This window comes from Zeus faber (assembly GCF_960531495.2).
Source record: "Zeus faber genome assembly, chromosome: 3".
In the NCBI taxonomy this organism is placed as follows: domain Eukaryota; kingdom Metazoa; phylum Chordata; class Actinopteri; order Zeiformes; family Zeidae; genus Zeus; species Zeus faber.
The window spans coordinates 13,295,689-13,366,814 of NC_137190.1; the positions used below are offsets into that span (position 1 = coordinate 13,295,689).

A 71,126-nucleotide genomic window follows, 5' to 3' on the forward strand; every position below is an offset into this window, starting at 1 on the left:
CGTCAGAGCACACAGAGAGTCAACTACATTCTGTTTCATTTGCAGGTCCGACCAGAACAAACCCCCCCCCGAGCCTCCCAAACAGAGCTCATCACTGATCAAATCACTGTCACCAAGGACGCAGATATCCTATTGCCTCGGAAGGTAAATGTACGCATTCATAAAACTAACAAAATATGTTTGATGGAGCTACGGATTGGCTAGATTTGTGTGTTAATACAGCCTTAAGATGCAGATGTCCTGAGACTAAAAGCCCAAGTCATTATCATTTAGCACTTCTACTAACTACAACTTATAACAAAACATGCTGAATGTCTCTGCTGATACAACACTTTTAAACAGAAGGATCATTTTAATGTTTCATTGTGAAACATTACTGTGAAATACTGGTCAACTGAACTCATCTCTGTGTTGGGTAAAGTCCATAGTTACTTTCTGATGCAACTGACTGTCATCGTCGTCGTCCCCCCCAAGAACATTTTTTTTTTTTTTTTTCCCCCCTCCCCTTTTCCCGTCTCTTATCTCCTACAGCCTCTCATGTCCTGCATTAACGCTGGGCTGATGCACCACGGTCCAGAGGCCCCGGGCCCAGCCTTTGTCCCTTCACACCCTCTTTGTGCAGGATCTGAGCTGGGCCTTTCATCGGCCAAATGCTCCCCTCCCAAGGGGAGGGGAGTTTGGGGCTGGAGCGAACAGGTGAGTTGCTGTTAACCAGGGAGTTGAGTTTCCCTCCAAATGCCCTCTGAGGGCTGGACAGGAGACAGGAGGGTGAGGAAGGGATTGTGGAGGGGGTTGCTCACAAAGCGCCTTTCTGTCCCTGAGGATACGCTGCAACGGAGACGAGAGGACGGGCCAGAGAACCCGTAAGGAGGGAAGGGATGCCAAAGGAATCCTTTTTCTCTTAAAACTGGGATTTTACAGAGTGGGGGGAGGGAGGGGGGGGGGGTCAAGTTTGACTCAGATAAAGGTAACATTTTTCTCTTGTAGGAGGCTCATAGCCAATAACAGAACTCACGAAAGGAATTGATAGAAGAAGGGGGGGGGGGGGGGGGGGGGGGAGGACCATTTGAAATCTGACCTCCAGCGATCTTGAGGAATTCCTCTCCCGTCGCCTTGTAGACCTGACAGGATGAGAGGGAAGCTGCTTTTAGCCGGTCTGGGTGCAAGAGGAGATGCTGTATTTCTATTTAGCCTTAATCCATTCTAATGGAGAACCAATGAAGGTCTAATCCACAATATCAGAGCAACCGGCCCCAGAGAAGGCTTAAAGGGGACGTATTATTAAAAACTCACTTTTTCAGTGCTTGTGCACATACATGTGGGTCTCTGACGGGCCTTCTGTACTAATACACAAACTGAAATATGACAAGTCAGTTACTTTTGTTTTTTTCAGTTTTTCTGCCTCGGTCAGAAAACCCGTGATCCGCCAAGCCGTTCAGATTTGTCTCCCAGGCCTACGTCACGTTGGGCCTCCTTAGAATTAGAACCGCCCCCCCCATCTGAGTAACTCCACCCACGGCTTGAGTGCCACCGCTAACGGTAAGCGCTAAGCACCGCTAGTGGCCAAGAGATAAGCATGGGAAGTGCTCTGTTGTTGGCTGCACGGACCAGCACAAATCTTTTAAAGGAAAGATGAATTAATACCAACTGTCCGTGACAAAACGAGGAAGACGTGCAGACGAGGAAAATGTAGGTATTTATAAAATAATTTTGTATTGTCGGTAACTTTGACAAACTGTGCGGATCATTGCATGCCGATCGTGTAAAGCCGGAACTAACTTTTAAATTAGGCCTTGTTGATCTAATTGAGTTAAGATTCAGCAACTGGATTGCTTATTTCTCTCCTCGAGTATATTCATAAACAGATTTTGTTGGACCGATACGGTGAAATAAGTGAAAGTTTATGGACTTTATACAACAGAACCCGGAACTCAAGCTCTAACCCCATTGGCTCACAGAACCCAGAACGTGTGCTCAAACCCCATCGCCTCACAGAACGAGGGGCCTCAGGAAGGAGGTGCCACCGACTGAAACGGAGCGTCGAGAACCGGAGGGGAATAGAGGCATGTTAGAATGGCCATAATGCATAATCAGTATTAATGTTCTTTTCAGCCAAAAAAATTCAAAAACATGTTTTGAGGACCTCAGAGACCTACTGTTGAAAAGGAGCATAATAGATCCCTTTTAAACACACATCTATTAAATTGGACTAGTGACACTTCAAATACACTCAGTGAATTCCTCATTAAAAAAAATAATAATAATACGTTGTCCTTGTTTGTAAGACAGACAATTGATATTGACTTTATTGAACAGGATCTCACCTCGATGTAGCGGCTGCCCATGTGGTGCTTGTGGCGCTCCAGGGCCAGGTCTCTGTGCTCGGTGTTGATGAAGCGAACCAGGGCCTCGCCGTTTCTCCGGCCTTGTGCGTTCAAACACAGGGCTACACCGCCCCTAACACACACACACACACACACACACACACACACACACACACACACACACACACACACACACACAGAGTTTACCTTTCCATTTCACTAAAGTACACTCATGGAACTAGTTTAGGGAGATATACCAGCCTGGCGATAGCATTTTTTTCTTCCAGTGTTCAACCATTTCACTTAAGTTCTTCTTTCCTTTTTTTTTTTTTGTTCTTTTTCCTGAGCTAAATCAGGAATATATTGTTCTTGCTTATTAAACTCATCACCTGTGCTATTTTGCCAACCCCAATAAGTAATGGACTATAATAATCTGCAAGAGACGAGGGGCCAAACATTTCTGCCTCATTCAGGTTCCCCTTATGTGTACCTATGCATTCTTTTCCCACAACAATTTGAACTGGAGTCTAATCAAGTCTTTTTATTTAATTTTGTACAGACAAAACAGCACATTCTGACAAGCTGGTCCTTTTAAAAGACTCCCAAAACCTCTACTCAAGCATTCTATTGTAACCCCTTCAATCCCTCCCGCCAACATTTTTTGAATGAAAACAAAATAAAAGACGTAGTATAGTTTTTTTTTTTTTTCTATCATGACCTTTGAAACGCTAATAAATACAATTGTCGATGATGTGAGAGAGATAAAGATAGATGTCTTTTTTTTTTTTTTAATGCATACTTGGCTATGTTGAGGCCTTTGAAGAAGCGGGCGATGTCCTGGTCTGAGGACTGCCATGGAAGGCCCCGTGCCCTAATCACCGTCTCGCTGTCCACTGGTTCTGTCTTACTGCTGGGGGGGAAGAGAAGAGGGGGGAGAGAGAACGAGAGAGAGAGCGAGAATCTACAAGTTTAGAGGGCATTTAAGATTTTGATATATTTTTGTGCCAATAATGGACCAGCATTGTACAACAAACTAGACAAACTGGCCAGGTTGGGTGGAAACAGAGGACGCTCACAGTAAGTGCTTAACACAGTACAGTGATTAAAAAGCTAAGCTTATGAATGAAATGGGCTATTGGTTGCCTCAGACTGAGGATTTGGAGAGCGGCTATTGGATAGCCCACTAAGCACTTGATGGCAAAGTTGGACAGCTTTAATTACACACTTGCGGCTTCCTCGTTGCTGTAATCAATGCTAAAAGCTTGAGGCCCGGGCACTGAGACATTAACCGGTGGAGAAGGAGCAAGTAGAGCGCCGGATAAGAACATATGACAGCAGAGCAGACAGCACTAGAGCAAAATAAAATGTCTGTTCAAGTTAAAAAAAAATAAAAATAAAGACATCTCGTACCATGTGCCGGATTCAAACTTGTACTTCACCGCCTCGAAGCAGGAGAACCTGTGATCTGTGGACAAATACATAAAACAAACAAAGGAAAATATAAAACCGTCAAACGCAGGACACACCGTTTCATCCTTAAATCTATAAAGTTGATGTTTTCCCTCCTGTGCTGAACAGGTTAGGCGGCTCGCTTTTGGAGCGCTCTACACACCCCATTGTCACACCGCGAGAACAATGGGCTGGGGCGTTTATAAGGAGATAAACCCATGGAAAATATCAACAAATACTTACAGCCAAAAAGTCATCAAGTTAGTCAAGTCAAGTAGCAGATGCTTAATGTCTAATCCATATCTACACTCGTGACAGTTACTCATTTGCTGCTAGAACATAGGTACTCACTGTAAGGCTCAGCCAGTATGTGCAGGGTGAGCTCCACCATGCTCCTCACCTCTTGGACCCCAAACTCCTGCTCGGACGAAGGAGGAAGACCAACATCTGCATGCATACGTTTAAAGAAAGTTGCCGTTTCAAACAAAACATGCGTGACCGTACAATAAACTATCCAAACTAACTTCCACCGTTTAAACACTTTGGTACAATCTGTGGTGGCCTTGCATTTTAGATCAAGCACGAATCTCTTCTTTCGGACTTTGAAGTCTTTTAAACACACAGGGGGGAAAAAAAGAGGGAACTGCTCAAATGCAATTCTAAACACCCTTTAAAATTATAGAGAGAAAAAGGACTTGTATGGCGACATGGAAGGATACATTCCAACATGGAGGTCAGAGTCAGGTCCGTTACGGGGCCAGCGTTGGGGCAGCATTTGTGAAACTCCTTCTTCACGTCCACAAATGAGAAGAAACATTCGGGGAGGACAACGTTCTAAAAAAGAAAAACAAGAAATAAATAGTAATGCCGCAGCAGACACACCAATATCTCAACAGAATCTAAAGGTTGATGAGAACTAACTGAGGGAAAGCTACATGGAGACCCAAGGATGTGGATGTTGCATCAGGAACCAAGCTGAGCTGATATTCAAAGTCTCTGTGGTTTTCATTTATTTTCCTTCTTACACTATTTCACTTGCGCCAAGACGGTTTTATTCCATTTTGAGAAATAAGCGGAGGATGCCATGTCTGGTTAATGTGAGGAAGACAGACATTTCTGTGCAGATTATGACACCTTAATGCTCAGATTTTGTCTGGTAACGTTGCCACACTGGGAAGAAACACAGCCCACTTGACCCAGAAAGTCCCCCAGGTACAAAGTGGAATTAGAAATACCACAATTAAAACAACCGTTTGATGGTAAAAAAAATATATATATATTTCTGCAGAAAAATCTCTACCTTTTTGGAGGCTTCTGGGTGCAGGGCCTGTCGGACGACCAGAGGGCTGTCAACACATAGCGTGAAGGAGTTCCTGCCGAGGGCTTTCACCTCCGACAACACAGACTGCTGGAACTGCTCAAAGAACCAGAGATAGGGAGAAAGAGATACATGAAAGGAAGGATTAGAAAAAAACAAACAAAAAAAAAAAAAAAACTGATATATATTGGTTTGGTATTACAGGCAATGTATTCAATGTAAGTCGCTTTGGACAAAAAGCATCCACATGACATGATGTAATGTAATCTGTGAGTATTGGCCTGCAATGAATTATGAGTATTATCTGTGATTTAAACGGCATTGTCCCCAATGCCATTTAACCTATTTTGTGCCACTTTTTTATTGTTCATTATTTATTATGTGGGTTATTTTGCTGGTCTATCATTTAGTTCATTGTAAAAAAAAAATAATGTAATAATTGTGTACTGATAAATTTCCATCTAATATGCACATTGCCATTTCTGTTTTTCTAATTGTTTTTTTTGCTGGCTGCTGTGATACTTTATTCATCCCTGAAGGGAAATTGCAGTATCACTGTTTAAAACAGATGAGGTTCCTGTTGTGTTTGTCTCAGCGTCAGCTTTTCCCATAAGAAGAAAGAAGGAGCTTGTCCAACAGGTTTGGTGTTTGTCTCGAGAGGGAAGGCAGCAGAACAGGGTGGGGCACGGCTAATCACAGTGATAATCAGCTGGATCAATGCTTTCACTGAGCCAGAACCAGTGTCTCTTCTTCACGAGAATATTGCCGGCCAAAACAGCGCGCGCCCGTTAGTACTTGTGTTCACTCCAAACTGGGTTATTGACGCGGGTCCCATTAGCACTGCTGTGTAAACCAGTTTGTGGTGCGACTCTGTCAACACAAATCACCTTGACTTCCAGCGTCATCGCACGCACCTTTAAAAGGCATGAGGCACGTTTCAGGTTGATGGAAGTTAAGTGCTTTACAAAACCTGTTAGAGGGTTCTAAAGTTTTTACCGAAAAGGATGTTTTGTTGACATAATTGTGAGATATTTACACAGCACTACAAAGCGGTGCCTTAACAACCTCCGTTCTGCGCCAAATTGTTGTTCCCATGAGAGCGCTTCAGGTGTGCTGTGAAAAAGAAAAGACTACTTGCAGTGATGGAATGTTGACTGAGATTCGGTCATTTACGAGTCACTCAGTAAAGAGTAGTTCAATTTTAATTTACAAGATATGTTTGACGAAGAACATATTGTTTGAGAGTCTATCACTAACTATTAGTAGCCCAAAATAACAATCATAATAATAGCTGCAGGCAGCAATACACGGGGTCCAGTTTAGTCATGTCAGGTACGTATTACAGGTTTCCGAGGTTCCTGAATCGGCGCACTGTGATTATGTGCAGGGACGTTTGGGGCGGAGCGAGGGACTCTCTCCTACCGCGGATTCTTTCTTTAATCGCTCTCCTTTAGTGGGGGTGGGGGCCGCACCAGGCTCGGGTTGGGAGGAGTGCGAGTTCCAGCTCAAATTGCCATTTTTGCCAAATTTTCAATAACTTACGTTTCCATGAAAAACAAAAAACCTTGTGGTATTTCTGTGAGTAATTACCATATCGAGGCTTCTGTGTTTTTGACGCCTTGCTGGATCTTGAACACATCACTTACATGCACAGTCAAGTGGACTCCACGGGGGGGGGGTCACAATTTTTGTGGACTTGTGTTTTTCGCATTTTTTCATGAATCCGGCAAAGTAATGGGGTCCAAAGAGATAAAATATAATCAAACAGATCCACAGACATCTACCAGGTAAGAAGGTACATAAATACACATACGACTAGTTTGTAACGTAACCACTACAGAGCGACAGAGTCTACAACGCACACGGTGCCAATGTACATGCTGAATCAGAACCTGCTCATATAGTACATAGTATGATGACATCATAAAGCGTCTTACTGCAAATCTCATCTCATTCCATTTGTTTTCGAATGTTGGCCTGTCGGTGACGCACCACCGTCCAGCTACGGTGGGTAAAATTTGGTCGGTTTTTCACAAATTTCCGCTCCGTATGTGGATTCATTTGGATGAAACTTAGACCACGAGAGGTTTGTGACATACCGCTTCAAACGACACCTCAACTGTGTATGTAACCTCTGTCACTGTTGTGCTTCAGATAGTGTTATCCCTGTTGTAGATACTTTGGCGTTCTATGATTGCGCCCACGTCCGTGATCTGGGTCAAGTTTGGTCGGCTTCTCACTCATTTCTGCTCTGTATGTGGATCGATGTTGAACTACGAGATGTTTGTGACGTCCCGGTTCAAACGAGACGTATTCATAACTTCTGTTGCTGTTCTGTTCCAATTAGTTTTTGCCCGAAAAATTCTGAGAATTTACAATAAGGGATCCAATAATAAATAATAATGTCATTACTATGGGTGTGTCTCAGTTTTGGTGGTTAACAGGATAGCGTCGTAGTGTTGCGGGAATAGTCATTGTAAAAAATAATTAAAAATGAAGTGTGGTGTAGTTGAATATTTTATTTATTTATTTTTAAAGATTGGGAAACACCGCTCTAAAGGGTGGGTGTTTTCCCCATTTGATTGAAAAGATACTAAAGGTCTCAGTGATTGATTGGAGGAGGGTTATTTCAAATAGCCGCTGGCTGTAGGTGACAGATCCTTCAGACGGTGGGAGAGCATTAAGGCTGCGTGTTGGGACAAGCTCCCTGACAGACAGCGGAGAAAAGCTGGGCCATTCAGCAGTCCTAAAGCAGCTGCCGTCTAATCAGCTAATTGCTTGAGAGGACAGTTATTTGGGTGGGACTGGAGAGAAAAATCAACACAGAATTAAAAAAAGGGAGCCCCCGGCTTTTTGGGGGGTGAAACAAATGAACTTTGGCTAACTGCTGTGGGCTTTATTTTATTACAGACAAGACAATCAATAAACCTTTTGATTTTTTTTGTATTTCTTTGCCATTTGTATGTATTTGAAAATTACATTTTTATTTTAACTTCATTGTTTTTCAATTCCATGTTGTGTTTTTAATTCTCCATTTTTTCAGGCCATTAAGCATTTCCGCCGCTGCAGATCAGTTTGTTTGTTTTTTTTCTTTCAAATTGAATAAATAAATAAAAAATATTAGACATTGGCAGTGGACAAGGTGGTGAACAAGGGATAGCTGGCACTATTCAGCTAAATAACAGGTTCTGTAAAGCATCAGTACAAAACCTGTTATTAGGCTGTAGCTTCTTCTACTTTGCCCGTATGATGCGAGTCTGAGGGTCACCTGACCGCCATGTTCTCTTTTAATTACAGAGCCGTCTTCTCTCTGTGCAATTTAATACATTGGTTTCGTTTTTACTTCTATAAACGGCAATGTACCGACCCAAAGTCTTTTTTTTTTGCATATGTAAATTGTACTCAGCCAATGAAAATGATTCTGCAAACTGATTGTGGGAGAGGATCTTCCAAACTTCATTAGGAAGTAGGGAATAAACCGGCAAAATGCATACACCATATAGTAATACTGGAGTCACACAAAATCTAAATCTCATATTTGACATGTTGGAATAAAAAAAATTAAAAAAAGGTTCTAAAACAAAATTGTTTAACAGCCATAAACATAATCTGATGGGACTGATCATTTTTCACTCTTAATTAGTTTTACGTTTACTTTGTTTCATTTCACCTTTTCTGCGCCCGATTCAACTTAAAGATTCCAGATGTGAACAGCATGAAATCGTAATGCGATATCCAGAGCTCCTTCAAGATGCTACCATCCCAACAAGTGACCACCCTCCACAGCCAAATGGTTTGTTGATATTCGGCCCCTATGCAAAGCGTGTTGACAAAAGCTGGGCTGCATGCAAGCTCCTCCCAAGATCCTAGGTCTCCTCCTGATGGCTCAGAGATAATTTTAAACACATTTCAGCCCGCCCACACTCTAAATAGTTGAGTATTTGACAGACAGGAGGGATGTTTGGCTTATTAATAACTTTAAAAGACAAGCGGTAATATACTTTCGCCACCACTAGAGAGAGAATGCAGCTAAATACGTTTGAGGTTCCGTTGCATCTATGAAAACATGATTAAATCTACCCAAAGAACACCTGTAGAAAGTTATTGAAAAGTGTCTTCAATATTTCAATGAGAAGATTGGTGTTCTAAAAAATGCCCAGCAAAGACTACAGGCCACGACCCTGACCAGGACAAGAAGATTTGAAAATGCATGGATGGGTGGGTGGACATGGCAAAAAAGAAAAAATAAACAGGAGCTGAAGCAGGAGGAACGCTTGACTCCACCGAGTCTGAATTTCGTATACCCTTTGAAATGTGCTGGCAGAACCACACGCTCTACATGCATGATGTCTCGCTCACACAATCTTGGCACCATCATGACTTCTAAACTCCCACACTCCATGTCCCAAAGGGTTTCCCTTTCCAAAAGATCATACAAATTAACACGTAGAAGGATTCTATGTTTATAACACAAATATTTATTATAATTATAATCAGGAAAATGATTATATAACATGTACTTTTGGATATATTCCTATGCATGTGACAGATAACGCCATAATCCACGCAGGGTGACAAAGTGACGATAAAGAGAGCAGCAGTGTTTGAACAAGGTGGGGCTCTGTGTGTAGCTATGGGCAATTTACTATAACCGGCTTTGTGAGAGAAAGGCAAATGGTTTATAAAAAACATGTCGACACAGCTCGTCCCTTTCTCCTCTGCCATATGTCAAACCACATTATTTATATATATATATATATATATATATATATATATACACACACACACACATATCACGTCCGGATCAAAGCTGACTTGCCATTTTGTTTCAATGCCACACTGCTACAACATTGTCTTCAATCATTTATCTCATCACTTCTAAGTTACTGTCCACAAAGATCAACCTCAAGTTTCTGACAAATAAAATATGATTACGATACGGCTCTTTTAATGACAATAAATGAGGACCCCCAGGCAAAGTATCAAAGCAAATACAGTAACGCTAATCTGGACCTGAGTGACATGGGCGGGATATTCTAAAGCAAGGCATTGGTAACTCTGGAGTTCACTCAGAGTTTGGGAAATGGTGTAATTTTATTTTTTTATGACTAGAGCAACATGCTGCACAGAGTGACGCATAGAAGTTCTAGTTCTGCGCAAACAACTGCGTTATGAAAGTATCAAACATTTCAGGGAGCCTCTCCCTTTTTCCGTTGGCTGCCGCAGCAATGTCAGACCTTTGTTTTTAATAAAAATGACTATCATTGGCGAACAACAATACCAATGCAACCTCATACCAATCCCTGCGTACAACTAGGATCCTGCCCAGTGTGTGTGAGAAGGGTGAGGCTCTGGATCAGGTGCATCGCTCAGCAGGCTCCAACACGCTGTCGCTTTCGTTGCCTCGGGCCAAATTAGAGCAGCGGAATAACCATAACTGAAACAGAGTGAAACCATTCCAAATACTACACACCCACTCCACTGCAGCTGTGTATTCCATCCCATAATGCCATTATCAGTGTCAGCCGTGGCATTGGTAATGGCGCACACAACATATACACCCAACCCGGCCATCTACTCCAATCTACTCAATTTCTACAGCAACTTTGATGTGAATTAATACTTTTCTTTACATTTCGTGAAATACAATTACATGTACAGTAGTGTAAACATATAGCGTGCAAATCTTGCATTACTGTAAGTTCTCTAGTTTTACATTCATAAATACATCTTATACCAGAGAAAAAAAAAACTAAAATAAGTCCTTGGTGCTCTGGCTATGAGTCAACACCTGTGCATCACTAACTTTCTTTGTAGCTTTGCCATTTCCTTCTGACTCATTGTTCTCCCTCAAGTTAAATGAGGTGGGGTGAGGGGCCATATCTGAAAACGACATGTTTGTTTGTTGCTGTAGTTTCAGTGGCCATTGGCTGTGTCAAAAGTCCCAGATGATTAAATCTATAAAACCCAATCCAACGTTTCCCAGCTGCGGTGCTATACACCGAGTAAAGACTGTCATAGTCTTAACTTTTTAGTTATAAATCATCAAGGATAAAATAGCCAACTTAGCTTGACCAACAGCGAGGGAAAGTGGCCAGACAAAGGCATGAAACGTAAGAATTGATTACTTGGGTTAATATTTGAAGGGCCAGCACACAAACTCTCTACATTGGAATTGGGACGTCCTGCCTGCCCAGCGGGAGAGGAATGACTTCAATATTCAAAAAAGGTTCCCATGAAAACCGCAACCAAAACGCATTCAAGATCCAAATTGTCACTCCAGTTGCACAACATTCAACAGGTTATTTGTCACATACATACGGTCATACATATATGCAGTGAAATGTCACGACACCCGGTGATCACGCACAATAAGCTCTGAAAATACTAAAATGTGCGTAATCGACACAAGGCGCTCGTACACTCGTCCAACATTCTTGGGCTGGGAGGGTCTGATACATAATTATAAAAAAGGAACATCCGTGTCCATTATCAATGTGGAAATAGGCGTTAAAGACATTTTGGTGGCTGGTTCTCCAACAAGCCTGCTCGTGCATGTATGGCATTAAAACCTGTACAGCACACTTGTCAAGCCTGAAAAGGAATACTATTTACATGTGATAACAGGATATATATTATTTATTTTTAGAAACACTGGAAGGAACAGGGAAGGGTGTGCAGAGCACGCGCTGGCTCGGTGCGGAAAAACATGTTTGGTAACATAGCTCAAGTGCTCCTGTCACAACAACACATGCGAGCAAACGGAGGAACCACAGCGACATTTATACCTCCCGGCCCCCATCAAATGAGCTGGAGAAACCACCCCGACATCTCCAAATCTTAACCATCTCTGGTCCACTTCCATATCTTTCTTTCTGCCCGGCCGTTTGTCTGTCCGTCCGTCCGTCCGTCCGTCCGTCCTTCTGCCAAACGGGAGTGCGTTCCTGGGTAAACATTCCGCCTTCCAGATGTCTGCAACATGCATCAGTCTGGGACAAGACTCGACCTGCGACTGCCGTTCCCTCCCCATCCCCAGTAGCAGCTCCAGGCTTTGCCCTTCCTCAATCCTAATCCATTTTTTTTTTTTTAAAGCGTCAGCTTCGTTCAAATTGAGGGACGATCAGTCAACTAAACTTAAATTATTATAATATCATAGACGGCAGATATAAGATAAAAGCCCTCTCCATTCGCCCGGACAAATTGGTTTGAAGCATTGAGAGAATGAGGTGCGGGCATGGATTTTGAGAAGCCATCGAGGGCTCTCACCTGTTGCAGGGCTTTATCCAGAGGATCTGCCTCGAGGAGCTCGTCCACACTCAGACCCGTGTCCTCCTGACACTGCTCTGTCAAATCCAACGTGTCGGGCTTGACAAGACATCTGTGGAGCTCGGCGACCTGGGGAAGGGACCAGTGTTTCATGGCACAGGGCGCGTCGCGGAGAGGAGAGCACAGCATTACATACATCCAGACGTTGTTTATTACCACTGCTATTATTACCGCCATTACTACTACCGACCACCATTTGGGGGAAACGAAAAACTTTCCAAGTCAAACAATTGACAATGTAATTGCAAAAGCACTTAATTGTCAGAAGCGTGTTGTTGTTGTGGTTTACACGGAGCTGGTAACCAAAAAGGCGTGCGTTTCCACGCATTACCAAATTAAATAGGCGAATGACAAAACGCAATGAATAAGTTACACCTTTTCACGCGGAGGCGCGTGTGTGCGTGCACACCTGAACCAGGCGTGCTAATTAACAAAAAAAAAAAAACTAGCTTCCGTGCTAGCATCGACGTAGAAATGAGTGTTTGTTTGTTTGTTTGTTTGTTTGAATAGTTCATAGCATATAGTTTTGGGAACGCACGCCTCGTTTGGGTTACACGTCCGCTGTCAAAACGCACTATTCCACTAAAACAGGTAGAGACACATCAGAAGCCTGGGGAAGGGGGGGGGGAGGGAGGGGAGGAAGGTTCGTACCTTTTTCTCACGTAGATCCACAATTTGCCACACCAACAGAATTATTTCCCTCTCATCCGAACCCAGTTTACCCCCATTTGCACCAGCTGTTGCCCCAAAGAACACCACCAGAGTATCACTGTGCGAAGCCATCAGGGACCACAAGGGTAAAAACTACAATTAAAGCAAAGATCAATAAAAAAAGAGAGAATAAAAGAGAAAAAATGGAGAGAAAAAAAACAAACAAACAAAAAAAAAAAAAAAACACAACAACACGAGGGTTCACCTTTTGTTCCGAGTGATAAGAGAAGCGAACAAGAGATCTGGAAACTCAAATGGAGGATACACGGAGAGAGAGAGAGAGTGAGAAACACAGGGGGGAGATTATTTCGGAGAGAGACTCTACCTGTTCCAACACCTGAGAGTGTTCTATCCAGAGATACTGGTTTAACTGGTAGAGGAGGCTGGAAACCCGTGTTTCTTTTTACACGCACTCCATGGCCAAGCCCTGGAGGCTTTTTTTTTTTTTTTTTTTTCTCTCTCTCTCTCTCTCTCTCTCTCTCGCTGGGCTACCTGTGCGTGGCTCCGGCTGCGGTCCCAGGGGACGCGCCGATTGGTCGAGTTGCAAAGGTGAGGGCGGGACCACGCCTGTGTAAGCCGCACGCTGGTTGGCTGGCGGCTCTCGAGGCAGGAAGTTATAAACCGGGCCGTTGTGATTCAGCCGCAGCAAAACCACCGGAGATCAACTTATTTTTGTTACTTTATTTTATTTTATTTGGGGTTTTTTTTGTTTTTTATTTTGTTTGTTTTCTTTTCCTGTGATTGGATGGGTTTTTTTTTTGTTAAATATGCGTGTGTACAGGTGTTTTTATTTTACGAAAGGGGAAAAAAATAGTAGGCGTAACCTTTAATTTAAAAGTTGCGTATTTTCGATAGAACAGTTACACATTTACAAGTTACACATTTGAACGTTTGATTATCAATACTATTATTAATATGTTAATAATTAATTATACTATTATTATTTCATTTATGTATCATTATTTATTTTTATTATAACCAGTATAAGGGGATTTAAACTTTTAAAATAATATCCTGCTGTCCTAATTTCCTGCTTATATGCTACTGTATGTGTAAGTATATATATATATAGTTTTATTTATAAGTAGGATAGTGGTTAATATGACAGGAGTGGATTTATAGTGGCCTCTTTTCCAGTCCCCCTGGAGTCAGGACACGTAGGGTTGCAACAATGGGATACAGTGGCATAGGCCTTTATGTATGTTTGTCTCGTCATTTTGTACGGTGTAGGATTCAGGCCATATGGGAAAAATGTATCATGTGAAAAAAAATTTGACCTCAGAGATCAATCATTTTCTTCAATACTGTAGCAACCCTGTTCAAAATGTTCAAACCATATTATTGATGTGTTTGTTGTTACCGTGTTGCGGGCTTAGATGCTCAAGGGGGCGGGCCCAGGAAGTGGCGGGGTAGAGACCGGAAGTGGGAAAATGAGAGGCCGGTTGATGAGCGAGCGGGTCTGTTTTTCGGCGTGGTTACGGCCGAAGCGTTGAGTGGAACGTAACATTTGGTGTCAGAAGTGTGATGTTGAGAAACTTTTGTCGCCTCTGTGACCTCTGTGCTGCCCACAAAGGCCCCCCCAGGTCAGTCCCATGCCCAGCTCCAGCTGCTGGTGGTGGGGGCCCCGATGGAGAGAGTAGGAGTGGACGGCATGGGCCCGTTTCCCCTCACCGACATGGGCAACCGTTATTTCCTGGCTGCCATGGACTACTTTACCAAGTGGCCAGAGGCATATGCGGTGGAGGCCCGGCCAGGAGGCAGAGACTGTGGTGGATTCCCTCATGGAGGGCATGTTCAGTAGGTTTGGAGCGGCAGAGACTACTATCCACAGGCACTGCACAGGGACAGGTTGGCCCCGTACAGAGGGGACTCTGGTCCCCTTCCGGCCCTGGCACCCTCCCAGGGAGTAGGTGACTCAAACACAACGCCTAGCAACTGGCTTAGGCCGAGGGGAGCTGGCCTCAGACCACCAGGGGGCAAGAGACTCCTTCCCCCTGCGCCAAATTCTCCAGATTCGTTGTCTGCGTCCCCCATGCCCACTCCCTGTCCCTCCCTTTCTCCAGCCGTGGCCCCTGCTAGTCAGCGGGGCGGCCCCGTTCCCCAGGCCGAGTCGCCTTTGCCAATACCAGGATCACGACCCCAGAGACTGAGACGTGCACCGGGTCATCCCAGAGACTTTGTTTGATCCCTCGGGACGAGGGACTTTGGAAGGGGGGAGTAGTGTAGGAACTTTGTTCGAAATGTTCAAACTGTGTTATTGATGTGTTTATTGTTACCGTGTTGTGGGCTTAGATGCTCAAGGGGGCAGGTCCAGGAAGTGAGGGTACTTCTATGATCGGGTGGTGTTTGCAGCTGTGGGTGGGTTTCCTTCATCGCAACTAACAGTGGTTATCGTTCTGAAGTAGGGCTGCATGATTATGGCTGAAATCATAATCACATTTATTTAAGTCAATATTGCGATCACAATAATTTATCCAGATTATTAATCCATTTTGGGGAACAAGCCATCAGAACTGTCAACGCTGACCTCACCAGGGGTCCTAATTGAGCCATACACTAGGCTCCACTACCTACTGTACTGTATGTAGCATACTGTACCGCATACTGTGTCACTGTTCAGGGTTGTTCGTGATGCCGTATTGCTGCGCCGTACTGTTGTATACTGTGCTGTATTATCCCAAACACTACCTCACTCTATTCACATTCACATGCCACTTTAAGTCACATGCCACTTTAATGCACATATCTGTATATACATAGGCATATTCCTTCTATCTATTCCATTTTATTTCAATTTATTTTTATTGTATTTTATTCTATATATTTTTATCTTATTCTATAAGTATTCAACTTACTATATTACGTTTTAGGAGTCAGTTAGTCAGTCTATTAGAAAGGAATTTTCTACTTTTATTTTTTTTCCTAGGACATATTGTGTGCTATCACCGGGTGCGTTGCATTACATTTCACTGCATATATGTATGAAAGTATGTATATGTATGTGACAAATAAAAATCTTGAATCTTGAATCTTGAATCACAATCATTTTATGGCACTTTGTAAATCAACAGAAAACTGCCTTCGCAATAATAATGTATTTTTTAAACCAATAAATAAATAAAGTGAGGTAAATGACCTCAATTGTAGAGGATATATAATTAAATGAATTGTGTGTAGTGGGCTACACATTTTTGTTGTAATTGTAACGTATCTTTGAGGTATCTGGAATGGAACCCAAAAACAGGAAAATAATTAAAATATTTCAAAACACATGTACCCAATAAATACATGGTCCTTGTGTTGTGTTTTTGCTTATGGTTATAGTTATCAGTAATTATAATTCAGGAAGTGTGTTTACATTGATATCTGGAATGTCTATAAATTCTGACAGTGATGTTTATTGGGTTTTTAATTTTGCGGAACTTCCTCTGGTGCATGTCAGTTGTCCCCTGGAAGCGTATATATTTATGACATTCAATATGCTGCGCTTTGTTTAATCCAGTTGTCTTCTGGGAATGCTTTGGCTTAATTCTTTTCTAACATAAAGTTCTATAGTAATAAAATAATACCTATCATTTTGTATGTGTAAGAGTTCATAATTGCTTTAGTTAAAGTCCCATCGCGACTCTATCTGTCACATGATCTGTGTACTCCATCAACTTGCGCATGTGCACTCCAGATGGCGCCATATTGGTGAGGTGCTGATTGTTGATCACAAACTTCTTCCACAATACTGAACCGCCGACCTGGATGAAATTCGAACTACGCCATGTTGGAACTGCCCCGAATACAAATCTTATTCAGATTGTCTGCGGGTTCGTCGGATCCATGACCTCCATAAAGTTCTTGGTGAGGTCCCGATTGTTGACCAATGACTGGACTCCAATGCTGTCATGTGACCTGTGCATGTCATCATGTGCTGCAAATTCAGTTTTTTTTCTAAATAATTCCACAATAATAGATCGATCTGGATCACACTTGGGCGTCGGCATATCCGAACTGCCCCGAATACACATTTTATTCATCTTGTCTGTGAGTGCGCCATATCCATGACATCCATAGACTATTGATGTCAGTTTTTCATTAACAAAAGCAATAGGGCCGATAATTAAGAATATTATAATCAGAATAATAAGAATATCATAATGATAATTCATATTTACTGAATGCGGATATGCCTCTATACTCTCATGATTATCAAAAAGATTATCTAATCTTTAAAATAGGTTGTAACCCATGACATACTGCTTCCTATTTCTGCTAACAGAGACATTTTTGGGCGGGTGTTCTAATTTTCTTGTGTGGCTAAACCCTGCATCACAAAAAAAAATCATGTTGCAACCTACCGACACTCTCATTTTCCCTTTTCACATCACATCTTTTTTTTTTTTTTAATGGTTCTTGATGTATTTCATTTTTTACTTTATAGGTTAAACACCAGCAACACCAAGTGTGTTTTGGTTCACAACACCTGCTATTGACATTGGTTGGGGGAGAAATTGGTAAGGCTTAATTCTTCCCCCATGGAACTGCTCCTCAGTAGTGACTATGAACAAGAAAGTTTTCCATTTAAATTGCGTCTTATTCAACTTACTGTGTTCAAATATAAATAACAACAACAAAGTGATTTAAAAAAAAAAACAACCAGCATATAAAATATATTGTGACACACCAATAATAAATATGCATCTGGGATAGAATGCTGCCTTATCAATTACATATTAATTTGATTATTCTGATTAAAATAAATCACGGAGTGATTTAAAACATTGTTGATTTGGCTGAACTTCAACATCCAACAGGGATATGGAAGAATTGCTATGAAATTTCTCCAGATATATATGCAATGTCAACCCCCTAATCCTCAGATTAGTTGGTTAATGCTTTCAGTGGTTGTTAAAACGTCTGCCCCTTTCTCAGAGGCGGTTCACAATGGAGGTGAAAATGGAGGTGAACATGGAGAAGGTCAGGGGTCCACACACTGATTATTATTGCTTCAGGTATGAATCTACCTGAAGCAGATTGGAGTTTAAAAAGAAACTTTCCATGGAAGATGAAAGTAAAGAGTTAATAGTAATACGTTTAAAATATATATTATTATTGTGATCCTGTGCGTATGACTCACATTGCCGCAACTAACAATGCCCCCTAATGGGCATATGCATGTGGCTCACAGTGTTCTATTGCAAAACATCACAGGGTTTTTCCAACAAACAGTACGACATAATTCTGCTTTTTACCACTGACCAAGGGGAAGACGAGAAGTGTTTCATTGTGCAATCTCAGGATGTAAGAAGTGGAAAGCGTGACTGCAGGCACAGCCACAGAAGGGTTAACTGATTCAATAGCAACAGCACATAATAATACTACTAAAATAGACATGTTTGAATATATATATTTTTTTTCACAATTTACAAAAAAAGAAATAACCTTTCTCACAACTTTCAAAAGATATATAGACAAGGTGTAAATTTGACAACAAAAAAATCCATTCCAAAATGAATAATTAGGATATCATAAAAAAAAAAAAAAAACTTGAAGAAGAAAAATAGATGAAGAAGAGAAAATGATTTATTTTCTCCATCACAATCCCCAAAGGATGTTACTTCTTGATAATAGTATACATAACTTAAACATCATAAGAAAAGAATAACTGAACCCAAACAAACAAAAAAAAATCAAACAAATGAAGCAAATAAAACGTATACTCTCTCTCTCTCTCCATTTTAATTTAGGTCTGATAATGGTGATAAAATGGGTGAACATGTGTAACACTTCACACACCAAAATTTTCTCCGCACGTTTACTTGCAGAGTCGTTCAATCCTCAAGCTCACACGGACAGGCAGCGCTGCTGGTTTTATTGCTCTGCCTCTTCGACACGAAGGACAGCTCCTTGTTGCTTTCGCCCGGGGAGGTGCTGGAGATGTGGCGGAAGAGCTTCCGGATCCCCGTGTCTCGCAGCGAGCTCTTGAAGGAGCGCGCCGCAAACATGTACAGGATGGGGTTGAGCGTGCTGCTGATGAAGACCAGGGCTCCGGCGATCAAGTTCATGGTGATTCGGGCTCTGTCCAGGCTGCTCGCCGCCTCCGGGTAGGAGCCCTTGATGGCCAGGTGGACGAGCGAGAGGACGTTGCCCACGTGGTGAGGGGTCCAGCAGACGGCGAACACGACCACCACGCTGGCGATCAGCACCGTGGGCTTGCGCTTGGACTGGAAATTCATCTGAGCAATGCGGCTGCAAATGCAGCTGTAGCAGACCACCAGGATTGAGAGAGGGACCACGTAGCCCACCAGGGTCTCCATCAGGATGCAGATGGTCTCCTGGCCGTCCGACGTGTACTCATAGTACAGACACTGCTCCTCGCCAGGCTTGCCGCCCAGAACCCGGGTCGGGAGGACCGGAGCACTGAACAAGAACGCCGCGGCCCAAAGCAGAAGCAGAACCTTGTTCAGGGATTTTTTCCCCTTCCATTTAGCCGAGGCGAACGGGTCGCGCACGGTGATGAACCGCTCAACGCTCATGATCGTGATGAGGAACACGCTGCCGTACATACAGGCGTTGATGACAAACGCAATGGCCTTGCAGGAAGCCTCCCCAAACACCCAGGAGCGGGCGAACGAGTAGATCCACAGAGGAAGCGTGATGAGCACCAGCAGGTCGGCGACGGCCAGGTGCAGGATCAGCACCACGGTGTGGGAGCGCTGCTTCACGTGCCTCAGGATGGTCCAGATCACCAGCAGGTTCCCTGGGACCCCCACCAGGAAGGACAGGCCCAGGATGGTGTAGGATGCCACCGCTTCCCCGGTAAACTCCTCCGGTGCCATGCTGGCGTCCGGAAACGGCAGATCTATCGAGCGGTTCAGGCTACGTGTGTGTTCGACAGTGCTGGCGGTTTCCTGTGCGAAGGAGAAAAAGTGCTGCTCAAGCAAGCCTCCACTTCCCTTTGAGGCGAAAGAGGTTTTTTTTTTTTTTCTTTTTCGGTTTTTTTAACCTGTGCTGTCAGCATGCTGGACATACAACACAGAGTATTTGTGCCATTGCATCTAGGACAGAGTTAGTCTGCAAGTGGAGTGCAACTTCTCAACCTGCCATGCAACTCTTTATTAATTCTTTAATCATGAAGAACTGCTGCAATAACTCTGTCCTGTGGACGACCTGTAGGATGACAGAGCACAGTTTTTGGTTATGGAGAGTCACCACCAACCCCCCTCTTTGGAGAACTATTCATCATGTTTGGGTCGATTAACGACTGATCACTACTCCAAGAGGGGGAGAATCACCACGATGAGACAAATACACATAGAAACAAACAACATTTACACGAAAACATGAACATTGGATGACAACATGTATTGAAAAACAATTAATCAGGTCCAGGAAAACTGGAACTAGGACTGGTCACGTGGCCTCTTCCTGTCATAATTATGGCAGCAAATGAGGGAGGAAAGGAGAGGAATGCAACCAGGAGGGCGCTGGGGTGCACTCCAAGCAGGTGTGGTGGTGTGTGTGTGCGTGTGTGTGTGTGTGTGTGTGTGTGTGTGTGTGTGTGTGTGTGTGTGTGTGTGTGTGTGTGTGTGTGTGTGTGTGTGTGTGAAGGATGTCCACCGGTGAGTGTACATGACTTATCCCCAGTGGTACTGGTATAGAAGGTCGTTGCGGCGCCCCGGAGCCCCGGTGTGACGTCGAGGGTGGGTAAAAGAACGTTCAAATGAATAACCCTATGTGACAGGACACACTTAAGGGATGCTAATGGTCTAGATTAAAACTTAAGTTTGGTCTGAACTCCATTCAATTACACGGAGGGGGATAATCGTTCTGAAAGAAGCAACTACAAAGCGTCCATCACCAATTTCTGGTCTTTCCCCTATGGGCATTATACAGGACAATACTTTCTTTCTTGTTCATAATTAGATTCATTTTGGATGGATAAATGCAACTGATTTTAAAGGGACAAAAAAAAAACATGTCGATCTAAGAGCTACAAAGGTGTTTTTTCACTTAAAATTGAATTGTGAATGAATCCAGAAACCATTGTTTGGCTCTGTCGCACTATAAATCTGCTTTGAACTGAGGGTACAACTGTTGTACTTGCAAGTTACAAGTCCTTCAATTATTCCAACTATAATCATATCTCAGATAAACCGCTGTTTATTTGATTCTAAATCAGGGCTTGAACTGTGAAATATGTCGAAAGTTACGTTGAAGTGGAGGGGAAACACGTTAAAATTACTCCACACAATCACAAAACCCTTGTGACTGTTATGTCTGCGGTTTTCTCGCGGTGTGTAGTTTCCCAGATTTTGCTGCTGGTGGAGCAGCCACTTCCACAAACTCAACATGATTTCTTGGAATCTTGGGGCGGCAAAATTCAAGTTCAAGTTCAAGAGATCATTTGTCGAACCACCGGGTTCAATGAGCTGCTGCTGAGAGCGAGGGCAGCGCTTGGCCCGCCACCCTCTGCGTCCACACCTCCCATGAGGATGCAAACCAGCCCGACGATGTTGATGAGAAGAGGCAGCCAGCAGCGCCGTGTGAAGGCCACCGACTCGGAGACTCGGCCACGGGAGAAAGTTGAGCGGAGTTCAAGCCATAGCGCATGGGGAAGCTATACTGCATTATCGCCGGACCGTCTGCTAATCTTCTTCCTCTCTGGGCTGCTCCCGTTTGGGGTCGCCACAGCGGATCATCTGCCTCCAATACCTTCTGTTCTGCGCATCTTCCTCCCTTACAGCAACCGCCTGCATGTCCTCCCTCACCACATCCATAAACCTTCTCTTTGGCCTTCGTCTTTTCCTCTTGCCTGGCAGCTCCATCCTCAGCATTCTTCCCCCAATGTAGCTCTCTCGGACCGTCTGCTAATAAACCCTGAAAAAACCCTTCACTTGGGTTCCTACAAAACTTTTGTTCCCAAATTGGAGGAAAATCTCATTGTTTCCCCGCAGAGTTACGATTTTCATTCATAGAGACGTAATTTAAAAAAATCTGATGTCAGAAGATTTGGGAGGTAGTTGGGATCCCTGATGAGGTTTATTACATGACGCACTAAGTTATATACTACACAGTACTTCCCGTACAGTTTGATTAAAAGCATTTTCCATCTACAGTATGATGTCATATAGGTCAAATCACATAGTCAGAGCACATTAGTCTGACGGGTATAAAAAAAACCCATTTTAAATAAATTACATTGCGCACTCACATACAACCTTAAAGACAGAGACAGAAGGTCGCAATCTTTTACCGTACAGTGTATATATTTTTATCATTTGGTGAAGAGTGCAAGAGAAAAGGGAATGGACACAGTGAAGGGGGAGAGAGAGAGAGAGAGAGGGGGGGGGGGGGGGAGCAGGACCACATTCATATTAATACATGAAATGTTATATTGTGTATTATAACAAAAATATAAAAATAACCGTGTCACATGAAAATAAATGTATTCGCAGACAACAACCACTCGGCAACCACTCGGCGGGTGGAGCAGGGAACGCCCACAAGGCGCAGCGGCCGCTTGGAAGCGCGTGCAAACAGAGCAGCCACCAGGGGGCGTCATCATCCGGGGTCTTTGGGACGTCACTGCTCTCCCCCTGGGAAGCTGACGTTCGCAAGCGGCGCACGAGCACGCGCGTGTGAGAGGGCGAAGGGAAGCGAAGGAACAGCAAATGTAATTACATTATTACATATAATATATATATTATTACAGAGGAAACAATAGTAAGTTCGCTGACGGATACATGCAGCTTCACAAGGAATTTTCTTTGTCTTTATTATTATTATTATTATTATTATTATTATTATTATTATTTCAGAATAAAGACAGAATTTGGGCCGGTGGCATTACATGATCTCATATGATATTACATAATATGATATGATGTGACACTATATTATTCGTTTTCTTTCCCATCGGGTCTTTTAGTTTGAAAGTCCTTATGACGTCATTGCCAATGCGGGCAGAAGCATCCTCCCACGTGACGTCCTGCCTGCCCGTCGGAATAAACAAGACGCTGGCGTCCAAACGCACCTGGGCAGTTGGAATGAGCCGCTCGTAGGAGGCCGACGCGAGGCGCCGTCACGGGGTTGTGGCCGAAGTGTGAGTGCGGTGGTTTCCGTCGCGTTTGGTGTCGGTTCTGCTTGTCCTCCCGCCGCGGCGCCAGTTGGCCGAGTCGCCGACGTTAGCATCTGCTAGCCCGAAGCTCCCCCTGGTAATGGGGCGTGAGCTGATTATTTATACGGCGCTAGGCTAGTGACGGTTAGCCTGCCGGGTTGCCCGCTGCTCTAAACCAACTTCAGCGAAAGGCAGCGATTGACAAGGAGAGTCCCGCCGGAGTGAATGTTGATTGGAATTGTTCTGAAATGTCCTCACGTCGATCGTGTGAGTGGGAGAGAACGTGTGGGGCCACGTCAAGAGCCACCGACGGACACCGACAGTGGGATGCATGGATGTGGATGTAGATACTTTATTCATCCCCGGAGCGAAATTGCAGCGTCGCAGCAGCTCGTATCTCAACAGTAGGCAGCGATAATAAACACTTTAGAGTAATAACAGTGAAAAATAGATCAACGTGCCATTAACTCTTGAGAATTAACTGTTGTCTCATTCTGCAACACGATTAGCCGTCCTGTGAAGTATGAGCCCAAATCTAGGAAAACAGCCTGTACATCTGTTCATTAGGGGACTTCTGCATGTGGCCAATCTTAAAATTTTGTAAAAAGGACCAAATTGTAAGTCCCTCGATGATACTTGCCTCACGACTTACTCAACCAGACTTTCTGCCTTTTCAGGTTGGCTGCCGACTCCGCTCTCCTTGAGGGGGGTTCCTGCGTTTGTGCTGCAAGAGCCTATTACCATTTTCCAATTCTGGATAAATCTCCGCCATCGCCATGCCTCTGCTGTTCTTGGAGAGGTTTCCGTGGCCGAGCCTCCAGACCTACACGGCGCTGAGTGTGGCTTTGCTCGCTGGAAGCATCTTCAGTGCCTACACCACTGTGACCGACCAGGGATTTGGTTCGTTGGAATCGGACGAGCCGCAACCTCCCTCCTCCGAACTGGAACCCGAAATCCCCGGCGATGAGCTGGGGGACACTGATCTCGCAACCACTGTGCTGTGGTATTTAGTCACCGACAGCCTCTTTGTATGGGTGAGTCTAGAGTCAAACTTAGTAATGTGTGATTATATACCATAGTGTCGTTGTTTTCATGGCGGTAGAGCTGGTGGTCTAGTGATCTAAAGGTTGCTGGTTCGATCCCAGGCTCCTCCTGCTAGCATGCTGTAGTGTCCTTGAGCAAGACACTTAACCCCTAATTGCTCCTGATGGCTGCGTCCGTCGCTGTTTGAACAATTGTAAGTCGCTTTGGATAAAAGTGTCTGCTAAATGACTAAATGTAAAAATGTAATGTAATGTTCATTGTTTGTGTCTTCCTTGTCCCTCAGGTGTTGGTGAACACATTTTGCTGCTCTCTGATGCTCATTGCCAAGATGATTCAATACGCAGTGTTCGGGCCCCTCAGAGTCAGTGAGAAACAAGTGAGTTGTGGAGCTGTTTTTGTTTTTGTTTATTTTACTTGAGAAAGTTACAAAATGAGGACATCGTGTGAACAGTATCTCTCAGCAACTATTTATAAATTGGTGTGTTAAACATCAGAATCCGCTTATTTCGGCAGGTACATTATCAGATATGAGGAATTTGTCGGGGTAAACGGTGCATTGTTGAACTGGCTTTTGGTGAAAAAAAGCCTAGCAGTCGGAAAAAGTTAAACAAGAATAGCCAAATGTACAAAAAATATGTGAAATTTCCATTGAAAATAGCAGTATATATATATAATTATTTATTTATTTGCTAAATAAACAAATATACAGAATAAACAAAAAAATAGATTATATGCGCAGGATAAGTTATGTTATAAGGCACTGAAACTAATGCACCATGGTGGAACCACAAGGTGGTGCTGTGCATTCTCGCACAACACAACAGTAACATAACACCGACCGACAATGGCAGCAATGGACAAACGTGACCTTGGGCTTTATTTCCACGTCAGCATTTGCTGCTTTTGGTGGCGATTGTGATTGACTGTTCGACTAGGCCAGCAACCAGGAGCTCAAACCAGCATGGGTAACTCGGCACGACTTTGTTGTCAGTGGTAAAAGCTAAACGTTCATGGCAAGGCGAGGGGGAAAGGTTCCATTTGAAACTGTGTGACATGAAAGCTGTACGACAGTTGTCAAACGATTCCTCCAAACATCACGTCTGATGTCCTGTTTTGTCCGTCTCTGGCCCCCAGCACCTGAAGGACAAGTTCTGGAACTTCATCTTCTACAAGTTCATCTTCATCTTCGGCGTGCTGTACGTGCAGACGGTGGAGGAGGTGGTCATGTGGTGTCTGTGGTTCTCCGCTCTGGTCTTCATTCACCTCATGGTCCAGCTCTGCAAAGACCGATTTGAATATGTAGGTGTTTTTTTTATTTATTTTATCAACTATACCACTGCGGCTGGGCCATAGATCCATGTATTGTGATATGCGACTAGATAATGTCTGGGATTTTGGTTATTATACTATTGTGCTTTAGTTAAATGTTGTCTTTCCGGCTACGTTACAGTTAAGTGATGCACTGTTCTAGCTGTTCATCGTGGCCTCTACCTTCCCAAAATATCATCAAATTATCCATATTGCGTTCAAAAACATTTTGGTCATCCAGCCCTACATATATATATATTTATTCATTTTAATTAAACAGTTACTTCCCCGGCTTGCTGCAGTGAGCCGGTTTGTAGTGTTCTGCTATCTTTGTTGTTCAGATAGTAGGAAATGTGGTTTGTTGTGGAAAATTGTTGTACCTGATGACATTGCTGAGCGTCTAAATAATTGCTTTGAGAGTTGGAAAGTAGTAATCTTAATACCTTGAAAAAGCTCTTTGTATGATCATGGCATCTCATTCACGGATCCAAAAGAGGAGTTTTAATTTCTCGTTGTCAGGTCACATGTATCTTAAAACCCAAGCCTACGGCTGCTCCAACAAATTGATTACATAATTCGAAAATGATGGGCTTATGGGCGTAGAGGTTAACTATCCTAGCTTTGGATAACATGTTAATCGATTTTTAAATCCTAAAGTCTGTATATGCTTTCAGTAGCTGCAGTGACAGTGACGTTCACAAACAATCCCAGAGTAGAAGAGAAGAGTACACTATGATGTATCATGGGACAAATTTAGAATTTCTTCTGTAAAGGCCGCAGGGTAGTTCACACATGACTTCAACCGGATTAGAGTCAAATACAAAACTCTTTTGAATGGAGAATCACTTTACAGCGCTGAAATAATGAGACTGGCAACATGTTTTAAGGCAGTAGATGAATTAGAGGTGAGCTGCATGGCAAACAATATATAATGTTATAATTTTTACACTGCATTATTGAACAAAATGCTAATTTAATACCATTTTTAAATAATGTACTGCGGACACTGCGGGTGGTTTTTACATTTAAGAGGAAGGTGTTAATGAGCCCGTGTGAAGGCTGTTCCCCTGGAGCAAATCGTCCTTTCGCTGTTTGTGGGTTTACGGAATGAGAGCAACACCCCGGGGGGGTGTTTTTTTTTTTTTATCAGCTCTGATTCTATAAATAGTGCCTTGTACATGCATGAGTGGCTACTGATACCGATTTAGGTGCATCTCTCTCATATCCACGTATCAGATTGTGTTCTGTGTGTCGTGTCAGATTCCATCTGCTTACCTTGCATGTGGGTCACCAGCAATTGGAGATTAAAAAAAAATGTTAAAGGTTGGTGGTCTCAGCAACTGTAAAACAGTCGCACAAAATATGAATAACCATATGTTAGAGGTGGCTGATGTGGCCCAGTTTGTGTAAATTTATGAATCCTAATAAGAGATTTTATGTCACAGTAACAACAGGTGGTAGACAAAATACATGGAAAAAGCTTAACTTTGAAGTAACTAGAGCAAAATTACAAATGTAGCTACAATTGTGAGTCATATTTGTTTAATTAATAATAAGCAGAATGTGTCATTTGTAAGGAGGTCTGACAATTAGCACTTTGATATGTGAGGTTTGATAGAAACTTGTGAATTATTCAAAAATCATAAAACAGTTTGGGGGGGGGAAAAAAAAAAAAAAAAAGAACCGCATCATACAGGCAATCTCTCGCCAGTTGCCCCCCCTCAATGCCCTTTCCTTGCGCCGCTTCCGTGATCCTTGTTTAAAGTGCGTTGTGTTTCCCCCCCCTCCGTCCAGCTCTCTTTCTCCCCCACCACGCCCATGAACAGCCACGTGCGAGTGTTGTCCCTGCTGGTGTCTTCGCTGATCGGCTGCTGCGGCCTGGCCGTGGTGTGCGGGCTCCTGGGGGCCACGCACGGCATGCACACCCTGTCCTTTATGGCTGCTGAGGTGAGAGCCGCAACTAGAGACACTATAGATGGCGTGTATCCTATTCATAAAGAAAAGAAAAAAAATAATAATAATAATATTTTTGCCCTTGATTTGGGGGGGGGGTTGTGTTCTGGGATGATGTATGCAGCTCATGATACACAACATGGGGTTCATGAGACAGTCATCATATGTAACATTATAATTTTGAGGCGATATCAAAGGACTATCCACAGAGAGGATTGTCCAGATACAATGAGGTTTTCGAGCAACCTGAAGCAACTAACCTGTTTCCAAAGCGGCCAAATAGTTGGTGCGCAGACTGCAGATGCGACTCCAGAATGTGTCGATGGGAACAATCTCTAATGAAGAACAACATACATGCATCTGATTCCAGTTTCCCCCCAGTGATGCACTTTGCTTGTCGGCATTTTGTCATCCATAATTGAAGTGAATGGAGAATAGCAGAATGGGTCCCTAAAAAGTAATGAATTGGAATTTGGAAAGAATGTGAAATTAACAGAACACGTTCTTGTGTTTTTGTTTTGGTTTAAAGTCATACTTCTTGAATGGATACTTTTTAGATACCTTTTTGATGTTTACTCTTTTCTAAAGCCTCCAGTACACCATTACTGCTATCAGTTTGAGGAACATACGTACTTTGATTCTGTCTTCAGCAGTTGTAGCGAAATATACGGTGCATGTCTTCACTTTTCATGTCGCAGAATTTAGTCGAGCGATTTTGTACATATGACTTAATGAACAATGTAATTACAAAATGTTGAAACTGACGGAATGAAACGGAAGGAATTGCATCCTATTGACATGGAACTTATTTCCCAGTGTCTGTTGGTGACGGTACGCACTGGGCACGTCATCATGCGGTAAGTCATGTTTTGTATTATTGTATATATTATGTGTTGTGTCATGATTGAATTTGAATTGAATATAGAAATATTTTCATTGTTGTGCATAATATTGTCGTCAAAACGGCAATGATAAGAATGATGCGATACGACCTAGAAATAGGTTTTTGAGTATTTGATGGAGTTTTATTTTATCTGCTGTCGTTACCATACAGTTCAGTACGATGAACATCCGCTGGATTCTTTCATTTTGAACTTTGAATTTACGAATGGACATTTTCATATTGTGTGTAATGATATTGGGCAAATTTGTGGCAATCATGAAATTTCTCTATATTCAAGTTCAAGTTCAAGAGATTATTTGTCACATACATATACATACGGTCATACATATATGCAGTGAAATGTCATGACACCTGGTGATTACGCACAATAAGCTCTATAAGCTCTAAAAATACTAAAACATACCAAAATGTGCGTAATCGACACAAGGTGCTATTGCCTGGGCCTAAGTCACTTAACGGGGGGGGGGTAATGTTTGCACTCCAGTTTCTGTTTATCTGTTGCCATGGCCCCAAAAGTAAAATGCTTTTTATTTTCATTTATTTTTTTATTTTTTCATTTTTAAATATACTCAAGTGTTCAGGGGACTCATGCTTCACACCTTTTTGAAGCCATTTGCCATCCGTTCTTTCTGGAAGTAAAATTGATCCACCTTTTATGTTATGAGGTAAATCGTGAATATCCATGAATTAAGGACTCCTGTAATGTTTTTTTTCTGTTGCATTAGTTTTCCAATTGAATGCAAAGAACACTGCGTATGTGTCATGGCCTGACAAAGCCACACCTTTTTTCCCTCTTAGATATTCCATCCACCTGTGGGACTTGAACCACCCAGGCACATGGGAGAGCAAGGGGACGTACGTCTACTACACAGACTTCATCATGGAGCTGGCCATACTGTTCCTGGACCTGATGCACCACATCCACATGCTGGTAAGACACAGAGGGCGGGGAACGCCCCTCTGGACCGGGGTCGTGTAGATCAGGGTCTCTCTCAGGGTTCTGTTCTTCCGGTTTGGACTCTGGCTTTGGGTTTTGACTTGGCTCTCAGACTCCACTCACCTTGCAAAGACGCTACCTTGACTTGGTCTTTTCTCGGGCGGCCTTGATGACAACACTGTTTTACCTTTATATACGTTCTACTGTGGCTGTCCGTCAGACAATAATATGACCTTCCCTCATTAAAAAAAATAAAAATAAAATCCAAAATGACGTTACCTGATACCGAAGTGGTCGCACTCAGCACACTCACACTGCCGATGGACCTTGGTTGACACCAGAGTAACTTCTTCCCACTTCTGTGGAGGACGAGCTAAAAAAAAAAAAAATCTGTAAAAAGGTGGAACAAATCTACGCCGCCTACTGTTCACTGTTTTGTTAGCAGAAATGTAAAGCTAAATAAATAATTTACCTTAATGTTTCAGATAATTTTATTGAGATATTTTTCAAGGATGAAAAAGACAGCGGACAAGGAGGAGGGGAGTCAGGTAAGGGCCCATCACTTTAAGAGGAACTGGGATTGACTGGTCATTGTAGTGTAGTGCTTTCGCCTAGTTGCCTTTATAATTATTGTTTTGTTGTCTACTTTAAACTAACCATCCTGGCCTGACCGCGGCTCTTCTTGCCAAGCTTTAGACGCCTCAGATGTCAAGGGTCTGGCAGTTTGTTGAGATCCTGCTTTTAAAGCCATGTTGACCAAAGCCAGTCCCTATCTTGGCTCATCTTTTTGGGGTTTCTGGGCCTCCCTCATCGCTCAGATGTTTTTATTTTTATTATTATTTTTTGTTTTTCCCTCAGATGTTTTTAAACGCCATCTCTTCCACTCTGCACTGCGAATGCCATATAAGATTTACAGTGTTCTCCGTCGTAGAGACTTTGAGAAAATTTAGCACAACGTCACGCAAAGTTTAACTTTGAGTTCTTATCCAGGTTGAGGTGCTCAATTATTTTCTTTACTCATGAAAAGTCATGAAACTGAAAGTTGAATACAGGTACTCCTCACATAACAACCTACATGTTTAACTGTCTGTATGGTGCGCTGCGTACAATACTGCGGCGTGCGCGCTGTGTGCACAGTGTCTCACCGTCAAGCATCTCACCGCACATCACCGTTCTCAGTCTCGTTCCCGCAGTCTGTCAGTATTCACTACACTAGCGTTCCCAATCTCCAAGACTGAAATAAGGGTAAGATGGCGGGTCCTCCTTTATCAACCAATTCGTTTAGCGACCGAGTTCCGTTCCTACGACCAGGTCGTTAAGCGAAGTGAGGAGTACAAAGCATTCCAAGTCAAACCCTTAAAGGGGACCTATCATGCAAAACTCACTTTTTCAGTGCTTGTGCCCATACATTTGGGTCTCTGATGGGCCTACTAACTGTGAAAAAAGACTATCAGTCAGTTTTTCGTGAGCTGTCTACTTCAGAAAACATGGCCTGAAACAACACGTTCACATTTGCAGCCAACCCCTACTAGGCTTGGGCGATTGGACAAAAATATCGGCAAACAGCGATGGGCTGGGTCCGTCGGCGGTTGTTTTATGTTTTGGGTGATTTTTGTCCCTTTTTTTTTTTCTACTTTAATGACCTGTGAAGTGCAATTCAAACTGTGCGTGAATAGGAACTGGTAATCTGCGTCCCGCCGCTTTTCTCCTCGCCTGGAGAAATCCTCAAAAAGAAGAAATAAATCACTGTAAACTCCGTTTCCAGGTCATTGTGAAAAAGGCTCTCCCTCTTTCTTTGGTTCGGTTCAGATATTTGAGGAACAACACGTCAGTGTGGAGCGCACTCAGACACATCTGTTACTGGGGGGTGGGGCCACAGCTCCTCCTCTGGGCAGCAGAGACGCCGTCCGGGGTGGGCTTTCTCCGGGATAATTACACAGTTTGATCTTTTTATTTTTCTATCCTTTGAAAACACCTAATTAAGCGATTGTTTTAACCGAACCTCCGCACTGCAGCCGGTGGAACCCCGTGCTCCGCGTTTGGCTTGTTGGTTGCGTCCGGTTCAAAACCAAAATAATCCCATGTAGGGTTGCAGAGAGAGAGAGAGAGAGAGAGAGAGAGACAGGCATGTCGGGACACCCGCGATCCGCTCCGTTCTAAATCCCAAACCCTGTCGGCTCACAGAGCTTGGGGCCTCGGGAGGGCGACTCCTCCCACAAGAAACATCCCGTTATGGAACAGGATGGTATAGAGATACGTTAGAATGGCTAGAATGAATAATCTAAGTGGTATTTTCTGCAAAAAAAACTTCATAAACATGTTTTCGGGACCTCAGGGACCAATAATATAATAGGTCTCCTTTAAACTGTCTTTGAAGCCGTTTGTTGTTACGACAGTTGCCTTAAGCACAGAACTACATAAACATAATTCCGAAAATTAAAAGGTCACTTTCCCTAGTTGACATGAGATTAAATTTGACCCATACTTATTATTATTATTATTTTTTATCCCTTTCTCTCTATCCTTGTCCTCTTTTTCTCTAATCAGCTTTTTGGTAACATCTGGCTGTCCATGGCAAGCTTGGTGATTTTCATGCAGCTACGCTATCTCTTCCATGAGGTCCAGCGCCGCATCCGCCGCCACAAAAACTACCTGCATGTCATCGACAACATGGAGGCCAGGTGATGATAACACACCGTCTTTTGATTGTTTATCTCGTTTGTTAATGGACTCGTTCTCTGTAATCTGAGCTCAGATTCTATATCTATCTATTTGTTCCTGGCAGTATTTGCCCATATCTGTTTTTTTTTGTTTTTTGTAATGAATATAGTTTTTTCTTTGAGTTTCATACAATGTGGATTTTATTTATTTTTATATTTCTGTCTTGGGTAGGTTTGCGGTTGCTACTGCCGAGGAGCTGGCAGCCAACAATGACGACTGCGCCATCTGCTGGGATGCCATGGCGACTGCACGCAAATTGCCCTGTGGCCATCTCTTCCACAAGTAAAGACTTGTTTCACTCTCAATTACTTTAAGCGGTGTGTGGCTTGTAATGTCGGAAACAGATCCCAGCCATCAGTGTTTCCCATAGAATTAGATTCTATTTGTGGTGGTGGGGTGGGGGGGCTTACTGAGAGTCTTTATTAATTTATTTCTTCTTTCAATAAGGACATTTAGTAAAATAAATAGAATGGGGGGGGGGAAACATAAATGTTTTGTCGAAGTTGTCAAAATAAAAACACAATGTTTTGATTTACTTTATTTAGAAGCAGGGACATGTGATCGCTCCCTCTCCAATGTCTCCATTACACATGGAGAGGGAGACGGGGTCTAAAATTGTGCCTCGATTGCCCCACCAGAGGACACTCAGAGGACCCAAAACATACTTTCCTTTTTGATCAATGATTTAATATTAATTTCGAGGGCTTTCATGCATAATCGCAACAGATTAATAGATCCGGGGCTATTTTTTTTTTTTTATTCTTGTTTTTGTAAAAATATATATTTAGATAGGGGCTATTTTGGATCCGGGGCATGATCATGATCATGTTTTGATCCAGGGTGTTGCACTGAGAGGAGGTGCTATTCAGACTGGTCCCTTATCAGTGTGTTTGTGAGAGAGTAAGAGCGGGGCAAGGAGGAGCTGAGCAACTCGGGGCACTGCATGCAGCCCGACAATGAAATATGGTTTTACCCATTTTAAATAGTCCAAAATATATATGCGGCGGTCAATATTATCGTGCAAGCTATCGTGTAGAAGCCTTAAAACCGCGTTACAGGCTCAATCATGAAGCGATTTCCTTTCCAGTTATGAATCATTAAGCAATTGTGTTCAGGATGTAAAATGAACACCCACCACCTGCCAGTATTGTTACTCATTTCTGTGGACTGTTCTCATAAAAAATCCTTATAAAGTTCCATGACCTGTTTTTAAAAAATAATATCAATAATTATAATTGACTGGTGGCTGCAGCTCCTGTTTGCGCTCCTGGTTGGAGCAGGACACCTCGTGCCCCACCTGTCGCATGTCCCTGAACATCTATGCGAACGGGGGCCAAGCCGGCAGCCAGCAGCAGGCGGGCGCCCCGGACGAAAACATGGGTCCCGGGGGGCCGGCGGCGGAGAACCGACCACATATTAACCAACACAATCACTTCTTCCACTTTGACGGTCAGTGTGACAAGCAGGAGCCTCAGCAAGATGACGGTTACAGTGTCATCGTGGTACTGCTAAAGGATCAATGCTAACTGTGTCTGTTGTTGTTGTTGTGCATCCATTTCTTATTTTTAGTGAATACGGTGCACGATTTCATTTCTTATCATATACTATATCTATAGTATTTCTGAGGCTTTTCTATTTAAAATCTGTAGCTTGATAAGTGCTACGTTTATAATGTTTATTTGACCGAGCACAGTCACTGTTATTACTTTTCTGGTACTTAAATCTGAGACCTTAAAAAGTTGTCACCTGTGAACTGGTAGGTTATGGATTAAAAGAAGTGGGGGGGGCAAGTGATAAGCACTGTGGCTCCACCCAGCGCTGCCTGTTGTCCTGTGTCCTGGTTCACACATCATTGCATTTCAAGGAAATGTCTGTTTTATCCTTTATTTTGATGTTTAGGATTTGAATGTACAGTAGATGAGTGCAAATAGTTTTGTGTGTTTGACCTTCCAGGCTCCCGTATAGCGAGCTGGCTCCCCAGCTTCTCAGTGGAGGTGATGCACACAACCAATATTCTGGGCATCGCTCAGGCCAACAACTCCCAGCTCAACGCCATGGTAAGTTTATATATACTCTATTTGCAGATTGGGGCTATTTTTTATTTTATATGAGTAGATGTTTTTCAGTATCACACTGTATTTTTGGGTAAATGTTGTAATTATACCAATCTATACCACCCAGTTGTGTTCATCAATTATACATGACTTGGAAAAAACTTTCCATCATAACTTGGCTTTTATTTTGTAATTGACCTTGTGTTTTCTACTGGGCCAATGTTGACAAAAGTACAAATGAATGAAGTATTTTTTTTTATTTTCTACTTTGTTTGATTTGCTTGGGCAGACTATATATTGTGTGTTTTTGTATGTTTTTACTTGTGTTCTTTGAAATAAGATTTTAAGTGGTATGCACCTGTCATACATCAAATGCATATTCCATTCAGGGTAAACTACTTTCAGTATTAACACAGTAGTGAATAAATTATTATTGATCTATGGCCCATCCTCTGCTCCACTCTTTCACTTTCTCTTCCACTTCTTCTTCTGTTCAACCCGCTCATTGTCATTAAAAAAACCTCCTTACATCTCTTTCTGTGTTGCCTGTTAACCCCGTCCCCGTCTCTCCACGTCCCAGGCCCACCAGATCCAGGGGGTGTTTCCTCAGGTTCCCTTCCACCTGGTGCTGCAGGATCTGCAGCTCACCCGCTCCGTCGAGGTCACGTCCAACAACATCCTGGAGCGTCGCATCCAGGTTCCCTTCCCCGCGCAGGTCCGTGGTGGAACTTCTCCCCCAAAGAAACATTCCCCCGATAATACTACATTAAGGCCTTCCACCGGTAGTGCATTTATAATGATAAATAATAATAGTAATACATTTTATTTGTGTAGTGCTTTTCGAGGCACTTAAAGACATTTTACATCACATAAGGAGAAATAAATCATAGCAAAATACAGCAGATTTGAGGAAAATGTGGTGGGAAAAATATCAAATCAAAAGGAAAGTGTGAGAAAAGGGAGGAGGATTTCAGACATTAAAAGCAATAAAAAAATCAATCAATCAATCAATCAATAATGTATACTTTATTAATCCCTGTGAGATTAATGTTAAGCTGGTTGTGCCTCTTGATATACAGTGGTTTGATACTGTGACAAAATGTACTTATTGTGGTTTTGGACGCGTCTGCTAAATGACAGTGTAAAACTATCTATTATGGCAGAATATGTGTAGGTAATTAATAACCAACCACTTCTTTGCAAGTTGTTAATTTATCGTCAACCAATAAATCTTATTTTGATGGATATAAATTGTTTACCGAAGACACATAACCCTATGTTTTACGTGCATTATTATTATCAAAGTACAGGCAATTAGTTGCATGTCTTTTGAACAATGGAAATGAAAAGCCGCGCCCCCCGCCACAGGCCTTAGAGCGCAGCCCCATCCAGGCGAGTCCCACCCCAGGGGATCAGGCCGGGCCCAGTGGAGCCGCAGAACCCGACCCCAACCAGCCGGACAACATGGAGGTCCGAGGAAGCCGCTTCTCCAAGTCGGCAGACGAGAGGCAGAAGATGCTCAGGCAGAGGAAGGAGGAGCTGCTTCACCAGGCGCGCAGGTGGGTGACGGTTCACGACCAAAATGAACAACCTGCTTCTGGCTTTGGTTGTACGAGCCGTACTAACCAGAGGACCAAGGACTTGCACCATGGGACTTTAAATTGATGAATTTGACTCCATACATCTATATGGAATATCAACTAGATATAAATGGTATTTTTAATCCATTATAAGGGTTTATGATTGTAGTCTATGATGTCGAGACTAGAAGTACTCAACTTCAGAGGGACACTTTCAGCTAATTGGCTGGTAGAATACTTCCCTCTAATTGGCTGGTGGAATACTTCCCTCTAAATGGCTGGTAGAATACTGCCTTCTGATGGGCTGGTAGAATACTCCCCTCTAATTGGCTGGTAGAATACTGCTATCTGATGGGCTGGTAGACTACTGCCCTCTAATTGGCTGGTAGAATACTGCTTTCTGATGGGCTGGTAGAATACGGCCCTCTAATTGGCTGGTAGAATACTGCCCTCTAATTGGCTGGTAGAATACTGCTTTCTGATGGGCTGGTAGAATACTGCTTTCTGATGGGCTGGTAGAATACTGCCCTCTAATTGGCTTTTTTTTTTTTTTTTTTTTTTTTTTAAATCTTATTAAAATGTCGATTCCCGGAAGAGAGAATCTCATCCGTGTGTGTTTGTTTTTTTTAACGTGCCACGGTCGTCTTACTCCCTGCGTGTCCTTCCAGGAGATTTCTGACCAAGAATCCAGATGAGCCGGAGGAGGACGACCTGCCCAGACTGGAGGGCGCCGCCGCGGAGCCCGACCCCGACCGCAGCGCCGCCCTGCTGTGACGCAGAACAATGGCGGCCGCCGCCGAGAGACGCATGCACAGCCAGCAGGACCCGGCGCACTGAGGCCACCGAGCGACCTCTGAAAAAACACCCATCGGCGCAGGCAGAGCAACAGGATTTGTCCACCACCACCTTCACTACCATACCGTATCTGCTACCCCCCCCCACCCCCCTCCCATGCAAAAAAAAAACCAAAACAAAACAACAAAATACAAACAGTGCCCATGAGCATGGCCTCTGGCTGCTAGGAAAGTTTGAGCTGTTTTGGGCTTTCTCCACCAGACGAGTGGAACGGCCTCCGCATCACTGAATTCAGCCGCAGTCTTCTTGGAGTTTTTGTTTTTAAGTTGAGAAGGAGTTTTGCGGTCAGTGGGGCTGCGTTGTCCTTCGTCTGCCGCCATCAGAAATGACCGGCTCCGGTCGAGAACAGTATTCAGTTTCATCGGGAGCGGCTCAGGTGGGACATGAGCGTGTATCGTAATCGGAATGGAGGCGAGACGGGCTTTCTATAACGCTCGATTAGTATAATGCTTGGGTCTGGGCTATTTTTCTTTTTAATCAAAATAATCTGATTCGGAGGAAGGAAATAAATTTAAACAAAAAACAAAAAACACATGGGAAAATGTCTAAGAGAAACTGTCATTTTTGTTTTATTGTTTTATAAGATGATTTTCAACTGTGAAATTTAGAATAGGTGTCATTGTTTAATTCAGAGCTATTTCTTACCTTGAGAGTAAGAGGATGTCACTTTAGTATTTTGCAGCCTTTTCCTCTTAAAACATGAATGTACCTATCAGACTAATGCTGCAGTCACAGAGTTTATGAGCCCCGGTGGACAGCGGGGTGGATGGAGTGTTGTATGATATCCCCCAAACCGTTTGCAACGATGTGCTTCGACAGATTGCGGATGTAAAGCTTTGTATGTGGTTTAAAGTATTCCTCAGATCTTAAGAATAACACAGAGGATGTGTTACATGTTTGTATACATTAAAAAGAAAAGTGTTTATTCTTTAATTCTTTTTTTTTTTCTCGCGTTTTTCAGCTCTTTGAGCCTTGTGCTTACAGGTTGTTTTTGGGATTTTTTTTTTTTTTCCTGGACAAAACAAGGCATCCTAATGTTGTTTTCTACTCTTGAGTAACAGGCTCCTTGTCTCTGCTGTTGAGATGCTGATGTTTTTTGGGGCGACGCTGTGAGGTTACAATTCAGTCCACGCGTCAGTGTGCTTGACGAGCCTCATCGATTCCCATCCAAACCAGCAGTTTGGCGCCGTTGGTCAACCTGTGTGTAACTATATTTTATAGTTTTTACATATAATTTTTAGTGATGTAGCATATGTGTCATTTTCTGCTGATAAGACTGTGGAATTGTAAATCAAGACATTTTGTCAAACCTTACATGTGTGGCAGGAGACTGGTAGCGAGGATATGGAGCCCTGTGTATCTGTACATCGTGAATGGTTTGGAATTTCACGTTTCCATGTCAACGCTGTACATAACATGCATACGTTCAACAGCGGCTCATGGAAACTTGTGGAAATATGGACGTACTGAATTCTATCCAGTCTCTTTTCCAAACCGGGCAGACTGAGACGGCGTGTTCTCCAGGTGGTTTTTTTTTTTTTGTGCTTACAGTGCAACAGTTTGAGTTGACTTGCATGAATCCAGAGAAGTGCTTTGTCTGAGTACACTCTCTCCCAAAGATAATCCCACACTTCCACTAAAAAATATAGACTCTTGCGGCATTTTTATTCTTTTGGTTCATCGTTCTCTTTCAATTCACCATGATGTGAACTGTTTTTAATTGAGGTTTTTCCGCCGGCAGTAGGAAGTAATGATCCGAAACTCGCCGAACATTTGTGAAATTACTCAGTGGCCCATCATATCCTGGGGATCTTTTGCTTTTCTTGGTTTATTTGTTGACCATTGCAGATTCAATCTAATCCGAATTTTCTGGACCGAGCTTTCCTATATTTTGTGCCTAAGTCAAAAGGTGATTCGAGTACGACTTATGTAAATAATGTAGTTTTTGTAAAGTGTAATGGTTAACTCAATAAAAAATAAAAAAAGAGCTTCTCCACAGAATTTCGACGGACAGCTCCAACCCTTTTATATGACACGACGCCCGTTGCATGGACGTAACGCATGTCTGGTGTTTTGATGCAAGGATTTGAGAAATTGCAGTGGCTATAATATGAGGTCACGTGTGTGTGTGTGTGTGTGTGTGTGTGTGTGTGTGTGTGTGTGTGTGTGTCGCCGGGGGGGGGGGGACTCCCGACGCGCGGGGGAACAGAGCGCGCGGTGACGTCATCGGACCGCGCCCACTCCCGGAAGCGTCCCTGCCACGTCATAAGCGTTGTTCGCGCAGCAGGAAGTTCCAACAGTTCCCGGCGTGGGCTTCATTCAGTTCGTTCCCGGACAGTCTTTCACTTTTGGGGTTTTTTTTTTTTTTTTTTTAAATTCATCGGTGAGTATCGCAGTAGCCGATAATTGATTGTGATCAAATATTACGCATAGAAACGTCGCTGGCGTCAGCCCGGTGAGAAGCTTACGTCACTGACGTTATCCCTATGGTTTGACGTTTAAAGGAAACGGACGATGAATGTAAACGTAGCGGCGTGGTACCGTGGGTCACTCACCAATTGTCCTTCGGTTACCACTGCTCTGTTCCCTGTCCCAAAAGACAGTGGTCCTCAACGTGGGGTCTGGGGGGGGGCCCCCCGGGAGGACCTGGAGGGGGGGTCCCCCCCAACAGTGCGATAACTAAACGTCAACTTCACAGGACGTGCCGTCATGGCTGCCGTGATCGACATCATCGTGTGGTCATCTCTGTCACGGTAGTGTGTGGACAGGGATCAAATTCGGGGTCCTTGGTGTGGAAAACGGTTGAGAATCACTGACCGGAGCCATGGTCATGGGCTTTTTTGATCGTAATTGTTTGAGCTTATTCGTTTCAAAAAGCAACACCCGACAGTTGAAAAGAAAACGGCTAATATCCTGAAGTGCGTCATGAATACCACTGAATGTCCTCGTTCGATGGGTGTGGCTTTTAAATCACATCCTGGTACATGAGGTCAGTAGCTTTTGATCAATCAGTATCTTTTTATTAAGGTGTGTAAAGCAAGTGAAGGTACAACTTGCGTCTATTATTTAGTGTAGTAGGACATGCTCAATGATGGCTCCGCTCGCAGAACATTAGGAACCTCATTGGGGAAACTGTTTACCAGGACAAAGTTCTCTGTGACTTTGGCCTGAAATGGCTTTTGGGTAAGTGTCAATACGACGTTAGACTATTCGATTCCTCTCACCACTCTCCTTTTCGATGGCGTGTGGTGAACCGTGTGTAGACCATGAAGGTCGTCGGACTGAACGGAGGACTTCAGGCGTATATACACATTTTGGGGAGTATATTTGGGGACAAAAAACTAAATCACGTTTCTATTCCGTATGAACTGAAGCGGCCTCTCTCACTTACGGTTTGAAATGGTCTCAGACTTGATGTAAAAATAAATAAATTGGGGGGAAAAAAAATCTGATTTCCAGAAGGAAGACTAGAGCTAATCCAGGTCGAAGTGAAGGCCTAAATTAGATCTTTGGATTAATGGGTGTGGGCCTCCGGGTTGATCTGGACACAGACCAGCACCAGGACTGGACAGAATGAGCAGACTAGTCCTTCATCACCTTAGTCTCGGACGTCCTCGTCCGGGAACCGATTCTTCTTAAATTAAACAACGTCTCGGGAACATTCTGGTTAAATGGAAGTAGGGTTGGTTCGGTCCCGGTTTAGATGAAACCCCGTCTGCTTGCGCCCCCACCAGAGGCTTGGGAATGCTGCTGGACGACACCCCGCTGTTCGAGCCCTCTCTCCTCCAGGAGCTGGACTGGAGCAGCAACTCTGCCTCCTTCTCGCCCCCCATCTCCCCCTCTAGCCCGGGGGAGGGCCTGGTGCTCCGGCCCCTGTGCACGGCCGACTTCAACAGGGGTAAGGCGCAGTACCTCGACAGCTCTCTCTCTCTCGTTCCTCGGGTCGGAAGATCGTCGGAGACGGTCGTTCCGACGCGGGTAAATCGACACGTTTCAGCCCTTCTTGGTTTCCGGTTCGGTGTTTTTGAAACGCGTAGTGGCGTTGGACACGGCAAAACCTGTTTTCGAAAAAAAAAGGGCTGGGACATTTTTCCCCACGTTATTATTTCGAAATAAAAAATCTTTGAATTCAAGGTTCGTCAATGTAAATCTTTTGAGTGGAAACGTTTTCTTGCACCGGCGGAATTTGTGTTTTAATACGTTAAAACACAGACATGAAATCACAAGAAATGGTAGCGTCACGTCAGGTAACTAATATGTTAAGTTATATAAGAACTCTGCATGGAAACTATTTAATGACGTTGTGTTTCTCTGTTCGCGTCCAGGGTTCTACAAGGTCTTATCCCAACTCACCTCCACGGGCGACGTCACCGCCGAGCAGTTCATCAGTAAGTCGCCCGTCGTTTTTTTTTAACGTCGAGTCGTTCACTTTCCCACGTGCGTCCACAAGTCCCGCGGAAGTGGGTTAATGGCGCCGGTCTCCCGTCTGTCGCCTCCCCAGAGAAGTTTGAGCACATGAAGAAGACGGGGGACTACTATGTCGTCGTGGTGGAAGACTCCACCCTTGGACAGGTTGTCGCCACGGCAACGCTGATAATGGAACACAAGTTCATCCACTCCTGTGCCAAGGTACGTCGTTGCGTTCGGTCGACGATGATGTCCCTCTTCAGCGATTCAAGAAAGAGCTTGAGCGCTCCACTAAGTCGTAATCGGGGCAAAGCCCGTAGCGTTGGCATCCTGTGCCGTTGATTAGGGGCCACAACTCAATAAGTGTGACGTCTCCTCTCCGCCAATTTCCTCCCCGGTTCTCCAAACAGAACAGAAAAAGACAAAAAACCCCTGTGTGTTTCTGATCTGTGCTGCGTTGCATTTGTAGAAGAGGACTGTTTTGAAGAATTTAGCTTAAACCAGTTGATGCCTTTCGCCGTCCCTTCAAAAAGGAGATTTGTACTTGCTCAAAGAGGTAAATCTCTCCACAACGAATTGTATCCGTCCCCGACATTTTCGTTGCACCTCGTCCGTAATCGGCGTCGCCGCCGCCTCGAATTAAAGTGGGCATCGCCGTGTGAGCAGCGTTCTCTGTGTCTGTTCACTTCCAGAGAGGACGGGTGGAGGAGGTGGTCGTCAGTGACGTCTGTCGGGGGAAACAGCTCGGGAAACTGTGAGTGAGACGCCGAAACCGCGGGCACATGTTTAGGCGGGGGGAAAAAATGCAGCCGCCTCGCTGACGCTCACTGTCCCTATTGAACATTTATTATTTTTTAATCTGTTGTTTATTTGTATTACATGTTCTTATTTGTTTGGAACGTTTTTGTTCGTGATGGAACATTTTTATTGAGTTGTTTTGATGAAATCTGTAATTAATTCCTATAACAGCTTGTAATGGTTTCAATGAAATACTCAGAGAAGCCGAATTTAGCAGAAATTGCAAAAAGGTCATCTAAAATGGGGATAAACTTAAAAAAAAAAAAAAAAGGTAATCTTCCTTCTCATCTCTCCCCCTCAGGTTGGTTTCAACTCTGACTCTCCTCAGCAAAAAGTTTGGCTGCTACAAAATCACGCTGGAATGTGCCCCCAAAAATGTGGCTTTTTACGACAAGTTTGGCTACGCCGCCTCGTCGGAGACCTACATGCAGTGCCGCTTCTCCGACTGACCCGACGACACCCGAGGCTCCACCATCGTTCATGTCGAGACTTGGTATCCACACAGGAGGAGCTGCTCCCGGGAGAGCTTCCCTCTGACAGCGACAAATAATGACATAACGGAGGATTTCTCTGGACTCGCTCTCTGTCTTCAACACACGCTCGGTAAATCTTCATGTCTCTGCTTTCTGCCATTTCTGGTTTCAAATCTTTCTCGAAATCCAACCCACCGGGGCGGAGATCTGACCTTGGGGGGGTGTAATATCCGTTGCACATGATTTCAAGTTTCTCTTTTTAAGGGATACCCCGGTTTTTCTTTGGGGAGTTCGTTTTCCTTTTCTTTTCACAGGAAAAAATGCGACCGTGCCTTGCGCTAACACAGCCTGCCGCCGTCCCTGTCCTGGACACACAGGGAGCAAAGCGGTGTTGATCACAAGATCGGTACGAAGTGAATTTCCTCCAAAAACTGGGAGTATCTTTTTAACCCGTCGAAGGGGTCCGTCATACATGTGTATCAGGCAAGATACTGCTATGCAATTGCAATAAATGCAATTATTGATTGGAGAAAAACCAAAGTGGTTGCGGTCATGAGTTGTAGCTGCGAACACAACTCTGTCACATACTGCGTTTCAACAAAAGATATCCTTGCGGGAATCTAGGCCAAAGTTGTGATCGTGATTATTTGGAATCTCAAATTGTACAGCATCATCAAGAAATAACAAATGAGGTGTTTGTCAGCTCAGTGACCCACACGGATAATCTTAAATATCCTAATAAGATGATGACTCGTTATTTATGCGTATTTATTTAGAAGACTTGAATGTGGGTTTCGTTCTTGGTTCTGATCCGCCTTCTCGGTGCAAAGTTCTTTAAATTGATCGTCTATATTTCACAAATCACTGATCTGTCTGACGGTTTGTCATTGGGCTGCTGAAGGTTCTTATACAGTACTACAATGAAGAGTTACTCGAAAGGAAAATACTTTATTTTTTATGACATTCTGTACAACATACTTTATAAAGTAGCAAAGTAATAACTTGGATGCTATGAATGTGGGGATCAATGGATTTATGTATGATGGGGTGTGGATTAAAACGGTCTTATTTAAGTTGTTATATTTGGTAACCGGTTTGCTCGCACAATATTGGAGTTAATGTAATATATTTGCAAATAAATATGGTTGTTCATATAAAGCATGTTTTTGGTTAATTCTTTGTTAAACACTATTGCCTTTGAAGAAAAAAGATGTCACTTTTTTTATTTTGTATAATAAGTCTGAATCTTGGGTTTTGTGAGGAAAAGATGGAAAACGACCGCACGTGCACATCGCTGTCACACGTTTGGCTGTGCGGATTGTGTTTTAACAACTGGGATCTATAGCGAAAAGTTAGTTGTATCAGCAGTAACACGATGAAATGTGGAGTTGCGCACCAGTCCTGAGTGCAGGGTGCGCAGCCAGTTCCACTCAACGTGACGCAAGTATAGGAATTATTTTGACTCCGACAGCGACGCACCCACCTGGACTCCAACACCTGAACCAGCCTGAACGAGACCCTCAATCCGCTGCTTCCCCAAAACACTACGAGGCTGGACCCCGTCTCCATTTTGGAAATGGTGTAAAAGGCATCTTTACTTTTAATCTTAAAAAAAAAAACAAGTTTCTCTCAGTTGGATGATACATTATGCAATCGTTTCCAAGGAACTCGATTTGCATTGGAATTAAAAAAAAAATTGCCGATTTGTTCTGTTGCGTTAAATGATTTAAATCCTGCAGTGAAACCACACGACCCTCAAAACAAACAAATACATGATATTTTGTGCATCCACCGCGTCACGTGTGAGAAAGAAAGTGAAAACAAAGCAGCGCAGGTATAGGTCTGACTTTTTTTTAATTAAGCAGTGACTTGTATTTCTTACTATCCCACAGTAAGCCTGATGTTAGTCGTAGCACCCGTTCATCGCAAACCAAGGCGTCATGCTTTACTATTTTAATTTCCTTCATGGGGCGGCGCTGCCCCGCGCCCGCCGTCGGCTCACTGCCCCCCCTCTGGTCGACCACAGTAATAATTCAAGTATCGAAAGTGCATTATTGCAATACTGTCCCGCTGCAAATGCAAAATGCTTTTTAAATACTATAAAACTGCAAAAATCTTCCATCAGTGCATACAGCTTGAGAACAAAAAGAGCAAGAAATAGAATTACAGAAAAATGTTATCAAATCCCAACGCCCTCGGCCCGGAATGTCTCAGACATCGGGAGCCGTTCCCGCCGCCGCCCCCCCCTAGAAAAAGTTCAAATATTTACATTTTTAATTTCACTAAAAATGTAAAAAAAAATAATAAAGAGTGCACTACGCCAACCGGCTACGTGTCAGCAAAGCTCATCCGTTGTGCGCTGCTGTGACCTGCATTCCTCCAAAATCCTCGTCTTCCTCCAGACTGCGCTTGCGGCTGCCTGTTCACATACATTACAAATATATGGATAGCATTATTTTCTATGCATTTATCATTCTCATATTTTTACAAGTTGTACGTATATATATCACTCATATACATAGATATATAAATACACACATACAAACATACATATCCACACACACACAAACATTACTTCCATACATTCAACTGGGGGCAGGGGATTAAGTAAAATGTTAACCCCGCTAAAAAACAACCAAAAGAAGTGTTAAAAAAAGGGATGCATATGGGCAGGTCAACTTTTTGATTTTAACAAGTGATTTTGCTGAGCGTGCGTGTGTACATGACTCAGCACGGCTAAAAAAGCAGCAACAGCTTTACTAAACCCCCTCGGGATCAACCAGTTACGATCTGTTATTTATTCTCAATATTATCTGCAGTGCTAGTGTGTGCACTTTATTCTGCTGTTTTATCGTATGTTTATTATTGTGTCGCTTTTCTAAATTTATATTTCCAGAGGACGTATGCAAGTAAGAATTCCATTGTGCTGTTATATGACAAAACACCGGAACTGGACTGAGCTGGCGGCTGCTGCTGCTGCTGCTGCTTTACTCAAAACATGATCTTTTTTGGGACTCCACCCTCGACCGAGAGAGACTGGCGGCCCCTGTGGTCTCACCTGGTCCCCCAGCCTGCAGAGAGAAGGACCTGCCCAGCTGCATTGGAGACATCATCTTAATGGTCAGCTTGGCGAGGTAGATCGCCTCGTACTCCTGCACACGCAACACGCATCGTCACGACGACGGTCAGGAAATTGTCCCAGGACTAATGTGCAGGTACAGAGGCTGCCCGATTGTTTACCTGGCGCGCGCAGCAGTCCATCATAAGCTGCTGACCCTGTGTTTTTCTTACGATATGAGATCATTTATCACTTATAGTTTGTATCATTTCTATGGTTGGACAGAAATGTTTGGTTGCTTATATAATAACATAGAAGGGTTATTTAGGAATCTGGGATAGGATAGATAGCAGCAGAGTCTAAGTGATTGGGGAACATACTTTTTTTTTGATTTCAACACTTTTGACACTTCTGTCCAAAGCAACTTACAATAAATACTTGTAATTAACTATTTAAGGATTTAAAAATGTTATATTTCATCATCAATTCTGTTCTGAATAAAAAAAAAAAGAAAGTCATGCCAAAACAACAACAAAAAAACAAACAAAGACATTAACTACACGACAGCATGTTCTTGTTCGCATTGATAAGCCAGTTCTTGTCAAATGAATCGATTAATAATCCCTTTTTTGGAACACACCTGTAGCTGATGCACAAATCCAACGTTTGGGTTGATGCAGAACCTCCGCTCCTGGACGTGGCTGAAAGCGTCCCTGCACAACAAACACATTTAGAAGCAAAAAAAAAAAAAAACACAAAAAAAACACACAGGCAAGAAAAGTGAGGATGAGACTGGAAACCCACCTGTATTTCATTCCAAATGTCTCCATCAGGTATGCAATCAGCAAGGCAGCACTGAGAAGAGATGATCTTATTTTATTCTGCTATAACTATTATCTTAACATATTAATTTGATAAATGCCAGTTAAAAAAATAATAATAAAGCACTTAAAAATGAGCCATTTTAAGAATAAAAAAATTCTTATTGTGGCCTATTTAAAATAGTAAAAAAAAAAAAAAGAAGAAAAAAAGAACAACATCATCAAAAATAAAACAGACAGTGCATAAAGACAAAAGGTTCTTTACCTTCTGGAAATCCCTGCATTACCATGAACCAGAACCTTTCCTAAAAAAAAAAAAAAAAAAAAAACAAGCAAAACACCCAACAATATTATTATGAGGAGACCAATTAAAAAGGGGCCAAGATTGCTGCTCTATAAAGATGTAAAATACGATGAGTACATTAGAAATAATTTAGCGTTACCTCCATTTTCTAAGCAGCTATCGATAAATTCTTTAGTCTGTTGAGGTTCAAGTAAAAGAAAACAACACATGTTATAGAAATAATTTAATGTATATAAACATATTATTTGGAGTGAAACATGGGTAAGACAACTCACCTTAGGGAAAAATCTTATTATATTTTCAACTGGATTGTCAGCAATATCTAACACAAGGTATCTGCAAAAATATTAAAAAAAAAAAAAAATAGTATTTAGCGGCTGAGAAAAAAAAAAACCCACCCAAATAAAATAGCGCTTCAAGTCCCAATTTTTCATCCTAATCTACACCAAAAAAACAATAAAATGTGTATAAACAATAATGTAACACTTCTAAGTGCATCACTTACCTAAATGTATGTGGAAAATTAGGCTTGATAAAATTGGCTTCAATGTCTTGGCGGACACACACAATATGAGTGATGCCCTGACTCTCAAGGATTGGCAGCTAAACACAAATAAAATAAACAAAGAAAGGTGACACGGATGTCGGAATAAAGGACGGGCCCGTTTTCCTCCCTTAGGCCACGTCCGCCCGCCAGTTAAAGAAAGGAGAGAACCATCACCTTGCTTTTCATTGCAGCAGAGTAGGGGCCTAAAAACAAACCCGGTAAGATCTCCTGTGAACGAGACACGGCAGAGCGGTGTTATGGGGGGGAAAAACAAACAAACAAACAAACAAAAAAATAAAATAAAAACACAGGCAGGAAAACCTCCACGTCTCTAACACATCAATGTCATATCTGGAGGGTTTTTAACTGGCGTCTGGCAGCAGGATGAGCAAAAACGACGACGGCGCTGCCACGGAGTGCCGCCGTTCATTTTTGACCGCCGAAAAAGATCCCATTTAAAGTGGTGATCCATGAGGTCGTCTGTGCCGGGTGGACGACACAGCAGCAGGATTCTATCGGAATACACAGTTTAAAAACTTCAAAAGATACAGCATCAACGATGAGATTTTCCATTTTTTTCTTTTCTACAAAATAACCTCTCGGATTACCACTTTAAATAACCACTACAGCAAGTTCCAAAACTGAAAAGTTAAAGTCGACTGCATCACTGGCAGAAGTCAGGGAGGGTGTTAAAGGGCGAGGAGCTTCACCAAATCAAGAAGATGTAGAGTTGGTGATCAATGCATCGGTCTGACGGTGGTAAAACCAACGCCCGGGGCATTTCAAAAGCAACAGCATCTCGGGGAGGCCGATCACTCCTCCCCTTGGACTTATCGTTTCACCACAGAGTAAACAGCTCAAGTACCTGCATTTCTCGCCTCATCGGGTACGCCCAGTCCTGCGAGGTGTGGGGAATAAACACAGTGAGTGAGAGATCCCGCACGGCGTGGGAGACGCGTGACGTCACCGGCTCAGCTGAGCGCAGCCTCCCGCGGGGCTAACGCTAACGAGCTAGGCTAGCCGGAGTCAGCGCGGCCGTGGCGGCGGCGGGGAGACACGGGCGGACACCGACGTCAAACTCGTCCCTGACGTCAGGACCCGCGGCGTGACATGGAGGCACGCGTCCCGGGGAGGGCGAACAACCCCCCGGGACGCGGACCGCGTTCCCCAACCACCGCGGCTAACCTAGCATGAGCTAACTAGCGCTAGGCGCGCACACACACACGCACAGGACGCACCAGGACGTCCTCCTTCGGCGCGGGCAGCGACGGGAACTGAAGCTTGCTCTCCCCGTCCATCCCGGCGGCTTATGCGGGCGCCGGCGGCGGCGGCGGCGGCGACGGCGACGACGACGGGCCGAGTTAACCGGAGAATCGCTTGGGCTCGTGTCGAGGCGCCACACGCGCGTCCGCCATGCCGCCCCCACTGACAGCTGAGTCACGTGGGCCGCCGACGAGACGCGCTTTCACGGGAGGAGACCGGGAGGAGGAAACGGCGACGTCGAGTGGCCACGGGGCGAACTGCACCCGGGGGGTGACGCGGCGTCGTGGGGGGGGGGGACTGGTGACGCGGCGTCGTGGGGGGGGGGGACTGGTCCCACGACGCCGCGCGGCGGGCGTGAGAGCTCCCTGCACGTGTGCGGCTGTGTTTGGGTTTTGGTTTTTTTCCTCTTGGCGCGTTTGGCGTGAATCCGGCTCTCGCATTGTTGGCCCGCCTCCTTTGAATTGGACTCGGGCCATTTGCTCAAGTGGTTTGACCGTGCGGTGGTATGTTCGAATCTCTTAGGGCCGGACTGACCCATGTTCAACTGCTGTGCACATGGAACCCTTCTCCCACTTCGGCCTTCAAAGTTCTCCTCTGAACATTTGCTGCCGCCACCAGGATCTGCACCCGCGGCGGCTCCACCCTTTTGAGTTTTTGCTTTAGCTTTATATTTCTGGTTTCCCCCCTTTTTTTTAATTTTAATTTTATTATTTCTTTTACAGGAGGCATTTGATGCCTTATGTCAGTGTTTCTCAAATAGGGGTGCTTTTACCCCTAGGGGTAGAAAGAAGGAGAAGAAACAGTCTTTATTCGTCACGCAACACACCACACTACAACACATGCTTGCACACACATGCACATGCTTTGGATGGTGGCCGGTGAAATGGTTCCTCTGCATTTGACCCATCCAGGCTTGTCCTTCCTCCGGGGGCACAGCCAGGAGCAGTGGGCAGCGTACGTGGACGCGCCCGGGGACCAGATGATAAATGTCCATCGCTGGTCAGACGATGATGGGTGCATGTTTTTTAGTGGTCCTTACTGACGTGAGGTGGAGGAAACCCCATGTGAGCACGGGGAGAACATGCAAACTCCACACAGAAAGGCTCCTATTTGGGAGATAACCCACCGGAGCACGGTGCCAACAGCGCCGGTAGGTAGGGGTTACTGCAGGGCTTACTAAAAAAAAGAAAGTGTTAAAAAATATTGGTTGTATATAATAAAAGATATAAAAAATAATATAAAAAAATATGTTAGAGGGGGTACACTACTAAAAAAGTTTGAGAACCGCTACCCTGTGTACGAAATGTCCTGTACAAATAAACTTGCCTTGCCTTTAGATCATAGGAAAGCGTTTGACAGTAAAAATAAAATATAGAGGTGGGTGAGAAGGGGCCATGTGAAGAAATAGGAAGGGACTTTCCCCGCATTTGAGTTAAATAACGTTGGTATAATGTTCCTTATTTTGTTCATTTTTTTGTATTATTATGTAATTGCATACCCTCTGTCGGCATCCAAAAGTCATCGCAGTACAATTTTTACCGTGTGACAATATTACAGAAGCACCAGAAGCGTTGGGGGCATTGAATGACTTAGAGAGAAGATTATAAATGTTATCAGAAATGTTTCATGTTTTCATGCATCCAAAGTTTTAGCAGCATATGTAGTAGCTGAGCCAAATTTCCTTATTTCTTTAAAAAATATATTTTTATTTTCCTTTTCTTGACATGAAGTACAATTGATAATGAAGAGGAGTGTATAGATATGTATAGGTCCTGGACCATGAAGGGCAAGCAGTCTCAGTCCTTCAGTATATAAAGGCACACATTTATTTTGACAAAATAATTAGAAAATCACAAGAGTCAAGTTGGCTCAAACTTAACAAAAGTCAATGAAGTGCTTACTTGCAATGCTTGATGGAGCCTCTGCTCTTGAAACCCTGCTGACAAAATACAGAGGGATACTGTGGTTGCTAGTAATTCAATGAAGTTCACTGGGAAGTCTGTAGTTCTATTTGCTAGTAATTTGATAAAGTGCACTGTAAGGTCTGTACTTAAGGTTTCTGGTAATTGAGCAATGTGTCTGGGAGGAGGGAGCGGGTGGCGAGTGAACTTCATTCAAGGATACGAAGATGCAAATAAATATTATTATATTGTCTGGTTATAGAGCTCAGCAGTGCCTGCCCACTTTTTAAACCGCTTCCCCATTCATTCACTCCGTTGACGTTTCAGAAAATCCTTTTGTAAAGAGTTTTAAGCCTGGAACCAAGCCAAACAACTACACGATGAATCTTGACCATAAAACATTTCATTCGGAGCAAAATACATTAGACTGTGTATCAGAGAGCCAATTAGCCTTTTTTGTTATTTCATATGGTAAAGGATGCACGTCATTTTTGGCAGCCTGATGACTGATGAGCAGAAACTGTGATCAGCCAATTTGCCTTTTTTTCTTTTTTGTTTTGTAAACATTGATGACTGACAGGAAAAAAAAAAAAAAAAAGTGACCAGACAATTTCTGTCCTTTTATAAACAATGATTTGAAAAGGTACACCTGCTGTTACCTTAGTGAAGTAGTGTGTGAGGTGGTGTATAAGGCACCTAAAGGATGAGTGACTCATTAGTTGCAGAAGGTGAATGTATGGGAGTACGCTGCCGGGTTTTGAGATATTTTGATGAAGTTCAGGGGGGAGTATGTAGCTGAGCCAAATTTTCTTATTTTTATTTTTGAGCATGTCCTCTATCCTCTCCTTTATCTCTTATATTTACATTGTTCTTTTTAAAAAAACAAACAAACAATGCTATGGTGAAACACATTGTGATGTAATGTTCTGATGAACTTGTTGGTCTAGCCTCCATTGTAACAAATAACTAATTTGATTTTGTACTGAATTACTCACGTACGGTTGGCTAATCTAATTAGCAGGGTTATATAGACGGTGGTCTCGTGGGTCCATGAGTGTTTCATGTGAGCTTTGTGGGGGTTTTTGAATCGTGGAGAGATGCAAATGACTTGTGGTGTGTGACGCCAGTGTTTTATTTATTTCTTCTGAAAATGTGCTTGTTTTAAATACTTATCTTAGCCTATGTTCCCGATATTTTTGCACTATGAAAGAAAATGGGTTTACGTGGGTAAACTAGTCCAACAATTTGTACTATGGTAGACAAATTTTATACTGTTCAATTGCACTCAATTCTGCCTTACTATATTTTGGATACTGTTTTTATACTGCGCAGACATTATATTCACACTGTGGTCTGTGTGTATAATATAAGCTTTACTCTATATCATATACTATACTGGAGTGAGCACGTATGCTCTGAGCTGAATGGTGGTCAGATGCAGATGACTTGTGGTGTGTGAGCAGAAATCCGCCTGCTGGACACACACGTACATTATTAATCTAAAGGCAATGCCCTTAGTGGCTCTTTGTTAACTGACACGATTAAAATACTCTTAGGTACTTCAATTCATACTTTGATTTTAAACTTGTTTTGTGCAGGTCTTGATTATAAATTTGCAAAGAAATTGTGCCTAAATGATTCACTCATTTATTGAACCACACACATCTGGTGAAGGGAGAAATTCAATCACTCCCATATCATCATGTTGAAAATGAGATAGCAATGTTAATTTGTTCTGCCACGACTGCTGACTGAGAATCGTTTTTGCCTTTGAATTTTATAAAATTATTATCACATTCTTATGTTTGATATCACACAAATCCCATGAGTTTGTTTGGACTTTGGAGGACCGCCCACTGGACACTATTTATAAGGACACGGTTAAAGGGAGACTCAAGTGAGAGCATTTTTGTGTTGTATGTGTGATGAATAGTGAACACAGGATGAAAACCTTCCTCGTCCCATTGCTGTGCCTTGCTGTGGGATGCTGGGGCCAGGATCCACCCCACAAGTGCAGTAAGTCAAACAGGGGAGAACAAAACTACATCATTTTATTATTGTTATTTAAAAAGTTAATTGAAAAGGTTTTGCTTAAAAACATTGTAAGGAATACACATAGCTGTACTACATAGAACAGTGATAATACATATCTGTACTGAATGTATATTACTCTGTTTTCTAGATGCAATGGAAGAAATTCAACAACTTAAATTTAATTTTTAAAACAAGTGCTATTGATTATTTAAGTAAATCTAAGTAAAGTGATACATTTAAGAAATGTACTAAACAATAACTAACTATAATATGGAAGAAAATATATAAACTAGGGTAATTATAAATTTTTTTAAATATACATTCAAAACATTTTTATTAATAATCTTTGATTTTCAAACTCTGAAAAGTCTTATCGCACATATCACTCCTCTCTTACAGAGTCTCCACCTCTTCTTACCGGACATTTCACATTGGTTTGTTGGTTTATCTCCTTTTTATGGACATCTTTATGGAATGGCACAGATATCTGACTAATCATTGACCGAAAATTGCTATTTATTAATATGGTGTGTAAACCTTACTGTTATTTCAAGGTACTCATCATCATGACTTGTCAGAATTTACATTTGTTCAGTTAAATGCAAAGCATTGAGCCTTTTTCATTTCTAACAAACTTCTCTCTTCACAGATGGCAAATAATTTGTTCGCCAATGCCAGGTACGTCTATAACGCATATGACCAGCGTATCCGCATCACAGACTATGGATTCATTGACAACACAACGTTAACATTTGACGGGCTTCTGTACTTCCCAGAGGTAAACAAGGACTTTCCCTTCAATCAATTTAACGGGGCCACCGATAATGTGACCATGGCAACTAATCAGACAATAAAACAAATTGACTTGAATGAAAGAGAGGGCAATAAGTGATTAAAACCATACATTTATTTTACTATGATTTAAACTTGGAAAAGCATGGAGTTAGAGGTGCAGAAACCCCTACTGCAGCTGACCAATCATCAGCCACTAGTAATGAGGTTCCCGAAATATACCATCGGTGTGAAACTTGACAAATAAATAGAATATACCTTTATTGCACGGCATAGAACCCCACAAGCCCCAAAGCAATATGTAGCAACAAATAAAGTACTTGGAATGAAAAACAGAGGGAATGGGAAAGGGTGTGGGGGTGCAAATGCTTAAAAGAAGGAAACAGTAATGATTTCTAACTTTTCTTTGTGTCCCAAACTTCTGAGTACTGGCCCAAAGCAGAAATAAGGCACAGCAATCTAATGTTCCTTTTATTTGGGACAGTCACACCGAAGAAATATTGTCAGGGTTGAGTCCGGTTACTTTGAAATGTAGTCAGCAGTCAATGTGGTACAAACTATTGTAATAAAATATTAATTGTAAAAAGGTATGACTCGGTAAAAAAACCAAAAACGTTTCCGACTCTTCGTTCATTTGATTCGGTGGAGATCGGACTTCCTGAACGATGGACGAAGAGAGTCGGAAGAGTCGTTTCGGTTGCCAAGGTCAAGGCCGAGGTGATCTTCATTATCCCAGAGGGACAATCTGTTGCACAGCCAGCAGTAAATACAATCATCACACCAATCAACACACAAACAATACACACAAAAAACATAGAATTACGTACATAACTTATTGAAAAGGTCAGTAGCAGCGGGCACAAATGAGTTCTAGTTGTGTTAAACGCACAGGATTTTATTCTGTCAAAATGACTGATTTAGTTGTAAGAATCCATTGCCTCATTCTCTCAAAGGTATTTGTGTGTGAATCACTAAAGTGATTTACTTCTCTACATGTTTTTTATTGTGGTTATTTATAGTCAGTCACATTCAACGTGAATGATGTCAAATGTTTTTTTTCCTCTACATTAATTTAGTCCTCAGTTATTATTTCCAGTTTGCTAGTCAAAGATTATCCTGGTTGCCCACTCATTGAATCCGAACAGAAGGAGCTTGTTTGGTCCCCTTGTGCTTTTTTCGCTCGCGAATCGAGAGAGGAGTGGAGAGTCTGGCCCCAGTGAGTCACGAAACTGCGAACGATTACGAACAACAACCACCAACCCGGTCACGCGTGGCTCTTTTGTCGGAGTGAGTCCCGACTGCCGAGTCATTTGAATGATTCGCTCAGTACGAAGGAATCGTTTGCCAGTCTTGCATCACTAGAAGTCATTACAAACATGAAGAAAAACAAAAACCGAGATACTCTCGAGCCTTCAAAACAACCTTTTTTTCCCTTCTCTGTTTATTTATTTACTCACGCCCGCCAGCACGTCATATACCTGATCAGCGAGGAAAACCAGACATGCATCAAAAGGCCCCTGAAGGACCACTTCCGTCCCATGGAGGTCCCCAAGGAGGCAGGCCTGATGGGATCCACTGTGCTGGGGAGCACCTCGGTTCCTCTGGAGGGGCTGGACATCAGCACATGGATGGGACTGTCTGAGGACAAGGGTAGGACAATTACAATTAACGTCACAATTAAATATGTGATTGCAGTCTACCAATGCAGAGCAAAAGTCAAATGTAAAAGCACATACGCACATGCACTCTTTTTTTCCCCACTTTCCGAAGTGGCTGAAAGCATGTTTAATCGTGTTCAAGCGTGTTAAATGTATATTTCCACTCCTTTGTTCCTTTCTTTTTAGGGGCTATACTTGAAGTGGATTTATAGTATATTAGTCATTAATGTGCTGTACGTGTAGTGACGGTACACTGATTTAAACGATGTGGAAATGTTGACCTACTACTGTAAACTGTACTTCAGTATAATTAAAGTTAAACGTGTGTTATTTTGGTTGTAAAAAGTAACTTAGAATACCAGAAGAAGAAATATATATACACCACACTTGCATACTGTACCTTGTAAAATGTGTCTTTTTTTTTACAATTGCAATTGAGCCTTTATTTCTTTGTATGTGTTCCTTATAGTCACAAAAACACAGAAAACAACATTGTTCATCATGGACAATTCTAATCTATCTTTTAATACCTTGTAGACAATCTGTCGTTCTTAATTCTTACTCGGTTTATTTTTCTTTTCCAGTCCCGTACATATACACGGTTACTATGTTTGGCTGTATCCCCATCGCCGTTGCCTTCCACACCAACAAATATGGTTTGGTGACGGCCAGGTTGGTAATTCATCTATTTAAAATACTTTGTTTATAACTCAATATACTTAAGTTTATGGTTTTATAGTTTAGGGTGTTATTTCTGAAGATATGGATGGATATATATATATATATATATACACACACACACACACACACACACACACACACACACACACACACACACACACACACACACACATATATATATATATATATATATATATATATATATATTGTAGGTACAGGTACTTATTATTAAATTTAGGTCTTCATGGTTTCCATAAAAGGAAAGTGAGTGTTTGGTTTAGCTAGAAATCATTTTCGGCTATCTAAATTATTAATCATTCCATGCAGTTTGAATCAGAAATCAGTTTATATATTGGTCGATTTCCTTCCCTTCATGCCATTAAAATTGCCATTGCATATAATGCCATTTTTTCATTTTGTTTCCCCCATTTCCACTCAGCTTCTATGACAATGTGCGTGGTGTGGAGGATCCAGAGTGGCTCTATCCTCCGCCCTTCTGCCACGGAGTCACACTCAGCAAAGAGGAATTTGACTTTTTGAGCCTGTTCAGAAAACACTGAGTTAGCCGGAGCTCCCTGTGTGGATCAACAACATCTTACTGTGATTTAAAGCGAGCTTCACACTTAATCCGTAATCGCACCCGACAGTTAGAGCCCCTCCCTCCAGTGGTCGTACAATGAACTGCGTCTATAACAGTACAACAGCGAGTAGTTTGCTCAGCTGGACATTTACCATGTTCCATGAATGAGAGTTTAAAAACCACTTTATATAACTCTTTGCAAACAGGAAAGTGTGAAAATATTAAAAAAAAAACACACACATTTCACTTACAATTCACTTAATTCAATACATTTATTTATACTAAATATGGTCATACTGCCGAGTGTCGTTTGTTGGATTCGGCGTGAAGCAAGCTTTTGGGAGTAAAAATATCCTCTGCCTTCAGAAAAATACACTTGAGATAAAAGCTTCAGATTGAAAATGTTTGTCACTGCTCCCTTGATGCATTCACCTCCCATACTTACATTGCAAATATGAATAAAAAGTCCAAAACTTTCCTGTGCAATGTATTTCATGAAGAAATAACCAATACTATCTATTTGTCTGATTAAGGAAACAACAAGGTAAATAAAAGTCAGTGGAGATGGAACCTGTAACACATCTGCCTGCCACACTCCACCCGAGTGGCATTTTCAGGGCCCTCAGACACAGAGACAGAGGCAATGGGGTTGAATAAACCAGTTTTACTGGAGTAGAGAGTGGGAAAGGTGGAACAAGCCTGTAGCAGATGGACCAGGGCTCCTATCCTGTGTGTGTGGGGGGGGGGTTGGGATTTTACCTGTTGCTCGTTGATTGGTCTAACGACCAACAGGCGTACAGCCACCCTGATCCAGGGCCCACTTACCTAGACCCAAGACAGGTGTGGCTCCTTGACCAACAGTACCCCCACACCGCAGATTCAAATCAAGAATTTCTGAAATATGAAAGTTTATTGCCATGTGCAAATCCTATACTGTAATGCGGAGTTTATGTCTAAATACGATGAGAAATGACATCAGGAATAACGTGAATAATAATGCTTGTTTTTTTCTCCTTCTTCCAAATAGTACACATCATTTCTAATTGATTCATTTCAGTTTTTTCTACTGGCTGCTTTAGTTAGTGTTATGATTATTCCTATATGTATACTTATTTTTATATTATTATCCCCACATTCGGTTGTAGTATTCTCTATCAACTATGGCTCACTTTGGTCTTGCATAAGCATCTTCTGTACAGGAGGGTCTCACAACTGTCCCATGTCATCTGATGATCTCCCCATGAACGTACGTACACTGCAATTGTAACCGCACTCTCTCTCTCTCTCACTCTCTCACACAGGCACACGCACACGCACGCACACACACACACACACACACACACACACACACACACACACACACACACACACACACACACACACACACACACACACACACACACACACACACACACACACACACACACACACACACACATACTCTCTCTCTCTCTCTCTCTCTCATATATTCTGTGTGACATACAATCTTGGTAACACCGGCGAATACTTACCTTGGTGTACACTTTTTCCCCTGCTGCTGCTTCATGAACTCTGCCCCAATTGCAATTCTCAAGCCTTAAAAAAAGCAAATCACGACAGTTTGTTTAGTTACTTCTTTCACTCATGTATGGAGCCCCCCTGGTGACGTTGGTGGGAAAAATATTATTGTGAGCCACGAGTTAGTATTGTGTGGCCCAAAGGCGTAACTTTGGTTTGAGAAGTGCTGGGGGGGGGACATAATAAAAGGGATGGGTCTGGGGGTCCTCCCGCAGAAAAGAAAATTCTGCATTTCTAGTCAAACATGATGCAGCTGCACAAGATTCAGGGGCCATCCCTGAGGTAATGGAGTGAACAAAATGCAGTCTGCTAACCTTGCAAATGCGTTTTATTTGACTGAGCGGTAGAAGTAAAGAAACATCTCTGACACATCCTTTGTTTTAAGTTTACCTTTGCAAAGCAGCTTCTTAGCCACCGCTTCCAGGGATTGCTCCACAGACACTCGTAGTGATAGAAGGCAGTGGACAAAACCACTGTGAGGCACACGAGGGGTGGACGCTAAACTTAAAAACGCATTGATTTGCGTCTTTAATTAACACAAGGGCTTTCAATGCATATTACTGTATTATTTAAAATGATATAGTTATGTTTATAATGATATATTGAGGGGGACAACTCTCTGTTTTTCCCAGGAAGTAGGGCTCTGGACCTCCCTGTAATTTCCGCTCCTGGCGTGACCACAAGATCTATAATCATGGCCATGCGATAGTAAGGCGTGTGAGTGAGATAATTTTGTAGTGGCCACTAGTGAATAAACGTGATTACTAAATTGTGGTCACAAGCCACGGAATCTCTCTTTTACTGACAACACCGGGTGAGCTCTGTAGGGCAATTATCACGCATGATGCATGGATATATGTGATTTAATTCAATTTAATTTCAATCTTGGGATGAATTATTACAATATCCTGCAATCTCTTGTGGAGATCCTGATGGTGTACACAGATGGGAACCACATAGACTCGAGTCTCCCAGACAGAATCGCCGCTGATAACCGCACCCTCCCACCCTCCCGTCTCAGCGAGATGAGCAGTGTGTGATGGGATATCAATGGGATTACTGACGTCAAGTAGTAATTCAAGTTTCCCCAGTGAACCGCAGTAACGTCAACGCATGGTTTCACATCCTTTATTCACGGCAACAACAAAATGGGTAGCCACCCCGCGGTTTCCTCACGCTGTTTGATCTCAAATTGAAAGTCGTGGCCACGCAATAATAAAGTAGTGGCCACGACTTCATCATCTCTTTCCCACGCCCTAGTAACACGTGGCCACGCAATAATATTTTTTCCCACCAATGTCACCAGGGGGGCTATGAAGACACAAAAATGTATATTTGGGAGGACAATTTACACAAGGCAAGGCAAGTTTATTCATACAGCACATTTCAACAAGAAAGAAATTCCAAGTGATTTACATAAAAAAGACAAAGTGCAAAAGAAACACATTTTAAATGGACATATAAATAGACAATAGAATAAATAAAATACACAACATACATTTTGCGTATTAGACTTTTATAGAATACCATTAATGTTAGTTATTAATTTATTAATGATTATTTCTTAATACATTTTATTTAACGAATAATTAATTAATGAACAATAGCAATTATTAAATTATTAATTATTTTAATTATTGATTGTTTATCCGACAACACTGATTGAGAAGTGATTTTTGTACAGGGCAGGTATCATCAAAATTATTTTGTGAGCAAAACAAAACTTTGTGGTTGTTCTTTCCTTGATCTTCCCACAGCCACCAGGGGGCAGTGGAATACAACGTGTTAAAGTTGCACGGCCTTGGCGGGACTATTGATTGTCGTTAAACCCCCCCTTGATTTAAACAATGTGTGTTTCTTGAATCTGCACACACAGCACAGCGTCAGGCAGTGACGGACTGGGATCAAAAAACGGCCCTGGCATTTGCAACAGACACGCCCTACTTTCAAGCCCAACACCAAGCACACCCAAATGTTAACATAAAGAAGAAGAAGAAACAGTCTTTATTTATCACGCAACACACCACACTACAACACATGCTTGCACACACACACACGCTTTGATGGTAGCCGGTGAAATGGATCCTCTGCTTTTGACCCATCCTTGGCTTGTCCTTCCTCTGGGGGCACAGCCAGGAGCAGTGGGCAGCATACGTGGACGCACCCAAGGACCAGGTGATAAGTGTCCATCGCTGGTCAGACGATGATGGGTGCATGTTTTTAAGGGGGGTCCTTACTGACGTTACATGGAGCAAACCCCATGTGAGCACGGGGAGAACATGCAAACTCCACACAGAAAGGCTCCTATTTGGGAGATAACCCACCGGAGCACGGTGCCAACAGCGCCCCAGGCGGGAATCGAACCCAGGACCTTCTTGCTGTGAGGCAGCAGTGCAATGCACTGCGCCACCGTGCCGCCACCGTGCCACATAAAAAGCTCGAGACAGCGATTTACCAGATAAAACTGCGAGTGTCGAGTGCCAGCTATCCTGAGGGAGACTTCGGAGGGAACCAGCTACAGCTAGTATTTTCCTTCTATGCCCGGATCGGCCGAGCGATTTGCACGTCAGCGGTGGTGTAGGTTTGGAGTTCTGGGGGGGTCGTCCCCCAGGAAAAACGCTTCATTTCCTGCATTGTGGTGGATTTTTATGCACCAATTTGTGACTTTTCTACATCATTTTATGGTGGAAATGTCTTTATTCGTGTAAAGGAAAACGTCTTTCATGTTCATTTGAAGAGGGCCAAGAAGGCCCACCGGAGAATCAGCAGCGCCTGGAGAGGGAACCACCCAGCTGCCGATGAGGCCGCAGGACTCGGCACCACCTAATGACAGAGCAACCCCCTGGCTGATGGTGGATCCAATGGATCCGGTGGATAAATTGTATTGGAGGGGGGGACAAAATGCATGTGTTCAAAATATTGATGGGGGCGTATGTCCTGCGTCCATCCCCGAAGTCTATGCCTATGCACGTCAGTAGCGCTACTGGCCTCCACCAGAGTTTCCTCTGGTGGTAAGTTAACTCCATTTAGACCATTTTGGTTGGTCTATTTATCTGACTTATTATATGTTGTTTGATTAATTTAAACGGACAAACAAGGGAAACAAAATAACACTACAATGCGTGCCTGCCTGCACAGCACAAATCATGCAGGACGCACACAACACACACACAGACACACACACACAACCGAAGAGGTCAGCACCTCTGACAGGTCGTGATCGCTGTCACAGCGGTCGTGTACTTTTGAATCCCCCTTCGACTAATGAGCATCAGGGGCAGGTACTACTACTGCTTCTACTACTACTGTAAATGATCAATCGCTAGAATCTTTAGAAAAATTGGCGGCCATCAGTTCATCAAGTACTCGTCACTATTCGAAGGGCGCTCTGTGAGCCTTGCGCTCCGTGAAGTCATCCACAATGCGTCCAATGACCGACCTGTTCGCCCGGTCATTTTCTTGATGACATGGCCAAACCGCCCAATCTACCCCGTCCCATTGTGCTCCTCAGATAGTCATTAATTCGTTTCAGTTTGTAGAACGAGCGCTGGGCAGACGCGGCGGTGACGAGAAGAGTCAGAAACGGTTGAGGAGTGACTGACGATGACGTACAGGTCTTTTTTGGCAGTTGTTGATGACGCAGCATGCATTACCCGGCATACATTTTGCGGGGGATTCACTCGTACATCTGCATATTGTCACGTTAACTGTGAGCGTGCAAATGAACATTATTCAGTTAATTTAATGGTTTTATTTGAGGTATGACTCAAATTGCTGTCACTTTACTACCAACCCTCACCGTAATTCCTATGTGAGCTGGGTGTTATATATGCAATTCGTATGCCTTGCAGAATATATTGAATTTTAAGACTCAAGTTTAGGATGAGGAAGTTAAGATCTGTACAGTTATTATAATTCACGTCGAATGGAGTCCTTCAATAAGTATATGCAACAGAAGTGCATTGGATATAAATGTAGATTTTTTTTGTAAAATTAGATTTCTAATTGTGTCAACTTATGTTCTCACAGTATATTTTAGTTTAAAATCCCACATAACCAGCTGTAAACGGTGAAAACTTCTTCGCCTTCACATCGATATAACACACCAGGATACACAGGAATCCAGGCAATACGAGGCTGAATGCCATTTACTGTATTAGCCCGCTCTTCACCTCCCCCTCTCCCTCTCTCCCTCTCAGAGGTTATTCAGTCTGCAGCTGAGGCTCAGCACATTAAAACAAAATTACTGATTACAGGCGTAAGGCGGTACAAATGAGGAGGCTGCCCCTGACGGCTAATTGGTGGGATGTAATAGCGGAGAAGCGATATATGGGGCCTTAATTGTGTGTTTACCACACTGCTTATTGGAGGGCGGCCCTCTCAAGGCTGGTCGATGATCAGGTAAGTTGTTGTTTTCTGCCACGAGGGCTGCGGGCGAACCATTAATTCTGCCTGATTACGGGGACAAACAATATCCAAAGTGAGAGGAGTGCACTTCCACGCACAGCTTGATGAGGACTCTGAAAACCCTTTGACGTTAAAGAGGCAGGGCGCACTGGAGTGTGTTATTTCGAGCTGTAAACGGTATAAATATACGACTGTTCTCTAATTAAACACATCAATCCTTTTTGTAAAATTAACATTTCTTCACCTATGAAATTTAATTAGCATTGCATAGTAAGTGTGGCTCAGCACAATACTTCACTTACTGGTTGACATCAGCGTTACATATTGTAAGTGTGGCTAGGAAGCGCCATCTGCTGGTTGAAACCAAAAAATTGCTTCTTTGGATGCTATTATTTTATCCTGCAGAAGGACTTGCGGGCTGTTGAGGACTTGGGGGCATTTATTGGAAAAATACACTGTAGTCCTTAATGCATGCTGGGACTTATCCGTTTTTATCCATCGCAATATTTTTACAAATGTGAACATGCCTATACTGACCGTATGTGGATGGTGCATGTTAATTATATAGTTAACTTGAGCCTCATCCACTGGTCATTATGTAAACTGGACAGTTTTATAGTGACTGAATATATTAAACAATGCATTAAACAATTTAAGCTACGTTACGTTATTAAACAAACTATGGCTATGAACCAAAGGCCTTTTGATTAATTAATGGAAAATAAAATATTGATTTCATTTACATCTGGTGGCTTCCAGTAACCTTTTTGTTAGCAGTTCAGAATGCTTAAACAGCAATTTAAATGGGATTTTGTCTTTATCTCACATAGACATATCTATTTTAGCACATGGGTCAAACTAAAGCTCCACTCAGGAGTTTCCGCCAAATAAATAATAAAAAAAAAAAGACAAAAACAGAAAACTATCCTGACTCCTTCATGTAAGAACTATCCCTCCCTTCCCAGTCTTAGACTTGCCCTGACCCCGCCCAAATTGGACCATGCCATCTTCACAGGTAAGAACAAAGGTAGCTTGAGCAAGGTTAAAGAAGGTCCCCATAATATAATAACAGAAAAAAATAAAATAAAATTATATGTCAAATTAATTGTATTTATATGTAAATGTGCAAACTATCTGTATTCAGTAACATTTCAATTAAAGTGGCTTAAATACAGGAAGGCAAGGCCTTGAGTTTCCTTTTAATTTGACACAGAATGAAACCGATGAGCCACAACCACTCTGCAAAAAGTAGTTCCGTAGTTCTTGTATCTGTGACAATGCCACTAACTGCATTATCACAGATACAAGAACTACAGTGCTGAAACAAACCTGTTTTTATTTATGTTATTCAAAATATTTATATATGCAATGTTTTACGCTGCTGGTAATATTAGAAAATAGGGCCAGGTGGAAAGACAGGGACGGGGCCTATTCACAGAGTAGATCCATCATATTGCTGATTCAAGATCGTTTATCAGTGATTCATTAGATTAATATCCTTATAAATTACCATAGTAGTTTTGTAATTTATTATCAAGATGTGTCGTATATCAGCACTCACACATAAAAATGCCACATTATAGCCTCTGCTATATCAGGCCACTGGAGGGGACACGTACATTTAAGTACTTTAAGTACATTTAAGGTCAATTACTTTTCTATGAGTGAAAATATAAGTGGTCCTCTCACATTGATTAGAGTCGTTTTGTGTCATGGTGTTTGAACTTTTATTGAAGTAAACTGCCTGAGAACGTCTTCTTCCTTCTCGGATTTTGATAGACTCTCTGGACTGTGCCCTTTTCTCCAATTTTGGAACCAAGACAGGATATTATACAATCCGGTGAGTCAAAAGTGTGTGTGTGTGTGTGTGTGTGTGTTAGACCACCGTGTCTATCCTTTCAGGATCTTTTGAGCCACGCTGCCTGTGGTGTTTACTGTAGACTGCCGTGTCTACTTTGTTTTTTCTTTTTCTCTAACCGCAGACCGCCGTGTGTCCTTTTTTCTGTTACGTAACCGTAAACCGTGTCTACTTCTTTCTTCATTTTTTCCGCGACAACAAACCGCCGTGTCCACTTTTTCTTTCTTTATTAATTTTTACTGTAGACCGCCGTGACTCCTTCTTTATTCCCATGTAACCATGGACCACTGTGTCTGCTGTTCTTGTTTTTTACTGCGGACCCCCACGTCTATATTTGACCCCACCCGTAGCCGTGGACCACCACCCATCCGCCTCTGAATGTCTTGTTGTGATGGCTGTATCCTGTATATGTTTGGATGCAGCCACGTTTTGTACGCTGAGCGTACTCCTGAACACGTCCTGGTGGGAGACTCCGGTGTAGCCGACGTAGAAGCCGGTTTGGTGGCTGGTTTAGGCAACATCTCTCAATCTCTTGTTTAATTGGGACAGGGACGTGAAAGGGTTTCGAGGTTCAGACGAACAGCCTTGATCGACAACATTTGCGAATCCCCGCTGATATATCACGGTCAGTTTGTGCGACGGCCAAATAAAATATTAGGGACAGATAGTTCTGAAGAGAGATTTTTTATTCATCCCATTCATTCGTCCATTTTTGAAATTAGACAGGACTAAAGCTTGTAATCATTATAGAGGAAAAGCACAAGCAGATGGAACAAGGAACGGGAAAATAATGCTAAATAAATAAAGCTTAGTCACACAAGAAAACGATAATGTTTCATACCAAACCAACAACGTTTTGAGAAAAATTATAAGGGCTGATGCCTGAGACATGTACTCAAACTACTCTCAAAATGTACATAATTACTTTCAAGTGCTTGTATAATATTATGCAATATAGAGCAACAACTGCATATATTAATAAATGAATAAGATGGCAAACCAATTCCAAACTGTAAAAATCAAGGGCATTTTATATATTTTTTAAATCAGATTATTGAACATTAAAAGATTTGGGATAAAAAAAAAAAGGTTAAATTAAATATTAAGCAATACATTAAATAAGAAGGAAAGATTTACCGCTATTACACATATTCTTCCCATTCCCCCATTCGTTTCTTGAGACGTGGACCCACTCACTGGGGACCAACTCACCATCACTGACTCCATCCTCCACGTACGTACTTGGCCTTCCCTTCAGCTCTTCTCTCTCCTTCCCTCAACACATACTCTTCATACAGAGATTCTTTGATCCTCGAACCCCCCTCTCTCCGGGGGCCTTATTAACAGACACACACTTGTTTTATGTTTCATGTTTGATTGCCTATGATAAAACCATGTCTCTGATCTCTCATTACCGCCTGGCTTTCTGGAAATGGTCCCTGCAACCCCCAGCTTAACGCTGCTGACAACGGGGCAAAAAGTCAAATGCAACAATCTGGAAGCTCCAACATAGGGAATGCAAAACCAGGAAAGTGTGTGTGTGTGTGTGTGTGTGTGTGTGTGTGTAAGTAAACATATGCACACACACTCTGTGTTGTATGTCAGTATTTTGTATTTTATCCACACCTGTATCTCTGGTGTGAGATTGTCCCAAACGTTGTCTTTTGGTGGAGATATTTTAGATGGACATGATATTTTATGATGATAGAAATAATATTTCTATATAGCTGCAGAGAGCAATACACTGGGTCCAGGTTAAGGTCCAGGTTCGTGCTAGATGCAAATTGCAGTTTTACTAGTTCCCATAAAACGCACCATCACTTCGTATCCACACAGATTACAAATTTTCAAGTTCCCTTGGAACATAACTTCAGTTTGTGCTGTTGCTCGTCTTTACATTGGTATTACAACTAAAATGAGTTACAATTTTCCGAGTTTCCATAGAACACATCATTGGCTCCTGCAGGTCATTGTGGAGGGAGACAGAGGGTTGCAACCGTGAGGATCTGCCCAGGTTATTTTTTATTAAGGCAAAATAACAAAAAGGCTTCCAGGCAAAACAGGAACAAAAAATAAAAGGAACCATCAGTCTCTATTTCTCGCGGGCGTGCTCTGGTCCGCAGACGTTGCAGCGACCTGCACCACGCGAAAAACCCACTGAAAAACTGCACAACATACAAGAAAACTCTCCCAGCCAGGTCCGACCAATCAGCACTAAAGAGGCTGATTGGGCAGACCCAGTACAGTTGCGCCACAACAGGGCCAAGCCAGCCCACTCATTTTACCTTCTCAAATGCCTACTGGCACTGCTCTGTCCACTGGACCGTATGTGGCGCATCCTTTCAAGTTAATTTAGACAAAGGACTGGTCAGTGCCGAAAAGTCGGCTACAAACCTTCTGTAGTAACCTGCCGGCCCTAAGAACTGCTTTACCTTCTTCTTGGTCTTGGGTCTCAGACTGTTCCCGACCACCACCGTTTTCGTCGTCTCCACAAAGTGGGATATGAAGGACTTGCTGCCTGGCAGGTGGGACAAAACATCAAATACAGTAACTGCCATTGTAACACTGCCACTTCTGCACTCTGGTCTGGCTAGAGATGGTTACTGGAAAGGACCGAGGTGGAATCGCTCCTTTCTCTCCCTTTGACCTTTAATCACCGCAAAATACGGGCGAGTGAGAACCGCGGCTGGGCGCATCAATGGGCCATTGATTTTAACTACCCCCTCAAAGGCCCTGCGTAGGGTATCGTCCCGCGACTGCTCCGGCAGACAATCATCGGTGGAGAAGACCACTGGGGCCTGGAAGACCCCGTTGGTACCTCCTCCGCTCCCGACCCTGCAGCAAACACTTACGACCGCTCAGCGTCACCGTATGCCAACACTCACATTTCCCAACAGACTGTGAGCGCACTCCCCCAGCCTCCTTCATTAAGGCGTCAAACCCTGGCTAATCCGTACCCAAAATCAGGAGGGAGTGCGACAGGCGGGAACTAACAACAGCCTTCACCTTATGCTTCTTTCCCTCATAACGGATTTCCAGCTGTACCACCGGATACGTGGGAATATCCCCATGCACACACCAAGCCGAATCTCAAGCTGTGACGCCTTCAGAAAAGCCCCTGGTCGAACCAGGAGTTGCTGGATCATCGTCTGAGAACAGCAAGAGTCCAGCAAGAGTCCAGCAAAGCCTGATGTCTACCCCCTTGTACTTGTACTGGTACGTTGTCGGTCCCTTCCCGACCGGGAGAAGGGCCCGGCGGACCAGCGACCCGAACCACCTGTCCGACCTCCATCATGGGGAAATCCTATCGAACGTGGCCGGGTTGTCTGCAGCGCAAGGACCCCTGCCCAGGTGGGGGTCAAATATTTTATATTTAATATAATATTTAAACCACCTCCTGGCACCTTCGCTCATCTACTTCAGTTAAGTTGGCTCTGGTAAGACGTTTTTTTCACTAACTCCTTCTTCAGAAATAATGCGATGTGGATCAAAATTGGACCACAGCATGTGTAGACCACCCCGAATACTGTACACATCTCATTCATTCGTGTCCGTGGCTTCGACGTTGTCTGAGCGCCAGACATTATCACATTACATTGACATGATATTGGCCAGAAAAATATGAATCCGTGCAATAACACTAGAGTTTCTGCCCTTCTGGCTGGACCCCTAATAATTATATAGAATAGTATTAGTAGTATAGTATAGTATAGGATGTATACATAAACAAATAATTATCAACAAAAACATGGCAAAAAGCTACATAAATAAATAAATCTCTAGACATCCAGACAGGAATTAAGGTGTAGAGAATAAATTCTACACTTTGACTTGAAAAGTGAAGTGTCATTCCAACTTTGTGCTTTCTTTTCACTAGTCTTTTTTTTTACCTTTTCTCTCTTTTAGAATTCCCCTTCCTTTCATAATTTCACTTTGTTTGCTTTCATGGCACATCAACGCTGGCGAAGAGGTGGTGGACGGATAAAGGTGGGATCTGGAAGTTCTAAATCCAAAAAGGACTGGATTCTAGTATTTACTCTGATGCGGCGCTGCTGTTTGTTTCAGCTTCATTCTGCCGACAAACACAGAATTCAAGAGATGCACACACACACACACACACACACACACACACGCGCACACACACACACACACACACACACACACACTGTGTTCTGTTCCCCATTTCCCTTCTTTTTGTTCCATTTTGTCACACCACTGTGGCTTATCTGCCTCTCCACAGGTATTGTCAAATTGTTTGTTGCAGTTGTTTTTGTCACTTAAAGGGAATTAAAAAAAAAAGTGATTGATGGCGAAATACCACTGGGAGCTCCGCCCCCTCCCACTGCCACCACTGCCTCTCCACAACACAAACGGCCGAGCTCACTCATCTGTTCCCTTCCCGCTGTCCCTTTGTTTGAAAATATTTCCCACTTCCGTCGTTATCAAGTCCAGTTAAAGATGAGATAGAACTTTATTCATCACTGTGGGGATATTCAAGAGTTACAGCAGAGTATTATAGTGTACATATAAGAAATATATAATAAAATACAATAAATGAATATAAAAAAAATGAAATATCATTAAATATACAAACGTATCTATTTTTATGTAAATAATAATATGAAATATAAATATTCAAATATAGATATTTTATAATTAAATTAAATATAAATTGTAAGAAAATAAATAAATATATAAAATTGTTTAATTTAAAATATATTAATAGAATAAAAATAACATATGTACACATCTATCCACAGAGTAACGCACTAGGGCTTCCAACACAAACTACAGTAAGTAAGCCACACGGCGTCGAACTCGCTAAAAAAAGAACCGCCCAACTTCCTTCCTGTCTGATAAATCAAGGGTAATGAAATCACATCGATAGGGTCCTGGGTCTCGGCTTTAATTATTACCGCTGGCACCTCGCAGCCCAGGCAGCACAATAAAGCCGGGGAACCTAAAGACTTAATTAGACGTGGAGCTCCTCGAACTCCACCGCCACCTGAGATTTGGCCGAATTAAGGATTTGGAGGGAGAGAAAGGGGGGAAAATGAGAGGAAATAAAGGAGGGCTTTGGGTCTGCAATTATTTTTCTGGCTCTAATTATAGGCCAGGGTTTGTTATATGATTGTATGTGTGTTTGTGCATGCACCGGAGTGTGTATAAATCATGGTGCGTGTGTGTGTGCTTGTGAGTTTGTCGATTAGTTTGCCTACGTTGTGTTTATATATGCAGATGAATACACAAACACAATGTACTTTATTTCATCATAAGTAGTATTAGTTGGTGTGCCTGCTTGTGTAGTGTCAGAGAAGCTCCCGCTCCCCGGCTTCAAATCGAATCCGCAATCGCATCTGAGAGTCTAACCCCCCCCCCCCCCCCCCCCCAAACAGTGACCTTTGGATGAACTGCGTTGAGTTTCCCATTTCAAAATAAGTCGGGTTGAATGGGAGAGCTTGTTACTCTTTCCGTGAGTAGTTTGCTCAGCTGGACGTTTACCAAAAAAAAAAACAATACACACACAATTCACTTCTATGAAAATAGTTGTATTGGTCGTGAATATGGTGACACCCAAGGTTAATAATAATGAACATTGAGGACGTTAACATTTTATATACGTCACTTATTGACTTCGTTTTAAACGCGGTAACGCTTGACCGAGGTAACTTCTGGTCATACTGTTGGGCCGGAAAAATGCGAACGCATTTTTTTTTGACGGTTTGGGTGTGAGGTAGCTGCCGTCAATAGAGGACGCTGTGACCATCAATTATTTACCGATCCGAACCTCCCCACTCGCCAGTGTGAAGCGGCTTTACTTTTCTATGCTGATTTTTTTAAATCTTTATTTGGTAGGCTGACCTGAGAGGTCCATTATGATTTCCTTTTTTCTCCAAATAATAACGTGTTTAATTTTGTGGATATTTCATACATTTTGTGCAAAAAACGTAGTCAATTACTTAAAGTTTCTGTTTGGAGCAGCCAGAAAGAAAAAGTAACTTCGGAACAGAGGACATGATGGATTTCATTCAAATCCTTATAAAATCTAAAACCTTATTGTTTAATACAGTTGGTCAAACAACAGATTTCATTGTGAATATTATTACATCGAAGTTATATATCAACGTTTTTTTTTCTTCCATTTCTGTGTTTTTGGGACACGGCGTAACGTCTCTTCAAGGCCTCGTGAGCGTGATTGATCGCTCACATCAGAGGAGCCGTTTCAGAACTCACACATCAGACAGAAGTGATTGATTTGCCCGAAGAGGAGATTTTATTTGCCGGAGAGTAAAGAAAATGAGAAACTTTGCAAATGTCTCAGAAGATAACACTTTCTAATCACTCCCTTGAGAGGTTTCTATTTCCATAACTTTGTTTATACTGTATAATATATGTTTATATGTCTATATATATTTTATAGCATATATTTATATCATATCAATAAATGGATATTATATTAAATGATTTATATATTTTTTCTATTTATATTATTAAATATAACACTTTGTGGATGTAGACTGGAAATTGTATGTATGGATGTATGTTGGAGTAAGATATTTTACCTGGTTATTTTTGGTATTAAATAAAAAGCTTGTGTGCGTCAAAATTTGTATGTGTGTTCTTTGCCTAGTTATTTACCATCGTAGTTACTTTCATAATTGAATGAGTTTCCTTTGTGCTCAAGAGAAAAGTGGATCAATCGAGGTCACTGAATAATAATTGGTGGCCTTGATCAATCCATATTTGATGGAACGTCACAGCGTCAGGGAAAAGCACAATGTGAGGATATCTAGATGAGCATCAAAAAGGAACGTAGTCATTTCTCTGCGTTTTGGCCTCCCGTCCACACGAAAAGGGTGTTTTCGAAAACTGAAAACCAAGCTCTTGGAAAACGCCTTCCAGGGTGGAGATCTTTCAAAACTCAGTTTTATTGGCGTAGGGGTAGTGAAACGGAGCCTCTTGAAGACCCAGACGTCAGGAGCTCAAACTTGCGTCGGGAACCTACGGGCGACGCCCGACGCCCAGTGTGTTGTTCTCTATGTCTCCGTGAAGCGTTAAAAAGTCTCTCCACCTTTGGGAACGGCGCCTATCCAGTGTTGTGTATGAATATGATGAAGAAGCTCAATACGCCGCCCGCGGGTGTCATGAAATTTCACTGCATATATGTACGACCGTATGTGTGTGTATGTGACAAATAATCTCTTGAACTTGAACTCGAACTTGAACTCAAAATGTTCCTCTGTGGTGTTTGATGTCAAGTTTTATGACATATTATCAGCCCCTGCGGCGCTGGCGTGCTTATGTCGGCATTTTAAATCATTTTTGCGTTCTCGCGTGGACCGAGAGATTTCTTTTTGACGGAGGGGGGAATAAATGCGTTTTAAGAAATATCCA

The 71,126-nt window shown here is 42.8% G+C and overlaps 6 protein-coding genes across 10 annotated transcripts in view; 3 read left to right on the forward strand and 3 right to left on the reverse strand.

Annotated features, from left to right (window-relative positions):
- esrp2 (epithelial splicing regulatory protein 2) overlaps positions 1–13,322 on the reverse strand; it is a 20,342-nt gene extending 7,020 nt beyond the window's left edge. For 4 of the 5 annotated variants that reach the window (XR_013844062.1, XR_013844063.1, XM_079997119.1 and 1 more), the window contains exons 1-9: positions 13,069–13,322; positions 12,358–12,486; positions 5,074–5,187; positions 4,493–4,607; positions 4,125–4,220; positions 3,735–3,789; positions 3,124–3,234; positions 2,325–2,457; positions 1,079–1,121 (exon numbers count right to left, since the gene is read on the reverse strand). Coding sequence is in view for 3 of the 5 variants with exons in the window: in XM_079997119.1 (XP_079853245.1) it covers positions 1,079–1,121; positions 2,325–2,457; positions 3,124–3,234; positions 3,735–3,789; positions 4,125–4,220; positions 4,493–4,607; positions 5,074–5,187; positions 12,358–12,486; positions 13,069–13,200 (928 nt within the window). In the remaining 2 variants the exon portion in view is untranslated. The remainder of the gene's footprint in view (positions 1–1,078; positions 1,122–2,324; positions 2,458–3,123; positions 3,235–3,734; positions 3,790–4,124; positions 4,221–4,492; positions 4,608–5,073; positions 5,188–12,357; positions 12,487–13,068) is intronic. The other variant, XM_079997121.1, reaches the window with a different exon arrangement.
- A 5,556-nt stretch (positions 13,323–18,878) lies between these two features.
- Positions 18,879–19,955, reverse strand: LOC307228364 (leukotriene B4 receptor 1; the record flags this gene model as incomplete). The annotated part of the gene is made up of 1 exon (XM_079998002.1): positions 18,879–19,955. The coding sequence occupies one exon, from the start codon at positions 19,953–19,955 to the stop codon at positions 18,948–18,950; it is 1,008 nt and encodes a 335-aa protein (XP_079854128.1). The 3' UTR covers positions 18,879–18,947.
- Positions 19,956–23,104: 3,149 nt separating this feature from the next.
- On the forward strand, positions 23,105–37,525 carry LOC307227972 (E3 ubiquitin-protein ligase AMFR-like). The gene is made up of 14 exons (XM_079997426.1): positions 23,105–23,221; positions 23,914–24,270; positions 24,564–24,656; positions 25,415–25,579; positions 27,383–27,535; positions 28,358–28,398; positions 29,244–29,376; positions 31,930–32,063; positions 32,275–32,385; positions 33,356–33,552; positions 34,057–34,160; positions 34,738–34,872; positions 35,526–35,716; positions 36,406–37,525. The coding sequence occupies exons 2-14, from the start codon at positions 24,013–24,015 to the stop codon at positions 36,509–36,511; spliced, it is 1,821 nt and encodes a 606-aa protein (XP_079853552.1). The 5' UTR covers positions 23,105–23,221; positions 23,914–24,012; the 3' UTR covers positions 36,512–37,525.
- Positions 37,526–40,336: 2,811 nt separating this feature from the next.
- On the forward strand, positions 40,337–44,050 carry gnpnat1 (glucosamine-phosphate N-acetyltransferase 1; the record flags this gene model as incomplete). The annotated part of the gene is made up of 5 exons (XM_079998230.1): positions 40,337–40,490; positions 40,918–40,980; positions 41,094–41,221; positions 41,692–41,753; positions 42,099–44,050. The coding sequence occupies 5 exons, from the start codon at positions 40,337–40,339 to the stop codon at positions 42,244–42,246; spliced, it is 555 nt and encodes a 184-aa protein (XP_079854356.1). The 3' UTR covers positions 42,247–44,050.
- Positions 44,051–44,081: 31 nt separating this feature from the next.
- styx (serine/threonine/tyrosine interacting protein) lies at positions 44,082–48,417 on the reverse strand. Its single transcript, XM_079998229.1, has 11 exons — positions 48,239–48,417; positions 47,866–47,898; positions 47,175–47,228; positions 46,959–47,056; positions 46,729–46,789; positions 46,593–46,629; positions 46,415–46,454; positions 46,133–46,183; positions 45,969–46,041; positions 45,329–45,422; positions 44,082–44,689 (listed from the first exon to the last, which is right to left on the reverse strand). The coding sequence occupies exons 1-11, from the start codon at positions 48,296–48,298 to the stop codon at positions 44,616–44,618; spliced, it is 675 nt and encodes a 224-aa protein (XP_079854355.1). The 5' UTR covers positions 48,299–48,417; the 3' UTR covers positions 44,082–44,615.
- Positions 48,418–52,073: 3,656 nt separating this feature from the next.
- Positions 52,074–56,311, forward strand: LOC307228200 (ependymin-2-like). Its single transcript, XM_079997770.1, has 6 exons — positions 52,074–52,180; positions 52,598–52,632; positions 52,848–52,976; positions 54,457–54,640; positions 55,233–55,320; positions 55,769–56,311. The coding sequence occupies exons 1-6, from the start codon at positions 52,090–52,092 to the stop codon at positions 55,887–55,889; spliced, it is 648 nt and encodes a 215-aa protein (XP_079853896.1). The 5' UTR covers positions 52,074–52,089; the 3' UTR covers positions 55,890–56,311.
- The last annotated feature ends 14,815 nt before the right edge of the window (positions 56,312–71,126 follow it).

Excerpts from the sequence above, each read along its gene's own strand:
- LOC307227972 (XM_079997426.1), top strand. The coding sequence starts at position 24,013 with ATGCCTCTGCTGTTCTTGGAGAGGTTTCCGTGGCCGAGCCTCCAGACC. Across the intron at positions 25,580-27,382 it reads GCAAAGACCGATTTGAATAT|CTCTCTTTCTCCCCCACCAC; the intron begins GTAGGTGTTTTT and ends CCCTCCGTCCAG. Across the intron at positions 35,717-36,405 it reads CTGCTTCACCAGGCGCGCAG|GAGATTTCTGACCAAGAATC; the intron begins GTGGGTGACGGT and ends GTGTCCTTCCAG.
- LOC307228200 (XM_079997770.1), top strand. The coding sequence starts at position 52,090 with ATGAATAGTGAACACAGGATGAAAACCTTCCTCGTCCCATTGCTGTGC. Across the intron at positions 52,181-52,597 it reads GGATCCACCCCACAAGTGCA|AGTCTCCACCTCTTCTTACC; the intron begins GTAAGTCAAACA and ends CCTCTCTTACAG. Across the intron at positions 54,641-55,232 it reads GGGACTGTCTGAGGACAAGG|TCCCGTACATATACACGGTT; the intron begins GTAGGACAATTA and ends TTTCTTTTCCAG.
- styx (XM_079998229.1), bottom strand. The coding sequence starts at position 48,298 with ATGGACGGGGAGAGCAAGCTTCAGTTCCCGTCGCTGCCCGCGCCGAAG. Across the intron at positions 46,630-46,728 it reads TAATAAGATTTTTCCCTAAG|ACTAAAGAATTTATCGATAG; the intron begins GTGAGTTGTCTT and ends GAACCTCAACAG. Across the intron at positions 46,042-46,132 it reads ACATTTGGAATGAAATACAG|GGACGCTTTCAGCCACGTCC; the intron begins GTGGGTTTCCAG and ends TTTGTTGTGCAG.